The sequence below is a fragment of the Salvelinus alpinus genome, chromosome 7, assembly GCF_045679555.1.
Source record: "Salvelinus alpinus chromosome 7, SLU_Salpinus.1, whole genome shotgun sequence".
Lineage (NCBI taxonomy): Eukaryota > Metazoa > Chordata > Actinopteri > Salmoniformes > Salmonidae > Salvelinus > Salvelinus alpinus.
This window is the reverse complement of record NC_092092.1, coordinates 55,748,925-55,821,013: the sequence shown is the minus strand read 5'-3', so window position 1 is coordinate 55,821,013 and position 72,089 is coordinate 55,748,925. Positions and strand designations below refer to the sequence as shown.

The window sequence follows — 72,089 nt, the reverse complement described above, 5'->3', positions numbered from 1 at the left end:
ACATCATCTCCACCCCTCAACCAGTACTCTACAAGAACACAGACACAAGGGACAACAGACACACTGGTCTCTACATTGCAGATGAGCTGAAGGCAGTCATCAATGACATTGGACCACAGAAGGTATTTGCACTGGTGATAGACAATGCTTCGAACATGAAGGCTGCTTGGTCTAAAGTGGAGGAGTCTTACCCTCACATCACACCCATTGGCTGTGCTGCTCATGCATTGAATCTGCTCTTCAAGGACATCATGGCACTGAAAACAATGGATACACTCTACAAGAGAGCCAAGGAAATGATTAGGTATGTGAAGGTTCATCAAGTTATAGCAGCAATCTACCTCACCAAGCAAAGTGAGAAGAATAAGAGCACCACATTGAAGCTGCCCAGCAACACCCGTTAGGGTGGTGTTGTCATCATGTTTGACAGTCTCCTGGAGGGGAAGGAGTCTCTCCAAGAAATGGCCATATCACAGTCTGCCAATATGGACAGCCCCATCAAGAGGATCCTCCTGGATGATGTATATTGGGAGAGAGGGGTAAGCAGCCTGAAACTACTGAAACCTATAGCAGTAGCCATTGCACAGATTTAGGGAGACAATGCCATCCTGTCTGACGTTCAGCCTCTGCTTTCAGATGTAAGAGAAGAGATCCATACTGCCCTGCCCACTTCACTGTTGCTCCAAGCAGAGGAAACTGCAGTTCTGAAATATGTCAAAAAGCATGAAGACTTCTGCCTTAAGCCCATACATGCCGCACCGTACATGTTGGACCCCAAGTATGCTGGCAAGAGCATCCTGTCTGGTGCAGAGATCAACAAGGCCAATGGTGTCATCACTACCGTGTCTCGTCACCTTGGGCTGGATGAGGGCAAGGTTCTTGGCAGTCTGGCGAAGTACACTTCCAAGCAAGGGCTTTGGGATGGAGATGCAATATGGCAGTCGTGCCAACATATCTCATCAGCCACCTGGTGGAAGGGAGTTTGTGAATCTGAGGCTCTTTCCCCTGTTGCCTCCATCATCCTCCAAATCCCACCAACATCAGCCGCCTCAGAGCTCAACTGGTCCTTGTTTGGGAACACACACACCAAAGCACGCAACAGGTTGACAAATACAAGGGTTGAAGAATTGGTGGCCATCTGGGCAAATTTCAGGCTTTTTGAGTCTGACAAACGAGCCATCCTCAATAAGGTTGGAAAGTGACAGTGAAGATGAGGTCTCAGAGTCTGATGTTCAAGAGGTGGACATTGAGGAGGTCCAGGGTGAAGACATGGAAGCCTGAGAGGAAGACAACCAAAGCTTTAGTTTCTAGACTATCATTTCACATATGTATGTTGACAACGTTTTTGGGAGATGTGATGGATCATTGTGGATCATTCAGTATTCTCCTTCTTTTTTTGTTCAGTGAAATCATCCCATGTGAATAATCAACTCATTTAATTAAAGTTCAATTTGTAACTAAATAGTTTTTTAAATTTCTATTGGAAGGATTTAATCATTTGCACTTTTGTCTATTTATGATAAGGTTAAAGGTTTATGTTTCTGTCTCCATATTATATGGTAAATATATCCAATGCAACAAACATCTCCATTTAAATGGTATTAATATTCATTTGAATATATTTCCTTTAATTTCAATATATTCCCATTAATTCCCACGGAAAGTTTACACCTCTGAATATTCCCCAAAATGTGCAACCCTAACAGAGTATTAAATTTAACACTGTTCCAGTGTCTATCCGGGGCCACACGTTTCAGTGTTAAATTAATCCTCTGCTTAGTGCTGACGCTGCTACACTTTCTCAGTGTTTGTAAATGAACAGCTGTAGTGTTACAGAAACTCGATTTCTGGTGTTGTTTTAACACTGTATGGTGTAAAGCCTAATTTGCATATGCCACAGTGTCTTTCCATTTTGGGTGAAATGTAAAGGTACAACCCATGACTATATTTCTTAGTGACAGAAACATGGTTATGGAATCCGTTCATATTCAGTCCTGTGGCATTCATCAAGTGAGATCCTAGGCGAATATTATCACAAAAATGATGACAATACACTACATACACTGAGTGTACAAAACTTTAGGAACACCTTCCTAATATTAAGTTGCACACCTTTTTGCACTCAGAACAGCCTCAATTTGTTGGGGCATGGACTCTATACAAGGTGTCGGAAGCATCCCACAGAGATGCTGGCCCATGTTGACTCCAATGCTTCCCACAGTTGTGCCAAATTGTCTGGATGTCCTTTGGGTGTTGGCCTATTCTTGATACACACAGGAAACTGTTGAGCGTGAAAACCCCAGCAGCGTTGCAGTTCTTGACACACTCAAACCGGTGCCCATGGCACCTACTACCATACCCTGTTCAAATGCACTCTGAATGGCACAGTTCATGTCTCAATTGTCTCAAGGCTTAAAAATACTTATTTAACCTGTTTCCTCTCCTTCATCTAAACTGATTGAAGTGGATTTAACAAGTGACACAAATAAGGGATTATAGCTTTCACCTGGATTCACCTGGTCAGTCTATGTCATGGAAAAGTCAGGTGTTCCTAATGTTTTGTCTACTCAGTGTATAAACAGTTTATATAGACATTCACAGACACATATAGAGATTAGCTTAAACATATATAATATGGCCTTACTTTGAAGGCCTAGTTTTACCCTAACACAGTGGCCTGAAACTCCTGGCTTACAAGCGACATCAGGTTGTCACACCCTGATCTGTTTCACCTGTTGTTGTGCTTGTCTCCACCCCCCACCAGGCATCTCCCATCTCGCCCCATTATCCCCTGTGTATTTATATCTGCGTTTTCTGTTTGTCTATTTGTCTGTTGCCAGTTCGTCTTGTCTCATCAAGCCTTGTTTTTCCGTACTCCTGTTTTCTCTAGGCCTTGTTTTCTAGTCCTCCCGGTTCCGACCTTTTCTGCCTGCCCTGACCCTGAGCCCGCTTGTCATTCCATTCTGCCTGCCCTAACCCCGAGCCTGCCTGCCGTCCTGTACCTATCTGACTCTGACCTTGTTACGAACCTCTGCCTGTCCTCAATCTGCCCTGTGGTTTAATAAACTACTCTGTGTATTGAACCTTCCGTCTCCTGTGTCTGCATCTGGGTCATATCCTGAGTTGTGTTAGTACGAACTGGCCCTGACCGACCCAGCAGACTCGGACCAGCTCCGCAACGCTGTCTCCTCCCAAGGAGCCACCATTGGAAGATGCGAGGAGTTACTTCAAAACCTTATGGAAGGACTCCACAACTTGGCAGAACACCACGACCGCACTTTCAATGCATTGCTGGAGCAATTCCCCAGATATTTTACTAGGCAGCAAGCCTGTATGGTACCCCCCCAGACTCCCAGTAATCCCGCTACCAGCAGCACTTCTTCCCAGCCTATACCGGCTTCCTGAGAATGCTGCTTATCTCCTCCGGAGCGCTACTCTGGAGATCCAGGAACCTGTGGAGCGTTTCTCTCCCAGTGCTCCCTCATCTTCGAGCTGCAGCCCTGTTCGTTTCCCTTTGATTGCTCAAAGATAGCGTATCTTATAACGCTGATGTCAGGGAGGGCTCTTGTCTGGGCAACAGTGGTGTGGGAGCAACAATCCAACATTTGCCTCAGTCTGGAGGAGTTCATAGCGGAGGTTAGGAAGGTGTTCGATTCTCCGTTGTCCAGGAGAGAGGCTGCTCGGAAGCTACTCCAACTGCATCAAAACTCCCGTAGTCCGTCAAAACTCCAGTAGTCTGGCCACTGAGGGTGCCTGGAACCCAGAATCTCTTTTCGACATGTTCCTTCATGGGTTATCGTTGGAGGTTAAAGACGAGCTCGCAGCCCGGGAGCTTCCCATGGACCTCGACTCTCTCATAGCCTTGACCTTACAGATCGATGGGCGGCTATGGAAAGAGGAGGTCTGTTCCCAGTCACACTCGCTCGTTCACTGCTCCCACCTTGTCTCCGAGGAATCCTGGAAGTTCCCGACGCCCACCTTACCGAGAGAATCCGATGTCACCCAAGTTCCCATGGGAATCGCCAAGGGCGGTCAACTCGCCTCTTCCAGAGCTCAAGCTACTGGGAAGGGCTAGAATGTTAGTTTACTGGACTCCACCGGAAGGGGCAGGTCCCGAGTGGAAAGCCATACCCCCGGCCCCGGCCCGAGCCAATAGCGGGGAGTATGGGGTACGGTGGCGATCCTCCTGGCGCCGATACCTGGATGTGGTCTTCAGAAGAGCGGCCCGGGCTCTCTTCCAGTTACGGCCATAGCAGCAGACTAACATCTGGGCAGAGGGTATGCTGACTTCTTCCTCTTGCTCAGGGAAGAGCGGGGGCTGATATCCCAAGGAACACTCGAAGGCCGAGAGACCAGTGACCCAGCATGGGAGGGTGTTACGGGCGTATTTCACCCACATGAGTTGCTGGCTCCAGGTGGTGGGGTTAGCGGACACGAGGCAACACAGAGCTGTCTCCAGGTCCTGATTGGCTCGCTCCGACTGGCAGTTAGAATAAGGGAATGCGGAGACATCAGGAACCATGGAAGGCCACCAAAAGCGTCGTCGGTTGAAAGCCAGGGTCCGACGGGAGCCTGGATGGCAGGTCAGTAACTCGAGGAACGTGACCATTCCAGGACCGGGGAACGGGCAGTGTTCGGGAAAAACATCCGGTAAGCTGCGCCTCATGGACCAGGCTCTCTATACCCCAGACGAGTGCAGCTGCTAGACAGGAGGTAGGGAGGATGGTCTCGGGTCAGATGGAGTAGCAGCTATGCTATACAAAAGTCAGAGTGTGTCAGGCTTCACGTTCTTGGACCCCGGGCGGTAGGATAGAGTGAAATTGAAACGGGTGGATTACAGGGCCCAGCGAGCCTGCCTAGAGTTGAGGCGCTTGGCAGTGCGGAGATATTGCAGGTTTTTATGGTCAGTCCACTCTAAGAATGGGTGTTCCGCCCCCTCCAACCAGTGCCTCCACTCCTGAGTTCTCAATTTCCCACATCATAGTTCCTCTCAGCAGATTATGCTGCACAGTGTAATTCCTATTAGAATCCAGCCATAGTTAGGATATCCAACAGATGGAATTTTTATTCACCGACAACCTGCATTCACAATGGCTGTCAAGTTTAGGAACATTGATAAAGGAGACTACCTAATCAATCAATATACATGAAAATGATGGCTGTGATGTTGATGGGACTGGTTTACTCTGACAAAAGCACACTCTCACACTCAACTGTGGTTATTAAGACCAACAGTGGGGTTCCTTTACACCACTGACTTTATTTAACTCTTACAGTGTTAATTTAACTCCTGAATCAACACTGTGTGTGTTATGGCCCAGGTTAACCAGTGCTGACATTATTATCGCTGCTGCAGCTCAGCTAAACAAACTGTCTGGGCTTCTGTTTTAATAACCAGCGTTGAGCACACACACACACACACACACACACACACACACACACACACACACACACACACACACACACACACACACACACACACACACACACACACACACACACACACACACACACACACACACACACACACACACACACACACACACACACACACACACACACACACACACACACACACACACACACACACACACACAGAGGAGAGCGCACGGGAAAAGCAGAGAGGTTTTGTCCGTTTTCTCTTTCTTCTCATAGTGTTTGATCCAATAGAGAGAGTGAGGACCCTCCGCTTACCATGGGGCCATGCTCTGTCCTGTCCCCCTTCACTAACACGCACAGTCGCCCTTGTCTCTAGTGTCAGAATCCATAACCCAGCTCTGATTCAGGTCACTGACAGCATGCTGTGGTGTATCATATTCATCATCATCACTGGATTCATGGTGGATATTGACCAACAGTCAAGCTGGGAGACCACAGAGACAGTAATCAATATTGTGGGCCAGATACAGTTACATGTTGTCAGGCAGAAGGCCTCAGAGTCAACTGGCCTCGTTACAAAACCATTTTTAGTTCAGAATTGAAGTTGAGTAGTTTGAAGGATAGTATTTTTATGGGACCAGTACGCTGCTTATATGTGTGTACGTCATTGAGCGAGCGAGGGGAATGGAACATTTTAAGACGTTAGAAAGATACACTCTTTCTCCCTTTCTCTCCCTCTGGCTCTTTCTTCAGTTCCCCTCAAACAGTTGCCCTGGCAAGGATAGCTTGCCTGAGGGGGAGCGTATCAAATCTGCAAAGAGATTTTCTCCCCACACAGAGGGAACAGAAAAAAACCCTCTGTCGTTTCTGTCCGTCTGTTGTTTGTCACCAACGGGTGTAAGGGTGTTTTTGTGTGATGGCAGTTTAGAGAGGCTGTTTCAAATGTGAGACTGAAATTGTGTCATCGTCATGGTGACTGAGTCGGTGACTAGGCAACATCAAACTCCTGAGAATTCTCCAAAAAATGGTCACCGTGACAACACTATGGTTACAGGATCTTGGAACCGTTGGGCACCGTTGGAGTGTTAAACAATTGGATTATGATGAAATGCTTTTCATAGCATTTGATTTTATGAGAATCTTTTAGTTCTTTGAATGTCTATTCATATCCAAAAAGCTGCAACTTGTAGATAAGGGAAAGTTATTTTGGACAAAAGAGGAAACAAATCAATCACTGTTGTTTCGATTTGAGTACAAGTAGTACACCGGGACTAAAGTAACACTGAAACGTAAATAGTGCAGCTGCAACTGAGTAGTGTAGAGAGGTTTTCTAACCGTGTATCACCTGTGGCAAGCAGCTGTAAACCAAGAAAACCCATCTCCAGGTGTTCTTGGTTGACTCACTGGAAGGCGACTGGAACCACCAGCCTTTTCAGAGCCAATATGGCTCCTTGTCCTAGAATTCCAAGGTCTTTATCTCAAACCAAGGCTTCTGACCCAGTTTGTCTGGCAGCTTATCAGGAAGAGATACAGTTGCTGAACCGGTATGATTGGTTGCCTCAACTTTTCACCTTGAAGAAGGCACAATGATGCCAAAACATCGGTGGTTTAACCAATAAATTACTGGGACCTTGTATAGAGTATGCAACTCTCTTTATGTATTTTTTTTGGCCTACTTTTCAAAGGAAGGTGTTGGAAAAAAATAATGACACTCCCTCACAACTTTTAAACAATGCTTGAATAAAGATGTTTGCTTTTCCATTGTTTGGTTGGTAGTGTTTGCTGAGTGTGGTAATGAGTATGATCTTACTGGAAGCCTTGTGTGTATTCACAAGGCGAGTTGTGGTAGCTTGTGGTGAATGACAAGTCCAGACAGTATGCGTTGACGATAACCGCGTGTCATGTGACGTGTGACATCAGAGCACTATGGCATCGGTTGCATCAGTTCCACTAGTTTCTGGTCCCCCTTTTGTTTTGGGATAACTGTGTTGTGAACTCTCAGGTGATTATCCAGATACATCATTGACATCCTGAGGTAGAGGGTGCCCAAAGCAAACACCTCTGAAACACTACCAGACAACACTACCAGACTGGTTCTGCAGTGAGGCACAGTGACCAGTCAGATAGTAAGAGGTTTGGGAGTGTAGGAACGCTGGAGAGAGATAGACAAAAGAGGGCGAGAGAGAAAAAAAGTGTTAGAGGCAGCAAGTGGGAGAGTTAAAGAGAGAGGGAGAGAGCGACTGAATGAGTGGGGCTTTAGAGCGAGATTAGAGTGTGTGTGTGTCTGTGCGTGTGAGTGTGTCTGTGTGTCTAAGAGAGAGAGGGAGAGAGTGGGAGAGGCCATTCCCAAGAGGTTTGGTCTAATTCCCAGTGGTAGAAGTTCTTTGCATAGCAGAACCAGTAACAGACTGCTTTGTCTGAGTAACTTACTCTTCTGTATTCTCAACAGCAGGTCACTGCAGACGGACGGAAAAAAACGTAAGGTTGTTTTGGGACCCAAAGTACCAGAAAGGTGAGGGGTGTGTGTGACACATTGTGTGTTTGTGTGTGTGTTTGTGTGTGTGTGTGTGTGATAGAGTACAAGGATGACCAGGAGGTCAGTCATTGGTGAGGGGACTGGGGTGAACAACACCCCCCAAAATGGGGGACACCCGGGGGATACCCCTGCCCCAAAAGAGGAGCCTGATGCTCCCAACGGAAAGGTAGACTTGAGGAAGAAGGTGACCCTGCTTCGGGGAATCTCCATCATCATCGGGACCATCATCGGAGCAGGAATCTTCATCTCGCCCAAGGGAATCCTGAAGAACTCTGGGAGTGTTGGAATGTCTCTGGTGGTGTGGATTGCCTGCGGAGTGCTGTCCCTGTTCGGTGAGTCACACGTAGTTGTCGACAGGAGGGAGGAGACATACCTGAGTAAAGGTGTGCTGAGTGGTTTTATGATGCATGCGAACTGAAGCTATGGAGGATGGAGATTGTGTTTGTATTGCTGTTCAGGGTTACATCTCCCCTGCTTCCCCTTCCCCGAAGACACTAGAGGTGATGCATCCCAAAAGAAAGTGCTAAACTTGTAAAACAGCTTTTCTTGAGATGATGAGTGTGAATGAAAGCTTCGGGGGGTGGATGAACTTTGCTAACTGTCTGCTGCTATGGAAAAGCTTCCGCTTCTACTCTTGTATTATTTCATTATATTACTGTTATTACACAAGCCTTACGGTAGCTACTGCTTTCTAACTAACCATCGAACTGCTGAAACAGCAATTACCCTTTACGCTAACCCCTCTCTCTCTCTCTCTCTCTCACACACACACACACACACACACACACACACACACACACACACACACACACACACACACACACACACACACACACACACACACACACACACACACACACACACACACACACACACACACACACACACACACACACACACACACACACACACACACACACACACATTTTACTCTTATAGCCAGTTATCTGCTGTTGCTGATGCTGCCAATGTTTTATAGCTGGCTAGACACTCCCCTGTCCTAAACCTTTCCCCTTTTCCTTTCCCAGGGGCCCTGTCCTACGCAGAGCTGGGAACCAGCATCCAGAAGTCTGGGGGACATTATACCTATATCCTGGAGGCCTTTGGACCACAGATGGCCTTCATACGCCTCTGGGCTGACCTCATCGCCATCAGGTAGGTGTGTGTGTGTGAGACAGAGACAGCAGCAGGAAGGGGGGGGGTAGATACTTGCAACAAGGTGTGTGTATATCACTCTATACTGTCCGTGTGTGAGAGAGAGAAGGGGATGGGCCTAGCGTATATATCTAAGCATTGTAAAGATAGCAAAGGCTTTTGGATCCCATCCTGGTCCGTTGATACCCGTGGTAGCAGTGTAAACAAACCTGCTATACTAGACTGTACTGCAGTTTAACCCAGGCCAGGGGGGGATGTATGGTTTTGAGTCTATGGGAAATGAACAGCGATCTGGGGATGAGCCCACAGACTGTGCAACAGTTATTAGATTCTTAGCCATATACCAGGTTGGTGGTATATGGCCAAAATACCACGGCTAAGGGCTGTATCAAGGCATTTCACGTTGCGTCGTGCCTAAGAACAGTGCTTAGCCGTGGTATATTGGCCATATACCACACCCCCTCGGGCCTTATTGCTTAAGTATTCCCTGGATATTTTACTGTAATTGCCTCAACTGAACCAAGCAGACATATTTGAGTCAGTAACCACTGAATATCAGTAACTATAGTTACTTGACTGTTATAGACTGTTAGTGTCAGGGGAAGCTAATAAACAGTTGTGAGGTTGGGTAAAACAGGTTTGTGTCAGTAGAAGGTCACATGCTCCCCAACACTCTGAACAGTGAATAATGCCCCAGATCTCACAGCTTTGTGGGTCAGCGTTTCCGGGTCACTGTGTTTGTTTGGTAAACGTGTATGTTTGGGTCAGTGTCTTTGGGTCTGTGTGTGACAGTGTTGTCTGTTCTAGACCTGCAGGGTTGGCAGTGATATCCCTGGCCTTCGGACAATATATCCTGGAACCCATATTCATGCCGTGTGGAGTGCCCGAGATTGCTATCAAACTGGCCACCTCTATAGGAATAAGTATGTCTGAGATTGATGCTACAGCAATATATATATATATATATTTTACAGAATATTGAATTGAACAAACTTTGGACTATACAATTTTTATGCTTATCAGTGATATGGTTCAAGTGAATGTAAGGTACCAGTTAGTCTCACAAAGTGTGTGTGTGTGCGTGTTCATGTGTATTCCTGCTCCACAGCATCAGTGATGTATCTCAACAGTATGAGTACGAGCTGGACAAACAGGATTCAGATCTTCCTCACCTTTAGCAAGCTGCTGGCCATCGCCATCATTATTGTACCTGGCCTCTATATGCTCTTCAAAGGTAAGCCTTCGTCATCATCGTCATCATCATCACCATGATCATTACAATCAACACCATCATCATATGTGACCGACCGCCTCGATTCTGTCTTATGTAGCATTTGAAATTGAGTTTTTTTTACATTTGATAGGAGTAGAGACTCAGAGCTAGAAAATGGTATATCATACACTGCAGTTGAGGAACAATGTAATTCTGTTTTGAAAGTCAACTTGTAACCCCACTTTTGAGAAAATGGACCTGGACTGCTTTGGTACACCTACTGGAGAGCTCTTCTTTGTCTACACCCATTCAGCATCATTCAAACCCTCTTAAGCCTTAGCCCCATTCATCACTTTAAAGATTCACATGTGATGCCATGTGCTAAACAGAGTGAGTAATTTAGTAAACAACCAAAGATTTCAAGACTAAAAGTGGTAAAAGTGGTAGCCTACAATAAGGAAAAACTCCAGCTAAAAATACACTTTATGTACTGTAGTCCTTGGCCTATATCTTAAACTGACTTTGGTGCAGGTCATTTTTTCCTTCACATTACCGCCTCTGGTAAACACACACTATAGCAAGGATATAGAAGGTGTAAACGGTACACTGAAATGGTTACTTGAATAGTAGCAATATCAAAAACAGATACACATATTTTATAAATATTTTATACTTATATACTTGTTTAAACTATTGTTTAGACATGTACACATGTTCATGAAATACAATAGATGGCCGTAATCCCCCTGAGACACACCTGGCTAACTTGATGGGTCATGTAATCATCTAGCTAGCTAGCTAAACAATGAACCGGCATAATCCCAACCCATACTACTACCAATGCAAACATTGTTATTTTTACATTTTACATTTTGGTCATTTAGCAGACACTCTTATCAAGCAGTTAGTGCGTTCATCTTAATATAGCTAGGTGGGACAACCACATATCACAGGCATTTAACTCTGTTTTGTTTGTAGCTACACCTTGTTTGGCCAGCGTTGTGTCAAGTGACTCCAGTTCACACTGATCGTGGTGTGTGGAGAAAGTAGCCAGTCACTTTTGTCCAACTGATCTGTTGATAGTGCCTGCTAAATTCAGGGCATTAATGTTGTTGAGAAAAGTAGCAAAACTATTTTATGTATATCTTTAAAAATGGCAAGATAGAAAGGACTATCAACAATAAATGAGCATGCTACATGGCAGACCAATCCAAACTCATCTCCCGGCATGTCCAGCCTATCCATTATCTCAGCCAATCATGGCTAATGGGAAGGTTCCTCCCTTTTTCCGTGGCTAAACCAACTGGGCTCGTTACTTAACCTCTCTTGGGTAGGGGGCAGTATTTTCACGTCCGGATGAAAAGCATGCCCAAAGTAAACTGCCTGTTACTCAGGCCCAGAAGCTAGGATATGCATATAATTGGTAGATTTGGATAGAAAACACTCTAAAGTTTCTAAAATTATGTCTGTGAGTATAACAGAACTGATATGGCAGGCGAAACCCAAGGACAAACCATCCCCCACAACAAATGTTCAGCCTACCACTGTTTTCAATGGCTGTCACTTTTATTATAAGGCGAAATCCTCCCAGATTGCAGTTCCTAGGGCTTCCACTAGATGTCAACAGTCTTTAGAAAGCGTTTCATGCTGGTTTTGGAAAAATGAGCCAGAAATGTTTGTTTTTCTAGGTGGCTCCCATTTTGGTTGTAGTGTTTTCAAGCATGTGGAAGAGAACGTGTTCTTCGTTATTTTTCTCCGGTAAAGACAATAACGATTCTCCGTCTTAAATTTGATCGTTTATTTACGTATTAGGGTACCTAAGGTTTGATTATAAACGTTGTTTGACTTGTTTGGAAAAGTTTATTAGTAACGTTTGGGATTAATTTTGTATGCATTTTGATGGAGGGAAACTGGGTGGATTATTGACTGAAGCGCGCCAGCTAAACTGAGTTTTTATGGATATAAAGAAGGACATTATCGAACAAAAAGACCATTTGTGATGTATCTGGGACCTTTTGGAGTGCCAACAGAAGAAGATCATCAAAAGTAAGGCATTTATTATATCGCTATTTCTGACTTTCGTGGCGCACCTGCCTGGTTGAAATATGTTTTTCATGCTTTTGTATGCGGGGCGCTGTCCTCAGATAATCGCATGGTGTGCTTTCGCCGTAAAGTTTTTTTGAAATTTGACACAGCGGCTGGATTAACTTCTAGTTGCACACAATCCCGGATCCGGGAGCACCCCCATCAGTAAAAAAGCTGACTAGCATAGCCTAGCATAGCGTCACAAGTAAATACTAGCATCTAAATATCATTAAATCACAAGTCCAAGACACCAGATGAAAGATACACATCTTGTGAATCCAGCCATCATTTCTGATTTTTAAAATGTTTTACAGGGAAGACACAATATGTAAATCTATTAGCTAACCACGATAGCAAAAGACACAACTTTTTTTTCCCACCATTTTTTTCCTGCATAGGTAGCTATCACAATTTCGACCAAATAAAGATATAAATAGCCACTAACCAAGAAACAACTTCATCAAATGACAGTCTGATAACATATTTATTGTATAGCATATGTTTTGTTAGAAAAATGTGCATATTTCAGGTATAAATCACAGTTCTACATTGCAGCTGCAATCTGAAATAGTGCCGAAGCAGCCAGAATAATTACAGAGACGAACGTCAAATACTTAAATACTCATCATAAAACATTTCTGAAAAATACACAGCGTACAGCAAATGAAAGACCAACATCTTGTGAATCCAGCCAATATTTCAGATTTTTTAAGTGTTTTACAGCAAAACACAATATAGCATTATATTAGCTTACCACAATAGCCAGAAACACAAGCCGTTTACCAGCAGCAAAGGTTAGCGATCCTAACAAACCAGCAAAAGATATATCATTTTTGACTAACCTTCATATACTTCATCAGATGACAGTCCTGTAACATCATATTACACAATGCATATAGGATTTGTTAGAAAATGTGCATATTTAACGGCACAAATCGTGGTTATACAATGTGAAATGTAGCCAAACTTGAAGCAATCTGTCCGGCGCCATCTTGGAGAGGCACCTAATCTAATCGATAACTAATCGTAAACTTGACAAAAAAATACAGGTTGGACAGCAAATGAAAGATACATTAGTTCTTAATGCAACCGCTGTGTTAGATTTTTAAAAGTAACGTTTTAAAATTAACGTTACTCGAGCGTTACAGCGAGACCATGCCGAAATTAATGGCGCACTAATAATTTTACATTTTTCCACAGAAATACGAATTAACATCATAAATAGCTCTTACTTTTTGATGAGCTTCCATCAGAATCTTGGGCAAGTGGTCCTTGTCCAGAACAATCGTCTTTTGGTTGAAAGATGTCCTCTACTCCTGTAGAATTAGCTGCTAACGCCAGCGAAGTACCGGAGAGGTGCCCAACTCGCGATAACGCCTGACAAAGAGACTCCAGAAAATCGCAATAAACTGATATAAACTGCTATAAGTCGGTTTAAATTAACTACCTTATGAAGTTTTTAAGACAAAAAACAAATTAAATCAGAGCCGGAGATATAGAACTGCTAAACCAAAAGCTTTTCAGGACGCCATGCTTGGTGTCCCTCCTGCGTCAGGCCCCGCGTCGAAAAGGTCGGTCCTTCCGTTCCAAGAGGCTTTATACTCCCCCAGATGGTGCTATCCACTCCATTCAAAGTCTCACCTCTTACTGACATCTAGGGGAAGGCGTATGCAGTGCATGTAGCCCCATAGCTTACAAGGGAATTTATAAACCGACCCTGGAACAGAGACCTCAATTTCAGAAATCTCACTTCTTGACAGGAAGTGTGCTGCAGAATGAGTTCTGTTTCACTCAGAGAAATAATTCAAACGGTTTTAGAAACTAGAGAGTGTTTTCTATCCAATAGTAATAATAATATGCATATTGTACGAGCAAGAATTGAGTACGAGGCAGTTTAATTTGGGAACGAATTTTTTACAAAGTGCAAATAGCACCCCCTATTGACAAAAGGTTAACAAGAAGTTAAGCTTTATTTTGATGTATTACACTTGTGATTTTATGAAAGTTAAATATTTATAATTGTAGTTTGAATTTCGCGCTCTGCAATTTCACCGGATAAGAAGTTAACCTCTCTGGGATCGTTTGGGACGTGAGTGTCCCACCTCGCCAACAGCCAGTGAAATTGCAGGGTGCCAAATTCAAAACAACAGAAATCTGATAATTAAAATTCCTCAAACATACAAGTATTATACACCATTTTAAAGATACACTTCTTGTTAATCCAGCCACAGTGTCTGATTTCAAAAAGGCTTTACGGCGAAAGCACACCATGTGATTATGTTAGGTCAGCGCCTAGCCACAGAAAACCATACAGCCATTTTCCAACCAAGGAGAGGTGTCACAAAAGTCAGAAATAGCGTTAAAATGAATCACTTACCTTGCTGAACTTCATCTGATGGCACTTCCAGGTCTCCATGTTAGACAATAAATGTTTGTTTTGTTCGATAAAGTTCATCTTTATGTCCAAATATCTCCTTTTTGTTTGCGCGTTTAGTCCAGTAATCCAAATGCACAAAGCGCGGGCACAAAGTCCAGACGAAAAGTAAAAAAAGTTTCATTAAAGTTCGTAGAAACATGTCAAACGATGTATATAATCAATCTTTAAGATGTTTTTATCATAAATCTTCAATAATATTCCAACCAGACAATTCCGTTGTCATTAGAAAGGAATGAGAACGACCGTCGCGCTCACGGCCACGTGCAAGACTAAACTAAAGGCTTTCAGCCTGACCACTTTTTGAAACAGTTCTTATTCGATCCTCATTCACAATACAAGCCTGAAACAACTTCTAAGACTGTTGACATCTCCTGGAAGCTTTAGGAAGTGCAATCTGACCCCATAGACACAGGATATTGGACAGGCAATCACTTAAAAAAACTACAAACCTAATTTCCCACTTCCTGGTTGGATTTTTCTCAGGTTTTTGCCTGCCATATGAGTTCTGTTATGGTCACAGACATTATTTTAACAGTTTTGGAAACTTTAGAGTGTTTTCTATCAAAATCTACTGGCTCATTTTTCCAAAACCAGCATGAAACGCTTTCTAAAGACTGTTGACATCTAGTGGAAGCCCTAGGAACTGCAATCTGGGAGGATTTCGCCTTATAATAAAAGTGACAGCCATTGAAAACAGTGGTAGGCTGAACATTTGTTGTGGGGGATGGTTTGTCCTTGGGTTTCGCCTGCCATATCAGTTCTGTTATACTCACAGACATAATTTTAGAAACTTTAGAGTGTTTTCTATCCAAATCTACCAATTATATGCATATCCTAGCTTCTGGGCCTGAGTAACAGGCAATTTACTCTGGGCACGCTTTTCATCCAAACTTCCCAATACTGCCCCCTATCCCAATGAAGTTAACAATTGTATTCATATTTACAGATGGAATCCAAGTTTGTTATTAAAGCACATGAAAGTTCACATGTTCCAGAAGGCATTTCTGTCCCAATACGCATTTTTCAATAAAAAATACATGTTTACTATAAAATGCCTCCCCTGTGAACTAGTGACGTGCGACATACGCCAAGTTTCCTGAAACGAGTCACATATGTTACACTGGATTAAAACCACAGAAATAGCATGTTAATGCTTACATCACATTTACTCCCACACTCTTTTATGACTCCTCAAAAATGTTGAAATCCCTGAAAGCCTGAAAATATTTGTGGTATATAGCGTTATGTTTCTTACAGGGACATTCCACAGATCCCCACCACTTGACCAAAATAGCTATACTTTATTAACATGGTTGGTGTCTATTGGCTACAGAGTAGCTCTACTATCAACATGACACATTACAGGCTTGGTACATAATAGCTACAAAGTGTCTGTAGGCTTGGTGTTCTGCCATACCAATGTTAATTGAACATCAGTCATTTCAGCTTTAAGAGGGTTATTATCTGCCTCTTTGCAAGTGTGTTCCATTAAAGAGGAATACACTACATACAGTATGTGTGTATTGTACTGGAATGTAATTACATCTGCAACTACCGAGAAAGATGAATATACCTTGTCAAACACTCAACAAGTTTTGATATTCTTTGGTTGAACGTGTAATTCCTTCTTTGTGTTTATGTGCAGGGGAGACTAAGAACTTTGAGAATGCATTTGAGGTCAGTAATATCAAGCTCACAGGCCTTCCTCTGGCTTTTTACTCTGGGATGTACGCCTATGCTGGGTGGTAGGTATGGACTTCTTATAACGTAACTAGCTTTAATATCTTATTCTACCCTTTTCATGAAGCCAACTAGTGTAATGCATTATTACTTGTCATGAGCATGTATGAGCTCTTGCAAGGTACAGTACTGCCAAATGTAATATTGTTGTAAAGCTCCAACTTTCTGCCGACAGGTTTTATCTGAACTTTGTGACTGAGGAAGTAGAGAATCCAGAAAAGTGAGTTCATCCTCCTCATTACATATCTTGTTCACGTACAGTAGGTTTGCCTGATCGTAAAATTGTTGGTCTCAAATGTTTACATATCCTCAGGACTGTCCCATTGGCCATCTGTATCTCCATGGCGATAGTCACCTTTTGCTACGTGTTGACTAACGTGGCATACTACACTGTGATGTCAGCAGAGGAGCTGTTGGCATCGCAAGCCGTCGCCGTGGTAAGCCATATAACAAGCTCACTGCCTATTGACCGATTTGATCGACACTGATCCTACACCCATCCACCGCTATTGGCTGGCGTTAACACGAGAGTCCCATGTATTTCTGTGTGTGATGTATTGATACACTTGAAGCGCATTGACCGCAGTCACACACCTCGTTCATCAGCGCTTCATCAGGGCCTGATTCCTGCACTCTAAACTGTAATTGGTTAGACCTCCAAGCTCAACACCTCTGCTTCCCAGTATGGCCTTACGTGATTCCACACAGTCTATCCCTCTCAATGATAATTAAATCATCTTGCAGTCTTAATGACATAGCCATAGACAGAGACTGTATAGTGATCTCAGACCTGATTCACTAAAAGGGCTCTGATCTGATCAGATCTTTCTAATGGTGTTACGGTCCCTACGGTTTTACAGGTCTGTGATGTTGCTCTTAAGGAATGTGTGAGAGCATTGGAGCTACGTGTGTGTTCGTTAATTAGATCATCATTGAATTGAGGATCTTTTGCTGCATCTCTTTGGCCTTGTTTGGTTCATACTATCGCTCTCTCTCTCTCTCTCGTTTTTCCTGCAGACGTTTGCAGGGAAGATGATGGGGAACTTTTCGGTGGCGGTGCCGGTATTTGTAGCCTTGTCGTGCTTTGGTTCGATGAATGGCTGCTTGTTCGCTTTCTCAAGGTGGGCTGCGTCAACTCAGGTGTCAAACCGCAGCCTTCGCTAGATTCTCCTGCCAAGGAGAATGAAAAATTGCCTTCCCTTCCCAACACAATGTTTGAGGACTGTGTGAGAGGAATCTAATCTTATCTTTTTTTTTTTCAACTGCCAAACCCTGTTAAGCAGAAGTTTAGATGTGTGGTATAGTGGTATAGTGAAAACACAATAACTGACATTGCATTTCTGTGTGAAGGTCAGCTATGACTGTCAGTAGTCGACTTTCATGTGTAGTTTTCATATATTGGATTTTGTTGGACACCGCTTACAAAGACGATGATGAAGTGTTGTTGTTGAAGGTATTTCTCATTTCATCCTGAAGATTGTGTGATTGTGTTGGTCATTCTAGAATGTTCTACGTGGCATCACGCGAGGGCCATCTCCCTGAGGTTCTGTCCATGATCCACGTCCGCAGACACACTCCTTTGGCAGCCGTCCTCGTTCTGGTCAGATAAATGTTTTTTTTGTTTTTTCATACACACATATCGCTCTTTACTGTCTTTATGAGGACCTGCTCTACAGGGTTCACAATTAAAACTTTGCATTCCTGTATTTATGTTTTAACTGTTATCGTGCTTTGTGGGTAGGTGTCTGCCACTTCCTCATTGTATCCGTGTGTTTGTTTGTTTGCTTCTCTCTCTCTATCTCTCTCTCTGTGTGTGTGTGTGTGTTTGTGTGTCGGAGTGTCCATTCTTTCTCTGTGTGTGTTTACAGTACCCTATGACAGTGTTCCAGCTGTTTGTGGGAGATATCTACAGTCTGTTGAACTTCATGAGCTTCCTCCGCTGGCTCTTCATTGGCGTGGCTGTGCTGGGCCTCATCTACATGAGATACACACGCCCTGACATGCCACGCCCTTTCAAGGTCAGTCCAACACACGTGAATCATCGCTACCTTCCGCTTCGCTCCTCAGGTAGTATCACATTTTCACATTCTCATTTCATTTCATTACAGTACAACGGTTTGATTTGTTTAATCTTAGCTAGCTACTTAGCCGTCTTTGTATCAAAGATAATTGCGTAGCTAGCCAGCTATTCTTCGTTCTTTTAACGTAACTTTTAACGTAACGTAGTCAACACTGCTACCTAGCCAGCTAGCCACCGAACAGCAACACTGTAGTAACTATTACATTCAACGGAACGACTCGATTAGTGTAGTGTTAGCTAGCTACATAGTTGTGATTGCTGTCTTTGTTTCTAAGATAACTGCGTAGTTTAGACTAATTCGGTTAGCTAGCCAGCTATTTTTCGTCCTTTTAACGTAACGTAACGTAGTCAACACTGCTCGCTAGCCAGCTAGCCACCGAATAGCAACACTGTAGAAACTATTACATTCAACGGATCAACGGAACGATTGATTAGTGTAGTGTTAGCTAGCTACATAGTTGTCTTTGCTGTCCTTGTATCTAAGACAATTGTGTAGTTTATACTAATTAACGAGCCAGTTACCGAGGTTACATAGCTAGCTACCGAGGTTACCTAGCCAGCGACACTCTCAAACAAAGTCAACAACGCAGCCACTGCTAGCTAGCCCACTTCCGCAGTACTGTATCATTTTAATAATTTTGGTCAATAAGATTTCTGCAACGCAAGCTTAACTTTCTGAACATTCGAGACGTGTAGTTCACGTGTCATTCCAATCTCCTTTGCATTAGCGTAGCCTCTTCTGTAGCCTGTCAACTATGTGTCTGTCTATCCCTGTTCTCTCCTCTCTGCACAGACCATACAAACGCTTCACACCGCGTGGCCGCGGCCACCCTAACCTGGTGGTCCCAGCGCGCACCACCCACGTGGAGTCCCAGGTCTCCGGCAGCCTCTGGAACTGCCGATCTGCGGCCAACAAGGCAGAGTTCATCTCAGCCTATGCTTCCCTCCAGTCCCTCGACTTCTTGGCACTGACGGAAACATGGATCACCACAGATAACACTGCTACTCCTACTGCTCTCTCCTCGTCTGCCCACGTGTTCTCGCACACCCCGAGAGCTTCTGGTCAGCGGGGTGGCGGCACCGGGATCCTCATCTCTCCCAAGTGGTCTTTCTCCCTTTCTCCCCTTACCCATCTGTCTATCGCCTCCTTTGAATTCCATGCTGTCACAGTTACCAGCCCTTTCAAGCTTAACATCCTTATCATTTATCGCCCTCCAGGTTCCCTTGGAGAGTTCATCAATGAGCTTGATGCCCTGATAAGCTCCTTTCCTGAGGACGGCTCACCTCTCACAGTTCTGGGTGACTTTAACCTCCCCACGTCTACCTTTGACTCATTCCTCTCTGCCTCCTTCTTTCCACTCCTCTCCTCTTTTGACCTCACCCTCTCACCTTCCCCCCCTACTCACAAGGCAGGCAATACGCTCGACCTCATCTTTACTAGATGCTGTTCTTCCACTAACCTCATTGCAACTCCCCTCCAAGTCTCCGACCACTACCTTGTATCCTTTTCCCTCTCGCTCTCATCCATCACTTCCCACACTGCCCCTACTCGGATGGTATCGCGCCGTCCCAACCTTCGCTCTCTCTCCCCCGCTACTCTCTCCTCTTCCATCCTATCATCTCTTCCCTCTGCTCAAACCTTCTCCAACCTATCTCCTGATTCTGCCTCCTCAACCCTCCTCTCCTCCCTTTCTGCATCCTTTGACTCTCTATGTCCCCTATCCTCCAGGCCGGCTCGGTCCTCCCCTCCTGCTCCGTGGCTCGACGACTCATTGCGAGCTCACAGAACAGGGCTCCGGGCAGCCGAGCGGAAATGGAGGAAAACTCGCCTCCCTGCGGACCTGGCATCCTTTCACTCCCTCCTCTCTACATTTTCCTCTTCTGTCTCTGCTGCTAAAGCCACTTTCTACCACTCTAAATTCCAAGCATCTGCCTCTAACCCTAGGAAGCTCTTTGCCACCTTCTCCTCCCTCCTGAATCCTCCTCCCCCTCCTCCCCCTCCTCCCTCTCTGCAGATGACTTCGTCAACCATTTTGAAAAGAAGGTCGACGACATCCGATCCTCGTTTGCTAAGTCAAACGACACCGCTGGTTCTGCTCACACTGCCCTACCCTGTGCTCTGACCTCTTTCTCCCCTCTCTCTCCAGATGAAATCTCGCGTCTTGTGACGGCCGGCCGCCCAACAACCTGCCCGCTTGACCCTATCCCCTCCTCTCTTCTCCAGACCATTTCCGGAGACCTTCTCCCTTACCTCACCTCGCTCATCAACTCATCCTTGACCGCTGGCTACGTCCCTTCCGTCTTCAAGAGAGCGAGAGTTGCACCCCTGCTGAAAAAACCTACACTCGATCCCTCCGATGTCAACAACTACAGACCAGTATCCCTTCTTTCTTTTCTCTCCAAAACTCTCGAACGTGCCGTCCTTGGCCAGCTCTCCCGCTATCTCTCTCAGAATGACCTTCTTGATCCAAATCAGTCAGGTTTCAAGACTAGTCATTCAACTGAGACTGCTCTTCTCTGTATCACGGAGGCGCTCCGCACTGCTAAAGCTAACTCTCTCTCCTCTGCTCTCATCCTCCTAGACCTATCGGCTGCCTTCGATACTGTGAACCATCAGATCCTCCTCTCCACCCTCTCCGAGTTGGGCATCTCCGGCGCGGCCCACGCTTGGATTGCGTCCTACCTGACAGGTCGCTCCTACCAGGTGGCGTGGCGAGAATCTGTCTCCTCACCACGTGCTCTCACCACTGGTGTCCCCCAGGGCTCTGTTCTAGGCCCTCTCCTATTCTCGCTATACACCAAGTCACTTGGCTCTGTCATAACCTCACATGGTCTCTCCTATCATTGCTATGCAGACGACACACAATTAATCTTCTCCTTTCCCCCTTCTGATGACCAGGTGGCGAATCGCATCTCTGCATGTCTGGCAGACATATCAGTGTGGATGACGGACCACCACCTCAAGCTGAACCTCGGCAAGACGGAGCTGCAACCATCAAAAGTGTCTATAAAGCCCTTTTTACATCAGCAGTTGTCACAAAGTGCTTATGCACACACACACACACACACACACACACACACACACACACACACACACACACACACACACACACACACACACACACACACACACACACACACACACACACACACACACACACACACACACACACACACGTAGACATAAACACATCAAAGGGCGATTAGGACATCGCTCCTTCTGTGCCACTGCATGTGGCCGTGGAGGCCGATGCACGAACCGCCGATATGCAAGCATCTTGCGCACATTTTTTAAATTCTATTTGATTTATTTCACCTTTATTTAACCAGGTAGGCTAGTTGAGAACAAGTTCTAATTTACAACTGCGACCTGGCCGAGATAGAGCAAAGCAGTGCGACACAAAAAACACAGAGTTACACATGGGATAAACAAACGTACAGTCAATAACACGATAGAAAAGTCTATATACAGTGTGTGCAAATGTAGTAAGATTAGGGAGGCAAGGCAATAAATAGGCCAATAGTGGCGAAATAATTACAATTTAGCAATTAAACACTGGAGTGAGAGACGTGCAGACAATCACATGGACAGAGTCTAATGGCTGTCTTATTCAAAACAACTACTGAACACTTTACTGTTTACATCCTTGACTCTGTACTTCTTTGTCTGTCTCTTCAGGTTCCTCTTTTCATTCCAGCCGTTTTCTCCTTCACCTGTTTCTTCATGGTGTTCCTCTCTCTCTACTCCGACCCGGTCAACACAGGGATAGGATTCGCCATCTCCCTGACAGGAATCCCAGCCTACTATATTTTCATTGTGTTTGACCGCAGACCCAAGTGGCTACAGGATGGTTTAGGTAACACGCTACCTACACTTAGAAGGCATTTAAATGCATTTACTAGACATCACTGTGGAACTCATACATACTACTGGCATATGGACAGCATTGATTAATCTTTATAAAGCAATTGTTCAACTCAAGGGATTAATCGGTACGTCAGTGGACCATTAAACTATCCACGCATAGTTTACCACATGTAATCAATTTCCAATCAATTTTCAGCATGGCATCCTATCAAAATTGCAGCATGAATCCCAACAATGTGTCTATGTTGACACTTTGGAAATAATATTGTCCTAACGCTGCATAATTATTGGGTCAGTGAAGCATTTTGTTTCTTTTGGCTCCAAACTCCAAAAGTTTGGTTTTGAAATCAAACAGTAACAACGAAGTTAGAGTGCAGCCTGTCAGCTTTAATTTGAGGGTATTTTCATCCATATCAGGTGAACTGTTTAGAAATTACAGTACCTTTTTGTACATAGTCTCCCATTTGAGGGGAGCAACAGTAAAGAGGACAGATTCACTTGATATTTGTGCGTCTATAACTTTCTCACTCATAATTATTCACGATTCATTCAGGACAATACGTAATCATGGTAACATCCAGATTCATGTAGAAGTGTTTCGAAACATATTCGACTCATATTTACAATGAAAGTGACACTACATGATACTTTCTCTTCTTCTACTGGGCACAAGTCTGAACACATCCAAAACAAACAGCACATGTGTAGAGTCACACGCTTGATGTAGTTATTACGTGCTATGAATATGGGACCAAATATAACGTTTTACTACTTTAATACACATATAAGAGAATTTGTCCCAACACTGTTGCTCCCCTAAAATGGGGGGTGGATCATTTACAAAAAGTGCTTTACTTTCTAAACGGTTCACTCAATGTGGATGAAAAAAAACGTCAAATTAAAGCTGACAGTCTGCCCTTTAACCTCGTAGTCATTGTTTGATTTCAAATCCAACGTTTTGAAGAATAGAGCTAAAAGAAGGAAACATGCTTCACTGTCCCAATAATTATGGAGGGTACGGTAAAATGGTATCATAATAGTTTTTCTGTGTTTTATTCTGTCTCCAGATTCCTTGAACAGATCTGTCCAGATCATCCTGGAGGTGATCCCAGCGGAACACTGACACTCCTTCACACCATATTCCCATGGCCTCTATTGCACCGTTTCATAGAATAAATGATTATGACTCTCCCATCCTGCTGTCCTTATCTAGGCAGGCTTAGCCCTGCTCTGCTCTCACATTTCACATTACCAATTCAAACCGCCTGAATACTTGCTCCTCTCTCCTCACTCAAGCATTTGAAATGGAATGGCCAGGTAGACAGGCAGGGACGTGAGGTTGTGGCTGTGTGTGTGGTTGTGTGTGTGTGTGTGTCTCCCTGTTTGAGATTTGCAGGTAATCCATCTCTGTAACCCCTACCATCTGGCTCCAGTCTGCAGTGGGAGCCCAGCCTCTTAGAAATGCAACAGCTTTTATTGTTGATGAGATGCGGCAGAGCCAGGGAATCCCTGTAAGCTTGGAGTATAACTATCTTTGGCAGCAATCACAGCTAGCGTTAGCCACAATCACAGCTAGCGTTAGGATCAGACTACACAACACACATAAATGAAGCCTAAGGCTACCTATAGTTATTTCTATATTTTAGGAAATGAAGACAGATCAGTGAGTGTTAATTGATGTGTGTTGTATAGTCTGAGTAAGACAAGCACTCCCTTTGCACTATCAGAACAGTAAACTCATACTCAATCTACAGATGCCTGTGAAACATGACGTCCTTAAACACATGACAAACAACATTAATGTGATAATGTTTTATATTTGATAAAACATGTATGTTCAGGACAAGTGAATGTTTTCAAATTATGCCCTGGAGAACCTGACATCCGATTTCATAGAACAATAAAAAATAGATTTTTTTCAATCAGAGATCCTACTTTTGTATCATGTATACCACTATTTGTACAATACAAGGGATACAGGATCTTATAGGCATTAGTTGTTTCTAAAACTGTTCCCTCCCCATGTGCAGAATCTCTCTCTCTCTCTCTCTCTCTCTCTCTCTCTCTCTCTCTCTCTCTCTCTCTCTCTCTCTCTCTCTCTCTCTCTCTCTCTCTCTCCCTCTCTCTCTCTCTCTCTCTCTCTCTCTCTCTCTCTCTCTCTCTCTCTCTCTCTCTCTCTCTCTCTCTCTCTCTCTCTCTCTCTCTCTCTCTCTCTCTCTCTCTCTCTCTCTCTCTCTCTCTCTCTCTCTCTGTGTGTGTGTGTGTTTGCATGTGCACTGGCATAATTTAAGCCTCAAATACGCTGGGCAGAATAGCTCTATTACTACAGATGATACACACCAGGGTTACTTAAGCTGTGGAGCCAACAGATACCCTTTCCATTGAGACAAACACACACACACTGTTGCCAGGATATTGGCTGTGTACCAGAGGCTAATGTTCTCACACATACATGTGAGTGAGCGCTGCCAGGGTCCTGGCTAGCAGCCTAGAGTGTAGACAGGAAGAGAGCATCCCAACGCTACTGCACACGACCAGGAACATTGCTCGAGAGAGAGAGAGAGAGAGAGAGAGAGAGAGAGAGAGAGAGAGAGAGAGAGAGAGAGAGAGAGAGAGAGAGAGAGAGAGAGAGAGAGGGGGAGAGAGAGAGAGAGAGAGAGAGAGAGAGAGAGAGAGAGAGAGAGAGAGAGAGAGAGAGAGAGAGGAATTAGGCCATTACCCTCTAATGATCAAAATCCAAATTCTACAACCACTTAAAAGGGAACAAAGCCATCACCTACATAGAGATGAACCTGGAGAAGAGTCTCCTGAGCAAGCTGGTCCTGGGGCTCTGTTCACAGACACAAACAGACCCCACAGAGCCCTAGGACAGCAACACAATTAGACCCAACCAAATCATGAGAAAACAAAAAGATAATTACTTGACACATTGGAAAGACTTAACAAAAAACAGAGCAAACTAGAATGCTTTTTTGGCCCTAAACAGAGATTACACAGTGTCAGAATACCTGACCACTGTGACTGATCCAAACTTTGACTGTGTACAGACACAGTGAGCATAGCCTCGCCATTGAGAAAGGCTGCCGCAGGCAGACCTGGCTCTCAAGAGAAGACAGGCTATGTGCACACTGCCCACAAAATAAGGTGGAAACTGAGCTATAAGGTGGAAACTGAGCTATCTATTGGGTGAAATACCACAGTGTGCCATCACAGCAGCAATATTTGTGACCTGTTGCCACAAGAAAAGGGCAACCAGTGAAGAACAAACACTCTTGTAAATACAACCCATATTTATGTTTATTTATTTTCCCTTTGGTAGTATCATTATTTGCACATCCTTACAACACTGTATATAGACATAATGACATTTCAAATGTCTTTATTCTTTTGGAACTTCTGTGAGTGTAATGTTTACTGTTCATTTTTATTGTTTATTGTTTATCACTTTTGTTTATTATCTACTTCACTTGTTTTGACAATGTTAACATATGTTTCCCATGCCAATAAAGCCCTTGAATTGAATTGAAAGAGAGAGAGAGACCGAGAGAGAGAGAGCGAGAGAGACAGAGAAAGAGAGAGACAGAGAGAGAGAGAGACAGAGAGAGAGTGTGTTCATTCCCATCTCGCTAAGCACTTACTTGCATATTGTGCATTACATTGAGTTGCACCAGCCTAGAAACATATGGCTAGATCATGTTGACACATGAACTGACTTAATTCACTTCAAATCTCCCTCCCGTTGGCTAGTCTGTGTCTCCTATTCTTCCTCTCCACCCCCCCCCCCCATCTTCTACTTTAGGATTCTTGGCTGAGTTTCCAGCTGTATGGTTCTTCTTCCTCCTTCTCCTCTTCCTCTCTTCTGTATGCTGCTCAGCACGGTCTCTGAGTCTGTCTGACCTTTCCTTCTGCTGAGCAACACACACACACACACACACACACACACACACGCACGCACGCACGCACGCACGCACGCACGCACACACGCACACACTCTCTCCTTCTTTTTCATTGTCTACTGACTGCATCGCACCTCTTCCTCTGCAGTTTACTAAACTGGCAGAAGGGGGCGATATAGTGCAATGTAACAGTCTTGTCCTCAGACTGAGCGGGAGTTAGTAATATGAGGGACTAAACCTTCAAATCTGAGTCACTCTATCCATACAGCCGATCTCCACCTCTCTCTGTTGCAGGGAGGAATAAGGAATGTAAACATTGTTCCTTCTGGTTGAAACCAAGACCTTGTCCTATTGGAGTACCTACTTCTTTGGAATGTTGATGTTACTATGCAATAACTACAATTGTAGGTTTCTCTATGCAAACAAAATGGATTCCTCTCTCCTTTTTCATTAAAGGGCTAGCTCCCCCAAATGACAAAATTACATTTTGGTTTCCTTACCCTGTAAGCAGTCTATGGACTCGTGAAGTATCACATTTTTTTTTATTGTGTAACTCAATTAAGTTACTTATAGTGGATTTGGACATAAAGTGAACCAACCAAACCATTGACTTGGATTGGATTTGTGCCCATAATGCCAAAAAGTTTGTATTTGAAACAGTAAATCAGGTAAACAAAACCAAAGCATGGATTGCTGTCATAACTTGTCCATAGTAGAAACAGGACACCAATATGTCATTTTGAAATTTGGCCAAACTATCCCTTTAAGTGGATGATATAAACTGATATGTATGAAACCAACCAGAGTGTGGACAACAGGCCACACATACTGTAGGAACCACTGAGACCACAGTGAAACCCAAAGCATTAAAGAGATGCTCTGTGGTGGGCAGGCAGATGCCTTCCGGTCACTGTCCTAACAGACAGAGAGAAGGGGGCAGTAGGCTGCTGACAGGATATGGAAGGAGAGAGCGAGAGAAAGAACTAGAGAGAAAGAGAGGGAGAGAGAAAAATAATAATATACAGTACAGCATGTGATCTCTAACAGGAAGTGACGTGTTGACTGTGGGGTCAGAGGTCATAATGTGGGGGGGGGGGGGGGAGGGGTAAGAATGTGGGATTATAGGTTTTTTAGAAGCTCTATCAGAGGGAGGGAGTGTGACTCAGCCCCCTTACACAGAGAGTGAGGGGGTCTACTGGCCAAGTATGACTAATCGTGCTAACCGAATGTGGGGAATGAAAGGGGTGTGTGTGGGAAGGGGTTGGAGAAAGCAGTCCTGAAGGGTTGTGGGTCACTTTCATTAAAAGAGCATGATGCCTTCAGGTGGTGGGGTTCCACCTACTCTCAAGATTCTGTGTGCAGGATTCCTCTCTCTGTGTGATGGGAGGTTAACGTCATAGACATGTGCTTGCGTGTGTTGTGATGGAAGGTTACAGTTGTTTTTACAGTAATGCTGTTTATGTAACGTTCCGTGCATGCTTGCATGAGTGTGTGTGTGTCTGTGTGACTGCATGTGTGTGTGTGACTGCATGTGTGTGTGTGTGTGTGTGTGTGTGTGTGTGTGTGTGTGTGTGTGTGTGTGTGTGTGTGTGTGTGTGTGTGTGTGTGTGTGTGTGTGTGTGTGTGTGTGTGTGTGTGTGTGTGTGTGTGTGTGAGCAGGGGTGGGGGTTAAAGGAAAAGGCCTGTGGTGTTTTACTGTCACTGTGGCAGAGTGACAGTCGTTGTGACTCACCTGACTAGTAGTGAACTCACAGTGTACAAGGAGAGAACAGCCCACGTTACCTCTGACAGATCCTCTAATTATAACAGAGGACTGCGCGGCTGGCCTCAGGTCACTTTATGGGTTAATCATTGATGTATGAAGACACACAGACACTAACACACCCACACACTACCAGGCACTATAAACTAAACGCATTGTCATAAAGCTTTAATCAGAACACCGTGACTTTAGTTCATGTTCTGATATAACGCCGAATCAATTTCACTTTCAGAGTACAATAAAATAATGTAATTTTCTACAACTTACTGTACGTCTGCTCTAGTGTACGGAACTAAAGGAATCATTATGTTGCGTGCATTGTGCCAGTCAGACAGCCTGCTGTTAAAAGGTCTGTGGAGTGCCTTAAAGGGCATTGGCAGCAACAACACACACATTCACATCATCTCAAATGCCCTCGTTCTGTGGCATTACCATGTGGCTACCCTGTCATGGCAGTACCATGTGGCTACCCTGTCATGGCAGTACCATGTGGCTACCCTGTCATGGCAGTACCATGTGGCTACCCTGTCATGGCAGTACCATGTGGCTACCCTGTCATGGCAGTACCATGTGGCTACCCTGTCATGGCATTACCATGTGGCTACCCTGGCATGGCAGTACCATGTGGCTACCCTGTCATGGCAGTACCATGTGGCTACCCTGTCATGGCAGTACCATGTGGCTACCCTGTCATGGCATTACCATGTGGCTACCCTGGCATGGCAGTACCATGTGGCTACCCTGTCATGGCAGTACCATGTGGCTACCCTGTCATGGCAGTACCATGTGGCTACCCTGTCATGGCAGTACCATGTGGCTACCCTGTCATGGCAGTACCATGTGGCTACCCTGTCATGGCATTACCATGTGGCTACCCTGGCATGGCAGTACCATGTGGCTACCCTGGCATGGCAGTACCATGTGGCTACCCTGTCATGGCAGTACCATGTGGCTACCCTGTCATGGCAGTACCATGTGGCTACCCTGTCATGGCAGTACCATGAGGCTACCCTGTCATGGCAGTACCATGTGGCTACCCTGGCATGGCAGTACCATGTGGCTACCCTGGCATGGCAGTACCATGTGGCTACCCTGTCATGGCAGTACCATGTGGCTACCCTGTCATGGCAGTACCATGTGGCTACCCTGTCAAGGCAGTACCATGTGGCTACCCTGTCATGGCAATACCATGCGGCTACCCTGTGTGGAGCGACAGGTACTTCCTGATGTGAATTAAGTTTTGGAACACCACTGGTTGTTGCCTTGCAAAAGAGGTGATTCATTTTTTATTAGACTCAAACTACGCGTTTCATTGGCTGGCTGTTCTAGAGGATGATTCACTGTTGCCATAGTGTCGCTCCTTTGACGGGAGGAGAGGAGCGAACAAGAGAGAAGAGAGAAGAGAGGAGAGGGGAGAAGGGGACAGGAGAGAGAGGAAAGGAGATGAGGAGAGGAGAGATTGTTATAATTAGAGGATCTGTCAAGCATGGTGGATGTGGGCTGTTCTATCCTTGTACACTGTGTCATCGACAGGGCTCACATTGACGGGGCTGTAGTGGAGCGGGTCGAGAGCTTCAAGTTCCTAGGTGTCCGCATCACTAAGGAGCTATAACACACCAACACAGTCATGAAATGGGCACGACAACGGCTCTTCCCCTTCAGGAGGCTGAAAAGATTTGGCATGGGTCCTCAGATCCTCTAAAAGTTCTACAGCTGCACCATTGAGAGCATCTTGACTGGCTGCATCACCGCTTGGTATGGCAACTGCTTGGCATCCGACCGCAGGGCGCTACAGAGGGAAGTGCGTACAGCCTAGCTCCCTGCCATCCAGGACCTCTATACCAGGCGGTGCCAGAGGAAGGCCCTAAAAATGGTCAAAGACTCCAGCCACCCCAGTCATAGACTGTTCTCTCTGCTACCACACAGCAAGTCTGGAACCAACAGGACCCTGAACAGTTTCTACCCCAAGCCGTAAGACTGCTAAATAGTTAGTTAATTAGTTAACCAAATAGCTACCCGGAATATTTGCATTGACCCTTTTTGCACAAACTTTTTTGACTTATCACATACGGTGCTGCTACTGTTTATTATCTATCACTATATTCCCAGTTATATGTACATATATAACTCAATTACCTAGTACCCCTGCACATCGATTTGGTACGGGTACCCTGTGTATATAAGTTATTATCGTTACTCATTGTGTATTTATTATTACTTTTATTATTACGTGTTTAACTTTTCTATTATTTCTCTATTTTCTTTCTCTCTACATTGTTGGGAAGGGCCTGTGAGTAAACATTTCACTATTAGTATACACCTGTTGTTTACGAAGCATGTGACAAATACAATTTGATTTGATTTGAGAGAGGAGATAGGAAAAGAGGAGAGGACAAGAGAGGAGAAGAGGAGAGAAGAGAGGAGAGGAGAGGAGAAGAGAGAAGAGGAGGGGAGAGGAGAAGAGAGTGGAGGAGAGGACAAGAGAGGAGAGAAGAGGAGAGAAGAAGAGAGTGGAGGAGAGGACAAGAGAGGAGAGGAGAGAAGAGGAGAGGAGAGGAGAAGAGAGAAGAGAAGAGGAGAGGAGAAGAGAGTGGAGGAGAGGACAAGAGAGGAGAGAAGAGGAGAGGAGAAGAGAGTGGAGGAGAGGACAAGAGAGGAGAGAAGAGGAGACGATGACAAGAGAGCAGAGCAGAGGAGAGGAAAGGAGAGTGGAGGAGAGGACAAGAGAGGAGAGAAGAGGAGAGGAGAAGAGAGTGGAGGAGAGGACAAGAGAGGAGAGAAGAGGAGACGAGGACAAGAGAGGAGAGGAGAGAAGAGGAGAGGAGAGGAGAGGAGAGAAGAGGAGAGGAGAAGAGAGTGGAGGAGAGGACAAGAGAGCAGAGCAGAGAAGAGGAGAGGAGAGGAGAAGAGAAGAGAGGATTCAGATGCACGACACACAAGGCAGCCATGTTCCACAATCCAGCTCATCTGGCAAAATCATTCTTTTTTCTTCAGGCTAGGGTCTATTTTTCTCCACTTCCTGTCTTACTGATGTGCCCAAAGTAAACTGCCTGTTACTCAGGCCCAGAAGCCAGGATATGCATATAATTGGTACCATTGGATAGAAAACACTTTGAAGTTTGTAGAAACTTTAAGATAATGTATGAGACTATAACACAATTGTTATGGTAGGAGAAAATCCAAAGAAAAACCAACCAAAGTTTTTTTTGTTGAGAGAACCCATGCTCTTACAATGGAACGCATAGGGGCATATGCAATTCCAGCTCCCATATTGCAATTCCTATGGCTTCCACTAGATGTCAACAGTCTTTGTTCAAGGTTTCAGGCTTGTTTCTTCCCAAACGAGGAAGAATTTTGAGTTTTAGTACTGGGAGTCAGAGTTGGAAAACAGTCTGTGCACGCGCGACGAAGAGGACGCACACCTGCTAATTTTGCTTTCCTATTAAACATACTTCTCTCTGTATGAAATATTATAGTTTATTTACATTTTAGGGTACCTGTGGAGTAAATAGAAACATATTTTGACTGTGCCGGTGGAAAAATATGTTGATGTGGGGCGCCATCCTCAAACAATCGCATGGCATGCTTTCGCTGTAAAGCCTATTGTAAATCGGACAATGCAGTTAGATGAACAAGAATTTAAGCTTTTAACCGATATAAGACACTTGTATGTACCTAAATGTTTAATATCCATAATTGTTATGATTATTTATTTGAATTGTGCGCCCTCCAATTTCACAGGAAGTCGTCGACAGGTGTCCCGCTGGCGGGGCGTCTGGCCCTTAATGACTAAACACTGAAAGGAAAAAAAGGCACATGCAATTACTTAACTAGGACCTGAAACGCCTCCAAGAAAATATGACAGAACGTGCACACATGAACACAAGCAGGAACACACACACATACACACACACACTGACCTACAGACTTGGCCTGTTTTGACATGTCAGTGTGGTTTAGGCTCAGGCTACCTGTTATTACAGGCCAGAGTGTGTTCCCCATTGTGTGTGTGTGTGCGAGTGTGTGCTTGAATGCGAGTGTGCTTGAATGTGTGCGTATGTGTGTTTGTGCGCCTGTTCGCTTCTAGGCTTCCTACTCTCTTTAAAGGGTGCTTGCTGTTTTTATGAAGGCCATTTTAGACCTGGGTTATTCCAGTCCATAGACAGCCATAGAACACTGTGCACTTCTGTACGCTGTTCCAATAAGATCATCTAGGATCGGGATCATTCAGAATTACAGTTTGTCTTCATTGTGTCTCACCATGACATCACAGACTGCAACTGTTGCCATAGAACCCATCAAGTCCTTGCAACCATCAAGGCAACAAGTTTATCAACTTTCAAAGCAGAATTACTTTCCCATTGTTCCTCAAATGCAGTGTATGATATACCATTTTGTAGCTCTGAGTCTCTGCTTTTACACACACACACACAGTCTTGCGCAGCTAACCTTGTGGGGACATACAATTCAGTCCTATTCAAAATCCTATTTTCCCTAGCCCCTAACCCTAACCTGTACCCTTACCCTTACCCTAACCTTAATTAACCCAAAAACCTAACCGTAAACCTAATTCTAACAGTATTTCTAACCTCAACCCGAAACCCCCTAGAAATAGCATTTGACCTTGTGGGGACCAACAAAATGTCCCCAGTTGGTCAACTTTTTTTGTTTACTATTCTTGTGGGGACTTCTGGTCCAAGTATAATTAAACACGTCCACACACACACACACACACACACACACACACACACACACACACACACACACACACACACACACACACACACACACACACACACACACACACACACACACACACACACACACACACACACACACACACACACACACACACACACACACACACACACACACACACACACACACACACACACAGAGATGTAAACACAGAAAATGTCTCTACCCCACAACCCCACCTCCATCTCACTCTCTGGTGGTCAAGCTGTGTGTTCTGTCCCCTGTTCTGTCCTGTAGCGTTACTGCGGCTTCACTGCCCCCCTAGACGTCTTTGTGTTGGTCCCTTGTGAGAGTGGCCTGTTGTGTGTCTCTGACATCTTAATGGCCATTGTTGGACTGAGTTTGAGTCTTATCAAAGCGAACAGGAGTCACCAGTCCAGTCCATCTCTGTAGTCCTGGTTAGAGGTTCAGACCATGGATGGGTGATCTGATGACAAGGTATGACTAAGGTAGGCCGTCACTGACTAAAAAAAGGTTGGAGTGAAGAGACAAAACTGTAAACATGTTCATGGAACTTCTAAAATCTCTCTTTATCTTTGTCTATCTTTCTTTCCTTCTCTCCCATCTCTTTCTCTTCCGCCATCTCCCTCACAAACATAAACACATACACACACGAACACTGAGTCAGTGTAAAAGCCCTATCTCATTGCAGTCCTTGTCGCAGGAGTCTGGTGCTCTGCATACACGTATCACCCAGAATAACAGCTTTCTCTTGTGGAGCACACAGAGATAAAGGCTTTCATAGAGAAATATGTTTTACCCCCACTACAGTCACTAAGGTCTGCACCTTTACAGCCTTCAAAGTGACCTTCTGCGTCCTTCTGTGAACTGGCTGATGTAGCAATGCGTGTGATTAGGTTTGTGGTGTGCTGTGTAGGCCAGGGCCCTGCAAAGGCCTTTGATGGGGCAGGTGCTCATGGTTGTCTGCTCCTCCTGTAACAAAATTCTCCATTATAATTTTTTTGGGGGGTATAGGCCTTAATTTATTTTCTGCAAAATCACACTCACTGATAACACATTTTAGGCTAAGCAAGCTAATGTTACCACTAAAGGGGTAGCTATATGCTGATCAGCGTGAATGTACCTAGCTAGCTAGATGAAACAGCTAGCTCACTAGTCTTTACTTGATTTGAATTTGTTCTGCTGCAGACAAACAACCAGACTACACGTGCCCCTATCCTGTCCCTGACCGTGACACGACACATACTAGCAACTCCAAAGTCATTTATCGTATTCATTTCAAACGCAATTCGTTACATTTAAAGCTACAATAGAGAAACGAGCTTCAAAATAAAAAGTAATTAAAGAAAATACCGCCAATCAGAAAGGTTCTTTTTTAACAAGAGGTGTTCCAGCACCAGTAGACACCTATCTGTGCACATGCCTGGTGTAGGGTACTGTAGGTGTGTGTGTGAGTGTATCAGTGTTTGTTTGTGTGAGTATTTCTGAGCTGAGGCCGGGAGTTTGTAAGGGCTCATCTCGGATAGTCACCTTCCACATCCAGAATGATCCTCTGAATCCTGCTCCTCCGGTCGGGATCATTTCAAAGCTGCCTCTGAGTGGCCCAAATACCTCCCACACCACTGGTTACGCTGCTGCAAAGCACCTTACAGAGAGGGAGAGAAGATGGCAACGCAAGAAAGAAACCATTAAAAAGTTTTAAAGCCATCTAATTTTCCTTTCTGTTTCTATGTATGAACTCTGCCTAAATATACATTTCATGGATAAACTTAGCATGTATAAAGTTGTTTTGTTGCCCTGGGGTGCCAGAGACACAGTGAAGCATCACCTTCCCTTTCCTCTCACAGCCTCATCAACCTCCCCTAAAGACTCATGGGAAGGATTTAACAAACACCACTAATCATGTCATGTCTGTACTCTGATGTATGTGTGTGATCGTAGCAACTCTTCCTATAATGGGACAAGTGGACAACTTACTGTACTGTAATGTAAATGCCATGAGTGGAGAGATAGATTATGCTATTTTTCATTATTTCTGAGAGGTAGATCAGACTACAGTACTGCGAGTGGACTGACATTCCACTGATAATTACTGAAAAACAGAGAGAGGGGAAGGAGAGGGTGAAAGAGAGACAGTGAAGAGATGTGTGTATATCCTCACCTCAAATGAAGCACAACAACAGCTCCAGTAGTCAGACTAATATGCAGAATCAAATTAAACGTGTGTGTGGGAGAGAGACAGAGAGAGAGAGAGAGAGAGAGAGAGAGAGAGAGAGTGTGTATGATCATAGTCTGAGTTGTTACAAGGTTCTCAACTACTGTGTGAATCTCTTTTTTCCGTTTTCACACATATCTTCTTTGATTTCTGAACCAATTACATTTTGTGGAGAATGTGGAACTGTGCTGTAGAGCCGGAGAAGAAAGGAGAACAGCTATTGGGCAAATATTGAAATGCTCACAACATCAGATGAAAAAGTTGATCAAACTGTCTTGATGAGAGAGGGAGGCAGGTTTCGGCTGTGCTGTCTTTGGAGGAATTGAATTCAAGTTCAATCAGCCACACAAATGAATTCCTATTTTCATGCTGTTGCTTTAGAGTTTGATTATCACAGAGAGAAAGCTCCCGACTTGTTTAAAATCTGGAACCAACACTAAATGAAAATTGAAACAAGAAACATCTGTAGAGAGCTCAAGTTAAAGAATGAAACAAACAGTCTCCCACGCAATGTATGTTGATTGTCAACATGGTCTTTGAAACCATGAAACACATCAAGCCTAGGAATGTCTTACTACCAGGTATATGGGTTTAACTTTTACTTGTGAACATGTACAGGGAGGGGTTTTGAAAACCTGTTTCTCTGTAAATCATGTTTATGTTTGACCATGTTACCAGGGTTTCTTGGTTTTCAGTGATGACAACAGAAATCTCAGGAAAACTCTTATTGACCAACTTCTTACGGGCTGGGCGTCCCGCTATCGGGACAACTTCCGGTGAAACTGCAGGGCGAGTAATTCAAATAAATAATCATAAAAATTATGGATATTAAACATTTTGGTACATACAAGTGTCTTATATCGGTTGAAAGCTTAAATTCTTGTTAATCTAACTGCACAGTCCTATTTACAGTAGGCTTTACAGCGAAAGCATGCCATGCAATTGTTTGAGGACGGAGCCCCACATAAATACATTTTTCCACAGGTTTCATAAATTCACAAATAGCAATTAAATATTCACTTACTTTTTGAAAATCTTCCTCTGATTTATCATCCAAAGGGTCCCAGCTATAACATGTAGTGTCGTTTTGTTAGATAAAATCCTTCTTTATATGCCACAAGGTCCATTTAGTTGGCGCCATTGACTTGAGTAATCCACTCGTTCAACCTGCAGAGAAAGGAATCCATAAATCTACACCTAAACTTTGTTTCGTCAAGTCAAAATACGTTTCTACTTAATCCTCAGGTACCCTAAAATGTAATTAAACTATAATATTTCATACGGAAAGAAGTATGTTCAATAGGAAAGCAATATTAGCATTAGTCCTCATCATCACACGCACAAACACGGATTTCCTAGCTGGTGTTGTTGAACTAAAACACATATTTCTTACTCGTTATTCAAGTTACAAGCCTGAAACCTTGAACAAAGACTGCTGACATCTAGTGGGAGCCATAGGAATTGAAATCTGGGAGCTGGATTTGGATATGCCCCTATACTTGCCATTGTAAGAGCATGTTGTAAGAGCATGGGCTCTCTTAAAAAAAAAAAAATTCTTTGGATTTTCTCCTACCATATCTATTGTGTTATAGTCTCATACAGGCTTCTGGGCCTGAGTAACAGGCAGTTTACTTTGGGAACATCAGTCAGGCGGAAATTCAGCAAAAAGGACCCTAGCCCTAACAAAAAACAGAAGATCACAACATCAGTAGAATATCAATGTAAAACTGTATGCATCTCATACACAACAAACCCCTCCAAAAACAAAGCAAAACCCCCCAAAAATTTGATTTGGATGCGTGATCTGATGACAGAGTATGACCAAACAGATGTGGATGCATGCTCTGATGACAGGGTATGACTAAGGAGATGTGGAGCTGTGAGCGCCACAGACAGTGAGGAGGGAACCCATATTTCAGACTGCTTTTGACTCCTGCTTCACCCAGGGTTGAATTCCAGTTGGCCACCTCTTTACACTGAGGAGGCCAAATGCCTGCGAACGTCTTCTCTAATGTCAACAGAGGTGGGAGGAGGACAAGAAAGCTAAAACCTAGATACTGGTAATAAACACAGAAATACACACACACACTCAAAGGTTTCCATCCAATTCGTGATAGAATTGTATGCAAATATTCAAAAATTCAAAAGGCACTCGCACATCTGCGCTATCTTTTTTGCAGGTGCATGGTAACAGTTGAAAGAAATGAGAAAAAAGAAGAAACCCGCACACTGCTCTTGAATAAGCTTTCTTAGAAACCTATTGCGCATCTCCGCTCCTTTTTCTAGATAGTCCTCTGTGGAATGGCATATATACGTCGCAGTCTGAAAAAATGGCTTTTTTATTTTACTAGGCAAGTCAGTTAAGAACAAATTATTATTTTCAATGACAGCCTAGGAACAGTGGGATAACTGGCTTGTTCAGGGGCAGAATGACAGGTTTTTACCTTGTCAGCTCGGGGATTCGATCTTGCAACCTTTCGGCTACTAGTTTAACACTCTAACCACTAGGCTACCTGCCTCCCTGCTGTGTCTTGGAAGTCCTCTTTTTGTGCGTCGCGTTGCAAAAATAAATTTGCACATACATGTTATTCAATCATTGCACCCACACTGCTCGTACGGTCTGCGTGGCCAGGCGCTAAAATAGAAGTTGGCTCTATTTGTGACACTTAACGCGCTGCAAGTCCTGCCTCTCAAATCTCCTAATCGGTTTTTAGAAGCATATATGATTGAAAGATGAACTGACATCTACACTCCAGTCGGTTGTAGTAATGCACCATGAAGTTGGTTGCCAACCGCCATATGAAGTCCAAAGAAGAAAAATAAGCTTGTAGGAAGGAGGAGAGATGACGAGAAACAAATTCGATTTACCGTTTTATCTGTGGACTAATTGTCAGAGTAGAGGACCTTGTGCATTTCAGGTAAAATAACAACCCAATGTTTAAATCCCAGGACAAATTAGCTAGCAGCAGCAAGCTAGCTAGCTAAATTGCCATAAATGTTTATGTTTTTCGATCTATCCCCAAATTAATATAATTGGTTCAGAGTTTGTTTTGATATTTCAACGTGCGTGTCCTGACCGCTTCTGATGTGGGTGAAAAAAATCAAGTGAGTGTGTCAGATTTGGTCAGCATGTCAGGGTGGAAGCTACAATAGAGTATTTCTGTCCGTTTCTTTTCTATACAGAGTTGTAAACAGGGTTCCATTTGATTTCTCAATCCACATATCGAGGTAATGAACACATTTAGTGTCACATTCAATAGTGAATTTGAGATTGGGGTCAATACCGATCCTCGACTTCGGCGATGTAATTTACAAAATAGCCTCCAATACCCTACTCAATAAATTGGATGCAGTCTATCACAGTGCCATCCGTTTTGTCACCAAAGCCCCATATACTACCAACCACTGCGACCTGTACACTCTCGTTGGCTGGCCCTCGCTTCATACTCCTCGCCAAACCCACTGGCTCCAGGTCATCTACAAGACCCTGCTAGGTAAAGTCCCCCCTTATCTCAGCTCACTGGTCACCATAGCAGCACCCACCTGTAGCACGTGCTCCAGCAGGTATATCTCTCTGGTCACCCAATTCTTCCTTTGGCCGCCTCTCCTTCCAGTTATCTGCTGCCAATGACTGGAATGAACTACAAAAATCTCTGAAACTGGAAACACTTATCTCCCTCACTAGCTTTAAGCACCAGCCGTCAGAGCAGCTCACTGATCACTGCACCTGTACATAGCCCATCTATAATTTCGCCCAAACAACTACCTCTCCCCCTACTGTATTTATTTATTTATTTATTTTGCTCCTTTGCACCCCATTATTTCTATCTTTATTTTGCACATTCTTCCACTGCAAATCTACCATTCCAGTGTTTTACTTGCTATATTGTATTTACTTCGCCACCATGGCCTTTACCTCCCTTATCTCACCTCATTTGCTCACATTGTATATACAGTACCTATTTTTTTCTACTGTATTATTGACTGTATGTTTGTTTTACTCCATGTGTAACTCTGTGTTGTTGTATGTGTCGAACTGCTTTGCTTTGTCTTGGCCAGGTCGCAATTGTAAATGAGAACTTATTCTCAACTTGCCTACCTGGTTAAATAAAGGTGAAATAAAAAAAATAAAGAAATGTCATTGAGTAATGCCATAAAGTCTGACAGCTATTCTCCCGTTCCTCCCCATATGCAAAAATGTAGTCAATATATCGAAACCACTTCAGGACTTTATTTAAACATGGATTTTAGTTTTCATTATTAACAAAACGTTCTTCAAAAAGACCCACATGAAGGTTAGCATAGCTCGGAGCGAATGTGGAGCCCATCGATGTTCCGTTCGTTTGGAGGTAGTATTCATCATCAAACCTGAAATAGTTACACCTCAAAACATATTCAGCCAGCTCTAGAATAAAGTTTGTTGGTGGGAATTCGTTAGTATCTCTGTCTCCCAAATAGTGAGCTAGGGCTACCAGCCGCCTGTATGGGGAATGCTGGTAAATAGACTCTCGACATCTAATGTGACCAAAATACAGTCTTCTGTTAATCCCGTTATTGGTGAGATCTGGTTTATGAAGTCCATAGAGTCTTTTACATGTGATGGCAATGCTTGCACATGAGATGTAATAAAAGAGTCTACAAAGTTCGATAATGGCTCTAGCATTGAGCCTATTCCTGCCACCACTGGTCTGCCTGGATAATTGCCTTGTTGTGTTTTAGGTTTGTGTAATTTCGCCAAAATATACAGGCATGGACGTATGGCACATGTGCAGCAAAGGTCTTCATATTCAAGTTTTGAGATAAGGTTGTTTAATAGGGCTCCAGATTCGAGCATATATCCCTTTGGAACAGTGAATAAACACCCAGTGGGATCAACACTCAGTTTTCTATAGAAACATTCATTACTGAGTTGTCTCTGAATCTCTTCTTTATATTTTTCATAGTCTAAAACAGCCACAGCACCCCCCTTGTCTGAAGGTTTGATAACCAAAGATGAATCTTTCATCAGTTCATTCATGCATGTTAACATTAGAAGCCTCCTCCCTAAGTTTGTTTTATTCACTGCTTTAGCACACTCTGCCAACCCGGATGTCCTAGCCGTGTCTGAATCCTGGCTTAGGAAGGCCAGGATAGGAATTTCCATCCCTAACTATAACATTTCCCAACTAGATAGAAATGCAAAAGGGGGCGGAGTTGCAATCTACTGCAGAGATAGCCTGCAGAGTTCTGTCTTACTATCCAGGTCTGTGCCCCAAAAATTTGAGCTTCTACTTTTAAAAATCCTTTCCAGAAACAAGTCTCTCACCTTTGCCGCTTGCTATAGACCACGTTCTGCCCCCAGGTGTGCCCTGGACACCATGTGTGAATTGATTGCCCCCATCTATCTTCAGAGCTTGTGCTGTTAGGTGACCTAAACTGGGACATGCTTAACACCCCGGCCATCCTACAATCTAAGCTTAATAACCTCAATCTCACACAAATGATCAATGAACCTACCAGGTACAACACCAAATCCGTAAACACGGGCACCCTCATAGATATCATCCTAACCAAACTGCCCTCCAAATACACCTCTGCTGTCTTCAACCAGGATCTCAGCGATCACTGCCTCATTGCCTGTGTCCGTAATGGGTCTGTGGTCAAACGACCACCCCTCATCACTGTCAAACGCTCCCTAAAACACTTCAGCGAGCAGGCCTTTCTAATCGACCTGGCCCGGGTATCCTGGAAGGATATTTACCTCATACCTCATACCTCATACCTCATTTCCTCACCATAAATAAGCATGCCCCATTCAAAAAATGTAGAACCAGGAACAGTTAAAGCCCTTAGTTCACTTCAGACCTGACTGCCCTTGACCAGCAAAAAAACATCCTGTGGCGTACTGCATTAGCATCGAATAGCCCCCGCCGTGATATGCAACTTTTCAGGGAAGTTAGGAACCAATATACACAGGCAGTTAGGAAAGCAAAGGCTAGCTTTTTCAAACAGAAATTTAAATCCTGTAGCACAAACTCCAAAAAGTTCTGGGACACTGTAAAGTCCATGGAGAATAAGAGCCCCTCCTCCCAGCTGCCCACTGCACTGAGGCTAGGAAACACTGTCACCACCGATAAATCCACGATAATTGCGAATTTCAATAATCATTTTTCTACGGCAGGCCATGCTTTCCACCTGGCTACCCCTACCCCGGTCAACAGCCCTGTACCCCCCACAGCAACTTGCCCAAGCCTCCCCCATTTCTCCTTCACCCAAATCCAGATAGCCGATGTTCTGAAAGAGCTGCAAAATTTGGACCCGTACAAATCAGCTGGGCTAGACAATCTGGACCCTCTCTTTCTAAAATTATTAACCTAAATTGTTGCAACCCCTATTACTAGCCTGTTCAACCTCTCTTTCGTAACATCTGAGATCCCCAAAGACTGCCGTGGTCATCCCCCTCTTCAAAGGGGGAGACACTCTAGACCCAAACTGCCACAGACCCATATCCTACCCTGCCTTTCTAAGGTCTTCGAAAGCCAAGTTAACAAACAGATCACCGACCATTTCGAATCCCACCGTACCTTCTCCGCTATACAATCTGGTTTCCGAGCTGGTCATGGGTGCACCTCAGCCACGCTCAAGGTCCTAAATGATATCATAACCGCCATCGATAAGAGACAATACTGTGCAGCCGTCTTCATCGACCTGGCCAAGGCTTTTGACTCTGTCAATCACCACATTCTTATCGGCAGACTCAACAGCCTTGGTTTCTCAAATGACTGCCTCGCCTGGTTCACCAACTACTTCTCAGATAGAGTTCAGTGTGTCAAATCGGAGGGCCTGTTGTCCGGACCTCTGGCAGTCTCTATGGGGGTGCCACAGGGTTCAATTCTCGGGCTGACTCTTTTCTCTGTATACATCAATGATGTCACTCTTGCTGCTGGTGATTCTCTGATCCACCTCTACGCAGATGACACCATTCTGTATACTTCTGGCCCTTCTTTGGACACTGTGTTAACTAACCTCCAAACGAGCTTTAATGCGATACAACTCTCCTTCCGTGGCCTCCAACTGCTCTTAAATGCAAGTAAAACTAAATGCATGCTCTTCAAGCGATCGCTGCCTGCACGTGCCCGCCCATCCAGCATCACTACTCTGGACGGTTCTGACTTAGAATATGTGGACAACTACAAATACCTAGGTGTCTGGTTACCTTCTTATGGCTGGGTGGCAGTATTGAGTAGCTTGGATGAAAAGGTGCACAGAGTAAACTGCCTGCTACTCAGGCTCAGAGGCTAAGATATGCATATTATTAGTAGATTTGGATAGAAAACCCTCTGAAGTTTCTAAAACTGTTTGAATGATGTCTGTGAGTATAACAGAACTCATATGGCAGGCAAAAACCTGCGAAAATATCCAACCAGGAAGTGAGAAATCTGAGGTTTGTAGGTTTACCTATCCAATATACAGTGGGATATTGGTCATATTGCATTTCCTAAGGCTTCCACTAGATGTCAACAGTCATTAGAACCTTGTTTGATGCTTCTACTGTGAAGAATGAGGGAAGGAGAGGTCTTTGAGTCAGGTGTCTGGCACGAGCTGAACATGCCCGCTCACGTGCTTTCCATTGCATTTCTGAAGACAAAGGAATTCTCCGGTTGAAACATTATTGAAGATTTATGTTAAAAACATCCTAAAGATTGATTCTATACATCGTTTGACATGTTTCTATGAACTGTAAGGGAATTGTTTGACTTTTCGTCTGACCTGTGCATCATGAATTTGGATTACTGGACTGAACGCGCGAACAAAATGAAGGTATTTGGACATAAATTATGGACTATATCGAACAAAACAAACATTTATTGTGGAACTGGGATTCCTGGGAGTGCATTCTGATGAAGATCATCAAAGGTAAGTGAATATTTATAATGCTATTTCTGACTTCTGTTGACTCCAAAACATGGCGGATATCTTTATGGCTTATTTGGGCTCTGAGCGCTGTACTCAGATTATAGCATGGTGTGCTCTTTCCGTAAAGTTTTTTTTAAAATCTGACACAGCGGTTGCATTAAGGAGAAGTTTATCTAAAGTTCCATGTTTAAGATGGTGAGGAACACACTTTTAAAGACCAACCAGGCATCCTCTACTGACGGGATGAGGTCAGTCAATATCCTTCCAGGATACCCGGGCCAGGTCGATTAGAAATGCCTGCTTGCTGAAGTGTTTTAGGGAGTGTTTTACAGTGATGAGGGGTGGTCGTTTGACAGCAGACCCATTAGGGACGCAGGCAATGAGACAGTGATCGCTGAGATCCTGGTTGAAGACAGCAGAGGTGTATTTAGAGGGCAAGTTGGTCAGAATGATATCTAAGAGGGTGCCCATGGTTATGGATGTAGGGTTGTAGGAACCTGGTAGGTTCCTTGATCATTTGTGTGAGATTGAGGGCTCTGGTAAATCGCCAGGCTCTGGATTTACGATATATTTTGTTCTTCCACCAGAATGTTTTGGTCCTCCAAAAATGTAATTAGCCTTTTGTTGAGGATGGATGAATATAATTTTTAAACCGTACTTAATAAACTTATGCCTCTATAGTTCAGTGGCACTCTCGGGCCATTTTTTGAAGATTTGGGAATGGGATTCACTATAGACTTATACCAATTGGATGGCAGTATGCTGTACTCAAAACACATTTGGAGCAAATAATTTAGGACGTCAATTAATTTAGGGGATTTTAAAACCTCATTAGGCAGCTCATCAATGCCAAACACTTTCCCATTTTTTGCAGCGTCAATCACCTTCTTAACTTCTGCCACAGACAGCTCCTCATTTAAATACGGGTTACATATATAAGAGGGTTCTAACATTGTATTTTCCAGTTCAGTTCTTAGGGAACATATGTCTTTCTAAAATTATTCCTCAAAATATGCCACATTTTTGTTACCTGAGAACAAACTAGCAAACCCCTTCTCCCACTCCTTAAGTACCTGTGTAATATCAGAGTTCAGCCCCCCTGCTCTTCCCTGACTTCCATTGGAATTTTCTTATGTCGTTTTGGTCCTAACTTGTTTATTTGGCTCCAAAACTGTTGAGGATTTCTTGTCTGCAACTCCTCAAGGTGTAATATCTGCCCTCTCTGATATCTCCATTTAAATAAGCAAAGTATTTTCTCAAACACATGCTGTTTTTCTTAAATTCCTTCCTAAAATGTTCTCTTGTATTCCCATCTTTACAATGTATAAATAAGTACTCAGCCTTGCGCATCACTGACCATAGATCCCTTAAAATAGGGGGAGCTGTTAGCACTTTTTTTTTTTTGACATTGCCAAATTAAACTGCCTAGTACTCAACTCTTGCTCGTACAATATGCATATTATTGTTATTATTGGATAGAAAACACTCTCTAGTTTCTATAACCGTTGGAATTATGTCTCTGAGTGGAACAGAACTCATTCTACAGAACTTTTCCTGACAGGGAGTGAGATTTCAGAAATCTTGGCCTCTGGTCCCAGGTCAGTTTTAATGTCCCTGTGAATGCTATGAGGATACAAACACTGCCTACGCCTTCCTCTAGATGTCAGTAAGTGGTGACAATTTGAATGGAGTCGATTGCGCAATCAGGGCCTGTATAAAACACCAAAGACCGGAAGGAGCTTTCTTTCGAACCCTGCGCTCGACGCACAATGGACGTCGGACTGGGCTCTTTCCAAGCCTTGGTTTAGCCAGTAATATATCGCCGGTCATGTTTTTACCCGTTATAGGTGTTAAAAACATCATAAGGTAGTTAATTTAAACCGTTTTATAGCAATTTATATCCGTTTAGTGCGATTTTGAGGCATTTATTTGTGACGTCCTTCCATGAGCTGGGCACTTTTCCTGTACATACCGAACGTTAGTGGCCATTTCGACGGGACAAGAGGACATCTTTCGACCAAAAGACGATTAGACCTGAGAAAGGATACATTGCCCAAGATTCTGATGGAAGAACAGCTCATAGTAAGAACTATTTATGATGATAAATCGCTGTTCTGTTGAAAAAAGTTAAACGCATATATCGCCATTTTGTTTTGTGTAGCTTCGCTTTGGCGGACCCGGTATTGCACAGTAAGGATAATTTTAGAAATGTAATTCAGCGATTGCATTAAGAACTAATTTGTCTTTCGATTCCTGTCAACCCTGTATTTTTTAGTCAAGTTTATGATTAGTTATCGATTAGACTAGATCACTCTCAAAGATGGCGCCCGACATTTTCAGGCCAGTTTTGCTACTATTCTCATTGTATAACCATGTTTTTTTGTGGCTAAATATGCACATTTTCGAACAAACTCTATATGTATGTTGTAATATGATGTTACAGGAGTGTCATCGGAAGAATTCTGAGAAGGTTAGTGAAAAAATTAATATATTTTGGTGATGATAACGTTATCGCTCCCGTTGCCTTGAATTCATGCTGGGGTAACGTTTGCACATGTGGTATGCTAATATAACGATTTATTGTGTTTTCGCTGTAAAACGCTTAGAAAATCTGAAATATTGTCTGAATTCACAAGATCTGTGTCTTTCCATTGCTATGCTTTGTCTATTTTTATGAAATGTTTTATGATGAGTAAATTGGTAATACACGTTGCTCTCTGTAGTAATTCTAGTCGCTTTGGGGAGATTTGTGATGGTGGCTGCAATGGCAAACTATGATTTATACCTGAAATATGCACATTTTTCTAACAAAACCTATGCTATACAATAAATATGTTATCAGACTGTCATCTGATGAGGTTTTTTCTTGGTTAATGGCTATTTATTTCTTTATTTGGTCGAATTGGTGATAGCTAGTGATGGAGTGGAAAAATAGTGGAGTAAAAAAAATGGTGTCTTTTGCTAACGTGGTTAGCTAATAGATTTACATATTGTGTCTTCCCTGTAAAACATTTTAAAAATCAGAAATGGTGGCTAGATTCACAAGAAGTGTATCTTTCATCTGGTGTCTTGGACTTGTGATTTAATGATATTTAGATGCTACAATTTACTTGTGACGCTATGCTAGCTATGCTAGTCAGTGGGGGGGGGGTGGGGGGTGGGGGGTGCTCCCGGATCCGGGTTTCTGAGGCAGTAAAATTAACTCATCATTCCAATAAGGTTCGTTCAGCTTGTAAACTTTCCTGGACTTGGGGGTGTATTCTTTATTCCCATTTCTTCCCATTTCAGAATATATAATATCACAAAATGTTTCATACCACACGTCTAATATCAAATGTTGTTTCTTGGCATCTTTCCAGAGTTTTGATGACTTCCATCAGAGCTCTACATGCCATTTCAGAACACAGAAAGACATTTGGCACATTTATTTTCTTACATTTAGGCCTATGCGGCCTTTTGCCCCGTGTGATGCACGCAATACCTGGTTGAGAAAGTTTGTGGCCAACAGAAAACATTGTAAATAACAGAGAATGATCAGGAAGTCTACTTTTTTCTCCAATTAAGTCAAAACATCTGCATTCTTCAAACATCTGTGTAGGAGATAACACCTTCAATTCCAAACAATTTTTGAGACAGTCGTGAAGGGTAACTATGTAGTCCACCACAGCTCTTCCTTTGCCAGATATTGATGTAAAGTTATCGCTGAAGGGGCATATCCTTCCATTAATGATACACATTTCAGAGTCCCGAAGGAATTCTAATAGGGTTTCCCCATGATGAACAAAGTTATCCAAAGCAACACGCGATGGAATATCATTAATATCATTTATATAGTCATCTAACCTCCCAATTCCACTGTTAAGATCCCCACGTATGTAAATAGCATCTGCTTCTGTATATAGGTATACTTGGCTTAACAAATGACTATAGATGGAGGATGCATCTCTACCCCATGTGGATTGTTCAGGTGGCAAATAGCATGAAAACACAACAAAACAATAATCTGACTCCCTATGTTCAAAGCACAAACCAATAATTCCCTCTATGGCTTTTTCGATCCTTTCAATTTGATATGCTTTCATCATATCAGACTTTACACATATTCCCACTCCTTCAGAGCCCCTGGGGGCTTTCACATTGGTTTTCTGTTGTGTCCATACCATACATACCCTTCAATATCAATAGTTTTTTGCCGACGCAAATTAGTTTCATTTATTGAGATAATGTCTGGGTTTAAGGATTTTAGTATTATTCGTAATTTATTGTTAAATGTATTCCATCTGTTAACATTCCAATGCGCTATTGAAATCGAATCTTGAAGGGGATGGGAAGCCCCTCAGTATGTAGTAGGTCTGTCCACCCCATGTCCTTGTCCGCGTTGTCCTTCTGGTTGATCTCGTTTCATTACCCGTCTGCTGTTGTCCTTCTGGTTGATCTCGTTTCATGACCCGTCTGCTTCCCGTGACAAAATCGTCCTTTCCTCCTGGTATTTCTCTCAGCAGCATCTTGATGTTCAGTTCTATAAGGCGATCGGTGTGGGACTTGGCTGATCGAAGGAATACTTTGTTATAGTCAGGATGGTCTCGCAGCTTTTGTTTTTTCCTTAACAGAGCCACTTTCTCCTCCACGGACCAACACTCCACCTTCACAACCCCGGGACCTTTACCTCTTTCCCTCATCCTCTCAACTGCAATCACCTCTGTTTCGCAGCCTAGGCCTACCGATATCAACTGGTTCACTTTGGAGATTAGGTCCTCGTTCTCATCAGCTGGCAGTCCTGCCACTATGATAGACACATCTGGGTCGAACTTTGTTGTTCTGGCAGCGCCTATTCTCCAAGATTCTAGGAATTCTACACAGGACTCCAGACGTCACACTTCAAGAGCTATGTGGTCTTGTAGCTGCTTGTTATTATTCTCCAATTGAGTCAGCAAAGCTGTATGAATATCCTGAGTGGCTTTCTCCAAAGATGCACGTAAGCTGTCAACTTTACTATTCATTCCTTTTTCAATACTCAGCTTCATTTCATCCATCTTTTTTTCCATTTTTGTACCTAGACTCCGTATCTCCATCATGAGATTAGCCATGCTATTGGCACTTCTTTCTTTGATAAACTCGACTCCATGCTTTTCTCACCACTGCATAGATTTCTGCGTAGAGTCCATATATTTTAGTGGTTAAGTGTTTCTGTTATTGCTGTTCAAGGTAACGTTAAATAGCCAGCTAAATGTAACATTATAGCTAGGCTAGCCAGATTACTCGCCAAACGAACCCTAACAAATCTGTCTATTGACTGTGTTTCACCCTCACGGGATTCAGACTTCAGCTGCTTCCATTTACGATCTGATCGCCATGTTTAAAACTTTGAAAACGTTTAAATTAAAAAAGTTTTATATAGTTAGGTCCCATAAAAAAGCAGCAGCATTTTTTACCGTGTGCACTGGTTTGTTCATGTACAGACAAACCATTTGATACGAAGTAGATCCTAACAAGAAGTCATGTCAGTATACACGAGAAAAACAAATCATATTCAGAAGAAGCTTACTAGGACAGAAGAACAGGCAATTCATTTTTTTTCCCACCATTATTTAACCAGATAGGCCAGATGAGAAAAAGTTCTCAATTACAATTGCGACCTGGCCAAGATAAAGCAAAGCAGTGCGACACAAACAACAACACAGAGTTACAAATGAAATAAACAAACATACACTCAATAACACAATAGGAAAAGTCTATATGCAGTGTGTGCAAATGAGGTAAGATAAGGGAGGTAAGGCAATAAATAGGCCATAGTGGCGAAATAATTACAATTTAGCAATTAAACACTGGAGTGTAAGATGTGCAGAAGATGAATGTGCAAGTAAAGATACTGGGGTGCAAAGGAGAGAAAAATAATAAAATAAATAAATAACAGTATGGGGATGAGGTAGTTGGATGGACTATTTACAGATGGGATGTGTACAGGTGCAGTGATCTGTGAGCTGCTCTGACAGCTGGTGCTTAAAGTTAGAGAGGGAGATATGAGTCTCCAGCTTCAGGGATTTCTGCAATTCTTTCCAGTCATTGGCAGCAGAGAACTGGAAGGAAAGGCGGCCAAATAAGGAATTGACTTTGGGGGTGACCAGTGAAATATACCTGCTGGAGCACGTGCTACGGGTGGGTGCTGCTATGGTGACCAGTGAGCTGAGATAAGGCGGGGCTTTACCTAGCAAAGACTTATAGATGACCTGGAGCCAGTGGGTTTGGCGATGAATATGTAGCGAGGGTCAGCCAACGAGAGCATACAGATCGCAGTGGTGGGTAGTATATGGGGCTTTAGTGACAAACCGGATGGCACTGTGATAGACTACATCCAATTTGATGAGTAGAGTGTTGGAGGCTATTTTGTAAATGACATCGCCGAGGTCAAGGCTTAGCAGTATAGTCAGTGTTACAAGGGTATGTTTGGCAGCATGAGAGAAGGATGTTTTGTTGCGAAATAGGAAGCCGATTTTAGATTTATTTTTGGATTGGAGATGGTAAATGTGAGTCTGGAAGGTGAGTTTACAGGTTAACTTTTTACGGCTGAGATCCCGGGATCGATATGACAACAGCCAGTGAAAGTGTAGGGCGCCAAATTCAAAACAACAGAAATCTCAAAATTAAAATTCCTCAGACATACAAGTATGTTACACCATTTTAAAGATACATTTGTTGTTAATCCCACCACAGTGTCCGATTTCAAAAAGACTTTACGACGAAAGCACACCAAACAATTATGTTAGGTCTGCACATAGTCACAGAAAAACCCAGCCATTTTTCCAGCCAAAGAGAGGAGTCACAAAAATCAGAAAGAGAAATAAAATGAATCACTAACCTTTGATGATCTTCATCAGATGACACTCATAGGACTTCATGTTACACAATACATGTATGTTTTGATCGATAAAGTTCATATTTATATCCAAAAATCTTAGTTTACATTGGCGCGTTATGTTCAGTAATGTTTTGCCTCCAAAACATCCGGTGATTTTCCAGAGAGCCACATCAATTTACAGAAATACTCATAATAAACATTGATAAAAGATACACGTGTTAAATAAGCATGCCCCATTCAAAAAATGTAGAACCAGGAACAGAAATAGCCCTTGGTTTACCCCAGACTTGACTGCCCTTGACGAGCACAAAAACATCCTGTGGCGTCCTGAATTAGCATCGGATAGCCCCCGCGATATGCAACTTTTCAGGGAAGTCAGGAACCAATATACACAGGCAGTTAGGAAAGCTAAGGCTAGCTTTTTCAAACAGAAATTTGCATCCTATAGCACTAATTCCCAAAAGTTTTAGGACACTGTAAAGTCCATGGAGACACTGTAAAGTCCATGGAGAATAAGAGCCCCTCCTCCCAGCTGCCCACTGCACTGAGGCTAGGAAACATTGTCACCACAGATAAATCTACGATAATCGATCATTTCAATAAACATTTTTCTACAGCTGGCTATGCTTTCCACCTGGCTTACCCCTACCCTGGCCAACAGCTCTGCACCCCCTGCAGCAACTTGCCCAAGCCCCCCCCCCCCCGCTTCCCCTTCACCCAAATCCAGACAGCTGATGTTCTGAAAGAGCTGCAAAATCTGGATCCCTACAAATCTTGAGATCCCCAAATATTGGAAAGCTGCCGTGGTCATCACACTCTTCAAAGGGGGAGACACTCTAGACCCAAACTGTTATAGACCTATATCCATCCTGCCCTGCCTTTCTAAAATCTTCGAAAGTCAAGTTAACAAACAGATCACCGACCATTTTGAATCCCACCGTACCTTCTCCACTATGCAATCTGGTTTCCGAGCTGGTCATGGGTGCACCTCAGCCACGCTCAAGGTCCTAAACGATGTCATCACCACCATCGATAAGAGACAGTACTGTGCGGCCGTCTTCATCGACCTGGCCAAGGCTTTCGACTCTGTCAATCACCGTATTCTTATCGGCAGACTCAACAGCCTTGGTTTCTCAAGTGACTGCCTCGCCTGTTGGTGATTCTCTGATCCACCTCTACGCAGACAACACCATTCTGTATACATCTGGCCCTTCTTTGGACACTGTGCTAACAAACCTCCAAACGAGCTTCAATGCCACACAACTCTCCTTCCGTGGCCTCCAATTGATTTTAACCCTTTCATGCGTGAGTTCCAAATATCTCTAACGGTCGCCCCAGCGTGAGTTTTTTTATGCACGTGATGTTAGAATGTTCTCTCCATTCCAGAATGTGATTGATACGTAACAGTACATTTTATCCGCGCTGCCCTCAAACCAAAGCACGCAGCCTGTTTATATTTATAGGCTGTTTCAACTTCCATTTCAAATTATTTTCTAACAAGTTTTTATTTTCTAAAAACAGTTTGAATTTAGGTGTGTTCTGCCTCCTCATTCATTCACATAAAAATAGTAATTTTTACTTTTGCGGATAATTACATTTTTGGGACATTTCTGACACGGACAAAATTCCCCCAAGCACTTCCCAATTGTTTGTGCAGTTCACGTCTGCAGACATTTGCTCATCTCCCGTCAGAACATGATCTGCACACGTGTTCACATTTTCTATCTGTTGCCCTCATTGCAGTCATTGTTTTCGTTAATAATAATAACTTTGGAAATGTGTGCGTTTCTATCAAAGTAAGTGCATTATTACGTTGTAATAGTTTCTGTATGTCGTTTCTATTGTAGCGTACTGTATGTATGGAGCATAATATATTTGTGTATATTCTTTATAACCGCGGACACGTGAGGTAACGTTACTCATTTTATAACCTTTATGGTGTTATAGTCAATCGTGCTTATGTAGCTACATTATTCTATTAGCTCTGTAAAACAATGCTAATTGCGTCAGAGAAGTACTATCTTGTGTTGTATTTTGAAGCTACATGGCCTTATGACTCCCAAGTGACGCAGCGGTCAAAGGCACAGCACATCAGTGCTACAGGCGTCACTACAGACTCCCTGGTTCAAATCCAGGCTGCGTTTCTATCAAAGTAAGTGCCTCATTACGTTATAATAGTTTCTGCTGTAGCTCACTGTATGTATGGATCATAATATATTCCTTATAACCGCGGACACGTGAGGTAACGTTACTCATTTTATAACCTTTATGGTGTTATAGTCAATCGTGCTTATGTAGCTACATTATTCTATTAGCTCTGTAAAACAGTGCTAGTTGCGTCAGAGAACTATTAGCTTGTGTTGTATTTTGAAGCTACCCTGACCTTATGACTCCCGAGTGGCGCAGCGGTCTATGGCACTGCATCTCAGTGCTAGTGGCGTCACTACAGACACCCTGGTTCAAATCCAGGCTGTATCACAACTGGCTGTGATTGGGAGTCCCATAGGACAGCGCACGATTGGCCCAGCGTTGTCCGAGTTTGGCCGGTGTAGGCCATCATTGTAAATAATAATTTGTTTTTAAATTACTTGCCTAGTTAAATAAATAAAAAAATATGACCATGGTTTGTTTATTTGGTCTATTCAGCATAGCTCTGTTCTGCCCTGCCTTGCCCCCCTGTGGAGCTCAAAAGTTAGTTTCTTAATGCAATAAACTATTTTTTATAGCAGTGTTTATTATGTTACTTCTTTGTAGTATTGTTTTATTGCTATATCCTTATATTGTATTCTAATTAATAATTCCTCTTTCTTCTGTACTTTCAGAAACCACAAACATTATTTGACAATATCATAACTGGAGCTGGACATCTTTGGAGCAGAAGAATGAGGACAGCTTTTGTATGCTAACGTACACTCCTTAACAGTCTTACTGGATGAAAAGACAGCAAGAAAACACATATGCCAATATGTAATAGTCGTCTATTTTATTGCAGTATTGGTAGTTGGTTCAACAACTTGTTATACTAGAGGACAAAAAACTGAAAATGCATAACCCATATTTAATATTCATGCAGTGACTGAACAACAACTGCACCCCCCCCCCCCCCCCCCCACCTCTGAAGGCATAGTATCATGGCAGTCAGTCACTTATTGCTGCAGATGTGCTCAATAATGCTTGAGCATGTGATACTCCTCAAAGCATGGTGAAATACATAGAGGTGTATCACAAGCTAAACACATGTATTTTGTCATCTTCCTCTGCTTACTTCTCCTGGTGCCAGACAGGCAGACTTTGCAGTGCCTCCTTGTGCGACTACCTTGAGCAGCAGTTTGAGGGACTTTGCAGGGAAAATGCCGTGCAGTAAGGCGTAGGGGATTGTTTACAGCAGGACGACCCCCAGTGGATGGGCGCCGAGGGGTGTGGTGCTCCTCCAGAAGCTCTCTCATTAGGTTCTCTCTGTATTTTTGGTAGGTAATTACTTTACCTAAGAGGGAGTGGGGAGGATGAAGAAAGTTAGAGGATGATGAGGCAGTGGGTAGGTGGGTGAGATATTGTCACTATAATTGCATAATGGATTTGTATGTGAACTGTACATCCAATTACAAAAATAGCTTGTTCAGTAATCATCTCACCTGTTAGTTGGCGGTGAAGTATGCTGCCATTGAGGGCAGCAGTGTCGATCAGATGGAAAAATATCTTCTTATACCACTTGGTTGTTTTCCGAGTGCATTCCACAAAGCTGTTTATCATGTCCGCCTTATCCACTGCCCCCATTTTGAGGTTATAGTCGAGCACACAATCTGGTTTGATCTTTCTCTCTCCAGTCAGGTGATCCACCTTCCCTGTGGCCGACATGGTTGCTGTATGGACAGTGGAGAGGACATGGACATCTCTTTTGTCATGCCACTTTACTGCCAGCTGTTGACCATTTTCCTGGAACTCCACCTCCCCTCTCTGCATCTTCCTGCATCCGAATCCTGGCATCCCCTTCCTGTTCGACCTGACTGTGCCACAGGCCCCTGTGCTGTTGGAGAGCAGATGCTGGAAGAGTGTGGAACTGCTGTACCAATTGTCCACGTACAAAGTGTGTCCCTTGCCGAGATGAGGAGCCAGCGTGGTCATCACTACGGACCCGGACACCCCAAGCCCCTCATAATGTTTGATGTCAGTGGTGGACCCTGTGTAAACTATAATATCCTGGACAAATCCTGTCTTCACGTCGCACATGACAAAGAACTTGACTCCAAACCTGTGCCTTTTGGAGGGAATATATTGACGGAACGCCAGCCTACCTTTCCATAACATCAGGGACTCATCAATGCATAGGTCCTTGTATGGCACAAAGACCCGACCAAATGCTGATGTCAGGCTGGTTAGAACATTTCTTATTTTGTATAACGGGTCACTTAAGATGGCAGTAGCATTGTTGACGAAATGCAGGCATCGCAGCAGAACTAGGAAGCGGTCTTGGGAAAAGAGGGTGGCAAAGAAGGGAGTTGCAAACATAGGATCTGTGCTCCAGTATTCTCTTAGGGAGTTCTTCTTTACTATCCCCATGAGGAGGACTGTCACCAGGAAGGTATACATTTCACTAATTGTGGTTGTCACACATTTAGCGAGTTTCCCCCTCACTGCTGGCTCTCTCTTCTCCTGTAGCTCCAAGGCATAGCGATTGGTCTCCTCTACTATGTCTCCCACCAGCTCCTCTGTCAGAAACAACTTGAAGCACTCTGCCTCAGTTGGAAATGGCAAGGGGCGTTGCACTCCAGACTGGGACTCGTCAAAGCAAACAGCAGGGCCAGGAGGGGTGAAATTACTGGTGGCCTTCCAGCTACCACAGAACTCCTGTACTTCATCCACTGTCGGTCTGCCTCCATCACCACCAGCATCTTCAAAGGGAACTGGTACTTTGTCAGTGGACAAGGGAAATTCAGATTCAGGGTTCTCAATGGCTACAAGGTTGGGGGGCAGCTCTTCACTGTCACTGTCAGAATCTGATTCCTGACTTTCATACTCAGACTCATTGTCAGAATTTTAAAAAATCTCCAGAATTTCCACATTTGTGAGTTGTCTCCTTTTGAAAGACATTGCTAATGCTACAGCTTAGCTCACTAGCTACATACATAAACAACAACACTGAATGGCTCAGAGGAATGGCTCAGAGTGAGAGGGTACGTGTTTGACTACCGGCACGCGCCACTTGTATCAATAAATCACTATCAGAAAATGTTTCGTGTGGCAATTATTTGTGTATTTACGGTTTTATTCACATGTTTTCAATTCTAGGTGACAAATCATGCATTCCGATTCTTGCACAGATTGTAATGGGCACATATTATGTGTGTAAAATATTTTTTTTTGAAGGTTGTACTGATTATATGATGAGCTAAGCTAATTCCAGCTGTATAGCCATGTTTGTTGACATACAATGCATTCTGGGTTTCACGTAATCGTCTGTTTGACCAAAGATGTTATAACAAAATGAGGTGAGTAAGAGTTCACAAATTCTTTGAGGACTTCCGGAAATGAATGGTGGGATGTGAACGACGGTAGATGACACACCCCTTCAACATGCATACTATAAACAGACCAAACTCATCTCGTCTTCTCTTATTATCTTCGGTTTCTGTGAGGAAAAATGCATGGCTGCGCGCTGAAACTAATCATCGGATTACTTTCGATTTCTACAAAGTGTTTTACCTAATTATTTCGATCAATGGTGAGCTCACCCGTGATGTGATTAATTATACATAGTAATTGCTATTAGCTAATTCATATTGTAGTTTATGTCAGCCTAGAGTTAGAAAATATGACTGCTTGTGTTGGGTCAATCTTTCCTCAGTTAGCGCTAGGACTATTGTAGCCTACATTTTCCCGGTTAGGATGATTGTGTTATGCTATATATACTTCTGTGAATATCTGAACATTGAATCCAAAAAATAAACTGCTCACATTCTGGACATAACTTTCTAAGGACTGTGTTTGTGTAAATAGTTTCTGAAAAAAGTGTGGCCAGCTCAAACGCTGATTGTTGCGTCATTCGAAACTGGCCGTTCTAAACGAGCGTTCTAAATGAGTGTTCTAATCACACGGGTGTGATCGTACGCTTCAGGGACCACTGTAGAACGATCACACCCGTGTGATGGTACGTGTGAAAGGGTTAAATGCTAGTAAAACAAAATGCATGCTCTTCAACCGATTGCTAGCCGCACCCACCCGCTCGACTAGCATCACTACTCTGGACGGTTCTGACTTAATGACATAATTAGCCTCAGAGACTATAATGAACACATGCCTAAAGTGAACCGTTCTGCAATTCACAATAGATTTGATAGAAAGAGCTGATTCTAGCAATCAGAGTTCTAGAATTAAACTAATTGAGTCACTTCAAATTAGAGGTCTCAAGTTAGGAACCCAAGCAAATCAAATCAAATCAAATCAAATCAAATTTTATTAGTCACATACACATGGTTAGCAGATGTTAATGCGAGTGTAGCGAAATGCTTGTGCTTCTAGTTCCGACAATGCAGTAATAACCAACAGTAATCTAACCTAACAATTCCACACTACTACCTTACACACACACACAAGTGTAAGGGATAAAGAATATGTACATAAAGATATATGGATGAGTGGTGGTACAGAACGGCATGGCAGATGCAGTAGATGGTATAGAGTACGGTATATACATATGAGATGAGTACTGTAGGGTATGTAAACATAAAGTGGCATAGTTTAAAGTGGCTAGTGGTACATGTATTGCATAAAGATGGCAAGATGCAGTAGATGATATAGAGTACAGTATATATACATATGAGATGGGTAATGTAGGGTATGTAAACATTGTATTAAGTGGCATTGCTTAAAGTGGCTAGTGGTACATTTTTACATAATTTCCATCAATTCCCATTTTTAAAGTGGCTGGAGTTGAGTCAGTATGTTGGCAGCGGCCGCTAAATGTTAGTGGTGGCTGTTTAACAGTCTGATGGCCTTGAGATAGAAGCTGTTTTTCAGTCTCTCGGTCCCTGCTTTGATGCACCTGTACTGACCTCGCCTTCTGGATGATAGCGGGGTGAACAGGCAGTGGCTTGGGTGGTTGTTGTCCTTGATGATCTTTATGGCCTTCCTGTGACATCGGGTGGTGTAGGTGTCCTGGAGGGCAGGTAGTTTGCCCCTGGTGATGCGTTCTGCAGACCTCACTACCCTCTGGAGAGCCTTACGGTTGTGGGCGGAGCAGTTGCCGTACCAGGCGGTGATACAGCCCGACAGGATGCTCTCGATTGTGCATCTGTAGAAGTTTGTGAGTGCTTTTGGTGACAAGCCGAATTTCTTCAGCCTCCTGAGGTTGAAGAGGCGCTGCTGCGCCTTCTTCACAACGCTGTCTGTGTGGGTGGACCAGTTCAGTTTGTCCGTGATGTGTACACCGAGGAACTTAAAACTTTCCACCTTCTCCACTACTGACCCGTCGATGTGGATAGGGGGGTGCTCCCTCTGCTGTTTCCTGAAGTCCACAATCATCTCCTTTGTTTTGTTGACGTTGAGTATGAGGTTATTTTCCTGACACCACACTCCGAGGGCCCTCACCTCCTCCCTGTAGGCCGTCTCGTCGTTGTTGGTGATCAAGCCTACCACTGTAGTGTCATCCGCAAACTTGATGATTGAGTTGGAGGCGTGCATGGCCACGCAGTCGTGGGTGAACAGGGAGTACAGGAGAGGGCTCAGAACGCACCCTTGTGGGGCCCCAGTGTTGAGGATCAGCGGGGTGGAGATGTTGTTACCTACCCTCACCACCTGGGGGCGGCCCGTCAGGAAGTCCAGGACCCAGTTGCACAGGGCGGGGTCGAGACCCAGGGTCTCGAGCTTGATGACGAGTTTGGAGGGTACTATGGTGTTAAATGCTGAGCTGTAATCGATGAACAGCATTCTCACATGGGTATTCCTCTTGTCCAGATGGGTTAGGGCAGTGTGCAGTGTGGTTGCGATTGCGTCGTCTGTGGACCTATTGGGTCGGTAAGCAAATTGGAGTGGGTCTAGGGTGTCCGGTAGGGTGGAGGTGATATGGTCCTTGACTAGTCTCTCAAAGCACTTCATGATGACGGAAGTGAGTGCTACGGGGCGGTAGTCGTTTAGCTCAGTTACCTTAGCTTTCTTGGGAACAGGAACAATGGTGGCCCTCTTGAAGCATGTGGGAACAGCAGACTGGGATAAGGATTGATTGAATATGTCCGTAAACACACCAGCCAGCTGGTCTGCGCATGCTCTGAGGACGCGGCTGGGAATGCCGTCTGGGCCTGCAGCCTTGCGAGGGTTAACACGTTTAAATGTTTTACTCACCTCGGCTGCAGTGAAGGAGAGCCCGCAGGTTTTGGTAGGGGGCCGTGTCAGTGGCACTGTATTGTCCTCAAAGCGGGCAAAAAAGTTGTTTAGCCTGTCTGGGAGCAAGACATCCTGGTCCTCGACGGGGCTGGTTTTCTTTTTGTAATCCGTGATTGACTGTAGACCCTGCCACATACCTCTTGTGTCTGAGCTGTTGAATTTCGACTCGATTTTGTCTCTGTACTGAGACTTGGCCTGTTTGATTGCCTTGCGGAGAGAATAGCTACACTGTTTGTATTCGGTCATGCTTCCGGTCACCTTGCCCTGGTTAAAAGCAGTGGTTCGCGCTTTCAGTTTCACGCGAATGCTGCCGTCAATCCACGGTTTCTGGTTTGGGAATGTTTTTATCGTTGCTGTGGGTACGACATCGTCAATGCACTTCCTAATGAACTCGCTCACCGAATCAGCATATTCGTCAATATTGTTGTTGGACGCGATGCGGAACATATTCCAATCTGCGTGATCGAAGCAGTCTTGAAGCGTGGATTCAGATTGGTCGGACCAGCGTTGAACAGACCTGAGCGCGGGAGCTTGTTGTTTGAGTTTTTGTTTGTAGGCTGGAATCAACAAAATGGAGTCGTGGTCAGCTTTTCCGAAAGGGGGGCGGGGGAGGGCCTTATAAGCGTCGCGGAAATTAGTGTAACAATGGTCTAGTGTTTTTCCAGCCCTGGTAGCACAATCGATATGCTGATAGAATTTAGGGAGTTTTGTTTTTAGATTAGCCTTGTTAAAATCCCCAGCTACGATGAATGCAGCCTCAGGGTGTGTGGTTTCCAGTTTACAAAGAGTCAGATAAAGTTCGTTCAGGGCCATCGATGTGTCTGCTTGGGGGGGAATGTATACGGCTGTGATTATGATTGACGAGAATTCCCTTGGTAGATAATGCGGTCGACATTTGATTGTGAGGAGTTCTAGATCAGGTGAACAGAACGACTTGAGTTCTGCATACGATGTGCATACGATGTGACAATGTGTAGTGTAAATAACTTTACCAGAAAAACCATACATCAGGGGCGTCCCGAGTGACGCAGCGGTCTAAGGCACTGTATCGCAGTGCTAGAGGCGTCACTACAGAGCCGGGTTCGTTCCGGGGCTGTCACAACCAGCCGTGATCGGGAGTCCCATAGGGTGGTGCACAATTGGCCCAGCGTCATGAGGGTTTGGCCGGGGGGGCTTTACTTGGCTCATTGCGCTCTAGCGACTCCTTGTGGCAGTCCGGACGCCTGCAGGCTGACCTCGTCGTCAGATGAACGGTGTTTCCTCCAACACATTGGTGCGGCTGGCTTCCAGGTTAAGTGGGCGAGTGTTAAGAAGCGCGGTTTGGCGGGTCATGTTTCAGAGGCTCGTCTCCCGAGCCCGTTGGGGAGTTGCAGCAAGGATTGAATCCTCACGCTGTGCTTTGGTGCTAGCAAGTCGCCGACGGCCTCATTCTCCTCTCACTACACAGGTGAGTTGATCACAAAAAACTGTCACAGTGTTTTTGGATTCTCTGAGATTCTCACACCTTCCCATTCCACAGTGATACCATCAGTCAGAAGCCTTGACCCTGATGTGATCTCTGCCAGCCACTAAGCACTCCCTCACCTTCAGGCACTACTCCTCCACACATTCACTACTCTGACACACTGATCTAAAGGGGGTCACGCCTGGAGTCCCTGTCCGCCCTTTAATTCTGTCCCCCCCGGGCCCCACTTCTAAGGTTATTTGGAGCCACATTGCTATATTATTATCTAAAAAATAAAATGAAAGGTTTATTTGAGAGGCCTGGAAGGTAGAGCTGACCTTTCATCTGTCTGGGCTGCATCACAGTCACAGTGGCAGAAACAGTCAAGCCCACACACTGTGCTCATTAGAGACAGACTGACACACTCTGCCCCCAGAGAACCAAATGCTGCTCTGGGAGAGAGTCCCTTCTATTTCAGTTTATCTCACTTCCAGTCATTTTCAGATGCCTGCTTTGTACTCAAGATCATTGTATTGTCTGTTATTTTCAGGCTACCATCAAATGCTTTCAACTAAGAAGAATAGCAGGAATTAGCAGGATTCACTTAGAGTCTGTGTTTTCCTGTGACCTCTGACCTCAGGGAAGGGTTGATCCCATGGGCTTGAGGAGGGCCGGAAGGGGCGGATCTTCAGAGTAGCTTGAACTGTCATGGGTGATGTTAGGTGTGTGTATGGTGGGGGAACAGAGGATTGTTGTGCCCCCCCCCCCCCCCATGATTGTTCTGGCTCTGGTGAACACCTTTGATAACTTTCTGCTCCTCTGGGGCAACGGCACTTATTTTAAGTGTGCCAACGTTCATTGCAGCCCTGTGTGTGTGCGTGTGCGTGTGTGTGTGTGTGTGTGTACAATACTATTTGTGCGTGTAAGTGTATATCAAGATTTTTGTGCATATGCATGTTTGATTGTGTGTATGAGGATTTTGTGTGTGTCCGCCCACACTGGATGCTACCTCAGAAGTAGAAGGCCAAGCCAGTCAAGCTGGTTCAGAGGGGCTTTGAGGGAGTCCGTGAGATGCATCACCCGATCCGCAGGGTGATGCAAAGACGGAAATAACCTAGAAATACCAGGAGGAACGAGACGGGGAGAGCAGAGCGTCATGAAACAGACACACAGAAACACAACATACCAAAGCGCATCTGAGCTAACAAGAGAACAGTGAATGTGAGGGAGGGAGGGAAGAGAGAGTGTCCAGTGGGGAGGAGAGTGAGGAAGAGAGGGAAGAGAGAGTGAGCAGTGGGGAGGAAGAGAGGGAAGAGAGAGTGCCCAGTGGGGAGGAGAGCGAGGGAGAGAGGGAAGAGAGAGTGTCCAGTGGGGAGGAGAGAGAGGAAGAGAGGGAAGAGAGAGTGTCCAGTGGGGAGGAGAGAGAGGAAGAGAGAGTGTCCAGTGGGGAGGAAGAGAGAGGAAGAGAGAGTGTCCAGTGGGGAGGAAGAGAGAGGAAGAGAGAGTGTCCAGTGGGGAGGAGAGGGAGGAAGAGAGAGTGTCCAGTGGGGAGGAAGAGAGGGAAGAGAGAGTGTCCAGTGGGGAGGAAGAGAGGGAAGAGAAAGTGTCCAGTGGGGAGGTAGAGAGGGAAGAGTGAGTGTCCAGCGGGGAGGAGAGAGAGGAAGAGAGAGTGTCCAGTGGGGAGGAGAGAGAGGAAGAGAGAGTGTCCAGTGGAGAGGAAGAGAGAGGAAGAGAGAGTGTCCAGTGGGGAGGAGAGAGAGGAAGAGAGAGGAAGAGAGAGTGTCCAGTGGGGAGGAGAGAGAGGAAGAGAGAGTGTACAGTGGGGAGGAGGAGAGAGGAAGAGAGAGTGTCCAGTGGGGAGGAGAGAGAGGAAGAGAGGGAAGAGAGAGTGTCCAGTGGGGAGGAGAGAGAGGAAGAGAGAGTGTCCAGTGGGGAGGAAGAGAGAGGAAGAGAGAGTGTCCAGTGGGGAGGAGAGAGAGGAAGAGAGAGTGTCCAGTGGGGAGGAAGAGAGGGAAGAGAGAGTGTCCAGTGGGGAGGAAGAGAGGGAAGAGAAAGTGTCCAGTGGGGAGGAAGAGAGGGAAGAGTGAGTGTCCAGCGGGGAGGAGAGAGAGGAAGAGAGAGTGTCCAGTGGGGAGGAGAGAGAGGAAGAGAGAGTGTCCAGTGGAGAGGAAGAGAGAGGAAGAGAGAGTGTCCAGTGGGGAGGAGAGAGAGGAAGAGAGAGGAAGAGAGAGTGTCCAGTGGGGAGTAGAGAGAGGAAGAGAGAGTGTCCAGTGGGGAGGAGGAGAGAGGAAGACAGAGTGTCCAGTGGGGAGGAAGAGAGGGAAGAGAGAGTGTCCAGTGGGGAGGAAGAGAGGGAAGAGAGAGTGTCCAGTGGGGAGGAAGAGAGGGAAGAGAGGGTGTCCAGCGGGGAGGAGAGAGAGAAAGAGAGAGTGTCCAGTGGGGAGGAGAGAGAGGACGAGAGAGTGTCCAGCGGGGAGGAGAGAAAGGAAGAGAGAGTGTCCAGCGGGGAGGAGAGAGAGGAAGAGAGAGTGTCCAGCGGGGAGGAGAGAGAGGAAGAGAGAGTGTCCAGCGGGGAGGAGAGAGAGGAAGAGAGTGTCCAATAGGGAGGAAGAGAGAGGAAGAGAGAGTGTCCAGCGGGGAGGAGAGAGAGGAAGAGAGAGTTTCCAGTGGGGAGGAAGAGAGGGAAGAGAGTGTCCAGTGGGGAGGAAGAGAGAGTGTCCAGTGGGGAGGAAGAGAGGGAAGAGAGAGTTTCCAGTGGGGAGGAAGAGAGAGGAAGAGAGAGTGTCCAGCGGGGAGGAGAGAGAGGAAGAGAGAGGAAGAGAGAGTGTCCAGTGGAGAGGAAGAGAGAGGAAGAGAGAGTGTCCAGCGGGGAGGAGAGAGAGGAAGAGAGAGTGTCCAGTGGGGAAGAGAGAGAAGAAGAGAGAGGAAGAGAGAGTGTCCAGTGGGGAGGAGAGAGAGGAAGAGAGAGGAAGAGAGAGTGTCCAGTGGGGAGGAAGAGAGAGGAAGAGAGAGTGTCCAGTGGGGAGGAAGAGAGGGAAGAGAGAGTGTCCAGCGGGGAGGAGAGAGAGGAAGAGAGAGTATCCAGTGGGGAGGAGAGAGACGAAGAGAGAGTGTCCAGTGGGGAGGAGAGAGGAAGAGAGAGTGTCCAGTGGGGAGGAAGAGAGAGGAAGAGAGAGTGTCCAGTGGGGAGGAAGAGAGAGGAAGAGAGAGTGTCCAGTGGGGAGGAAGAGAGAGGAAGAGAGAGTGTCCAGCGGGGAGGAGAGAGAGGAAAAGAGAGTGTCCAGCGGGGAGGAGAGAAAGGAAGAGAGAGTGTCCAGCGGGGAGGAGAGAGAGGAAGAGAGAGTGTCCAGCGGGGAGGAAGAGAGAGGAAGAGAGAGTGTCCAGCGGGGAGGAGAGAGAGGAAGAGAGAGTTTCCAGTGGGGAGGAAGAGAGGGAAGAGAGAGTTTCCAGCGGGGAGGAAGAGAGAGGAAGAGAGAGTGTCTAGCGGGGAGGAGAGAGAGGAAGAGAGAGTGTCCAGTGGGGAGGAGAGAGAGGAAGAGAGAGGAAGAGAAAGTGTCCAGTGGTGAGGAGAGAGAGGAAGAAAGAGGAAGAGAGAGTGTCCAGTGGAGAGGAAGAGAGAGGAAGAGAGAGTGTCCAGCGGGGAAGAGAGAGAGGAAGAGAGAGTGTCCAGTGGGGAGGAGAGAGAAGAAGAGAGAGGAAGAGAGAGTGTCCAGTGGGGAGGAGAGAGAGGAAGAGAGAGGAAGAGAGAGTGTCCAGTGGAGAGGAAGAGAGAGGAAGAGAGAGTGTCCAGTGGGGAGGAAGAGAGGAAGAGAGAGTGTCCAGTGGGGAGGAGAGAGAGGAAGAGAGAGTGTCCAGCGGGGAGGAAGAGAGAGGAACAGAGAGTGTCCAGTGGGGAGGAAGAGAGAGGAATAGAGAGTGTCCAGTGGGGAGGAAGAGAGAGGAAGAGAGAGTGTCCAGTGGGGAGGAAGAGAGAGGAAGAGAGAGTGTCCAGTGGGGAGGAAGAGAGAGGAAGAGAGAGTGTCCAGTGGGGAGGAAGAGAGAGGAAGAGAGAGTGTCCAGTGGGGAGGAAGAGAGGAAGAGAGAGTGTCCAGTGGGGAGGAAGAGAGAGGAAGAGAGAGTGTCCAGTGGGGAGGAAGAGAGAGGAAGAGAGAGTGTCCAGTGGGGAGGAGAGAGAGGAAGAGAGAGTGTCCAGTGGGGAGGAAGAGAGAGGAAGAGAGAGTGTCCAGCGGGGAGGAGAGAGAGGAAGAGAGGGAAGAGAGAGTGTCCAGCGGGGAGGATAGAGAGGAAGAGAGAGTGTCCAGCGGGGAGGAGAGAGAGGAAGAGAGAGAGTCCAGCGGGGAGGAGAGAGAGGAAGAGAGGGAAGAGAGAGTGTCCAGCGGGGACGAGAGAGAGGAAGAGAGAGTGTCCAGCGGGGAGGAGAGAGGAAGAGAGAGTGTCCAGCGGGGAGGAGAGAGAGGAAGAGAGAGTGTCCAGCGGGGAGGAGAGAGAGGAAGAGAGAGTGTCCAGTGGGGAGGAGAGAGAGGAAGAGAGTGCCATTGATGAAGGGAGAGGGGGATTTTTTGTTCTAACAAGGCTTTTTTCAAGCGTCAATTCATCAACAACAATTAAGCATCAATCAAACACCATCAATAAAAAGATAAATCAATGCAGCAAATGTAACATTCTATTAGTTGAACACTCCCACACATCCCCTCAGTCACTAACAGTACACTGACCCTAAAAGCACCAAATAGCCTCAGACCCCGAGACAGAGAGATGATGTGTTATCTCAATCATTCATATGGAATTATTCTGATGTCAGATGTGCCTAAGAGTGATGAGCCTGCAACATTGCACTGTTATCAGACACAGCTTCATTTCCTTACAGATGCCCTGTTAAACATACTCGATACAATGACTAGCCAGTAAAGTGAGAAAGATGCACTACTACTCCACAGACAATGAGCCTGAGCAAAATGATAGCATATTCCTTAACATTCCATTTCTGTCAAAAGAAAAAAAAAATATCCCGTGCTCGTAGATTAAAGGTAGGCATAGCCCCTGGATAAAACCACAACCCTGCCTCGCTTCAAAGGGTTCTTCGTTCACGTTCAGAGGAAAAACATACAGTGTGACAGGCTGCTTAGGGAACAATTTAAACAGAGATTAAAGAAGACATACAGATGGATGGAGAGAGTACTCTATAGGTAGACTGGCTCTTAGTTGTTCTCTGATCCCACGGCAGACATAAAAACTAAGGCCTTTGATGACGGGGGAATTTCACATCCTTCCAACGCGACACAGAACATCAGGAGGAGAACAGAGAGATATTCCAACGTTCTTTCAACCTACTTTTAACCTGTTTCAACCCTGTTCAAATATCATGTAATATTGGTGATGCTGCTGACTACATTCACAAGCACAGTCAGATCAGGCTAGTGTTTTACAATCCCATGTATGAATGATATATATTTGCTGTACAGGGCATAGGACCTCCTTCCTATGAAATATTTAATGGGGGTAATTTGGGTGTGCTTTTGGCATTACTCACAATCAGACTTTTGGCAGTTACCTCTGTCACTGCTCTCCTGTGTCTATTTTCTAGTTGTGAGTGTGTGGGTGTGTGTGTGTTTGTCATTGTGGACCCCAGAGACAGCTGAAACCTTTCAGTGGCCCAAAGAGCCTCATCTCAAAGGTCTCCATTATCCCTCTGTGATGGATGTTTTTCTCTCTCTCAATGTTTTTCTTCTCTCAACCTTTCCTTTCTCTCCTGGGGTTCTTCTTGCTCGCTACCCACACTCCCTCCATCTCTATCTCTCCCTCCAACCAAAACAGAGACCCAGTCAAACACCAAGACACACGTTCCCTGCTGTGTGTGCTTGTGCTGTCTCTCTGGCTTCTGACACTTTGTGTACTTCAAACCATCTCCAGTAAACGGTTTACGTTCCACCACCACAGTGGATATAGAGCCACCATGTCCCTGGTGAAGAGAAAGCCATTGGTTTGATGCTCTTCCTTACCCTAACAGTTTGACCTTGCTCTGAGTCAGCCTGGGTGTTTACCCACATTAAAGAGACTTTGATTGACACGTTCCTCTAGCCGAGGGAAGGCCCACGTTTTGATTGTCATATTGTTACTTTTACCGACTTTGTGATGAAATGTTTTTCTTATTTCTGCCACGGAGGAGCGCAGAGACAAATGTGAAATGTTTCATCTCTGAGTAATTCTGCACCCTGTAGATGAATAGAACAGCAGAGGTGGCAAATGTTTGGGGAGGTAAATGTTTGCTTTGCTTCAATAGGAAATATATATTTCAGACCATGTCCAAGACCCAGACTCTGAGTTAATCTATCAGCATAATTGTTTTAATAAATTACTTAATGTTCCCTACGAAGAGAGCAAAAGTTCAAATTAATGTGATCTCAGTGTTGCAGAGATCCAATTTAGCCATTTAGCAGAGACTCTTACCCAGAGCAATTGCTCATAAGCACATCGTTCACCTAGCGGTCTCAGGGATTCGAACCAGCAACCTTCCGGTTACTGGCCCAACGCTATTAACCACTAGGCTACCTATGTGACAGCAGACAGTTCTCCTCTCTCTCTCCTCAACAAGCTTCAGAGCGACACCAGAACAGCCTTGTCTTCTTCTGCTCGACACCAGGACGTTGCTGTCTGTTTCATCCCTCCGTTTTCACAACCTCCGTCCTACACTACACTCTCTCCCTCTCTCCCTCCATCTCTCCCTCCCCCTCCCCATCTCCATTCTTTCTCTCTCTCCATTCACTCCTTCCCCTCTATCTCTCCCTCCCCTTCCCTCTCTTCCTCTCTCTCCCCCTCCCCTCCTGCCCCCCCACTCCCTCTCTCCCTCCCTCCCTTCATTCCCTCCTGCAGACAAAAATGTGTTTATCTCCCTGAGACTTCAAAAAGTCAAAGCTCAAAACCAGCAGCGCGGACTTGGATCCGTCAACCCCGGGTATAGTAAGCCATTTTACTCGACATGAAAGAAGCGCAGTTTAGGGAGAGAGGAAAAAAGAAGGAGGGGAGGAAAGAAATAAGAGAGTGAGTGAGAGGAGAGAAATAATGTTTTTCTGAGAGATTTGAGAAGTAGGACAGTGGAGGCATGGCGGAGCTCTGGTCCCCCGGCGATGCCAGGCACAACCAGGGGACACAACAAACCAAAGAGCCCCAACGACCCCGGAGACAGAGAGAGGCGGATCGCTGCTTTATTCTCTGCTTCTTCAAAAGCTCAAAGGATCCTGTTGAAAGGAAAATCTCCACACTTCAAATTCTGGAATTAACACACAAGCTCAAAATAAATGCCTGGTATTTACATTGGTAAGTCTAGTCTAAACCGTTAACTAGAAACAAAACACACACAACCTTTTTTCAGAATGGGGGGATTTTGGGGAAAAAGCAGAAGCTGGGATTGGGTACACACACACGCACACATACTCACATACTCACACACAGACACACAGACATACACACATTTCATGAGGAGCATCGTGTTAGATATTAGAGAGCAAGGAAAGAAGTTGAAACACAGACAGATACCTTCTGTTGAACATCAGTGAATCAACTGTAGCCATGTTTCTCGTAATGCCAGGGTATGTAAGAGACATCCAACAGGGTGTTTCAATAAGGACACAATACAATAAAGACTTGAAAAGCATGTGTGGATGTCAATGGCAGCTTTGTGTTAACGTTTGAGTTACATATGTACACAACGTGACCCAGAGTCTGACCTGGTCTGTCTCCTGACCCTGATCCCCCACTAGAGCCCAGATGATCCAGTGGAATCTGCTACCCTGCGGCGGCAGGATCTCTCTGGTGGATCTCTAGTGGATCCCCAGTGGTGCCGGAGACCACATCAGCAGAGCTAATGCTGCTGAGACTGAGCAATCTGGTGTTCCTGCATCATTACTGTCCTCTGTGGAACTGTGCAACCTCTGTCCCTATCTCATTCATCCCCCTCCTCTCCCCTGTAACTATTCCCCAGGTCGTTGCTGCAAATGAGAACGTGTTCTCAGTCAACTTACCTGGTAAAATAACGGTAAAATAAAAATAAAATTCCTTCAGGGCTTATTCAGTGTGTGTGTGTTTGTGTGTGTGTGTGAGTGTGTATGTGTGAGTGTGTGAGTATACAATTCAGTTTGTGAGCATTTGTTCCTTGTACTACTCTGCTGTTTAACCTAACCTTGGATTTAACCCTAATTTTAACCCTAAAAAAATCATAACTTTCTCCCACTATAAGAGCATCAGTGTGATGACTTGAACTTCTCCACAGCCCAGTGTCGTGACCTTACTTTCCTTAATCTGATGATTGTTATTTATTTAATCAACTAACTATGTTTAATTGTTACCCGATTAAATGAATCATGTAACAATGAACTCATTAGGATTCAGGGCACCACGGAAGTTGTTCAAAGAAATACCATCTCCCGAATAAACTCTAAATGGTATCTATTACATTGATAAACAGTCATCTTATTAAGCATTACCTCTTATCATATCATCGTTCTGAACAATCGTAATCTCATGCATCTGCAAAAACCCCAGCCTTACTCATGATTCAGTATTACACAAATTGGTTTCATTGTTTATTTACTAGCTAACTAAATGAGTAAACAGGAAAAAATACACACTTAATACATGAGAAAAAAGTCACAGAAAATGAAGAAGGGTGGGAGAGAGAGAGAAAAAAAGGGACACATCGTTGATACATTTCAGAACTATTCTCACAGTACTCATACAGTTTGCATACGAACCTCTGCCCGTTTGGAATAAGAAATCAGGAATGTATTTACGTGTGAATGCCTTTGTTCACCGTTTATCTCTGTCGGAACCAGACCTCCTTTAGTTTAGTTTAGTTTATTAATTCGACCATTTAAAAAAACAAGCACACATAAAACTTAACCTCTCTGGTACAAGTAGGACGGTAATGTCCCACCTCGACAACAGCCAGTGAAATTGCAGGGCGCCAAATTCAAAACAACAGAAATCCCATAATTAAAATTCCTCAAACATACAAGTATTATCCACCATTTTAAAGAGAAACATATTGTAAATCACAGTGTCTGATTTCAAAAAGGCTTTACTGCGAAAGCACACCATGCGATTATGTTAGGTCAGCACCTAGTCACAGAACAATACTGCCATTTTTCCAGCCAAAGAGAGGAGTCACAAAAAGCAGAAATAGAGATAAAATTTATCACTAACCTTTGATGATCTTCATCAGATGGCACTCATAGGACTTCATGTTACACAATACATGTATGTTTTGTTCGATAAAGTTCATATTTATATCCAAAAATCTCAGTTCACATTGGCGCGTTATGGTCAGAAATGCATTGTCTCAAACAAACATCCGGTGAAAGTGCAGAGAGCCACATCAAATTACAGAAATACTCATCATAAACATTGATAAACGATACAAGTGTTATTCATGGAAATAAAGATAAACTTTCCCCTAATGCAACCGCTGTGTCAGAGTTCAAAAACGATTTACGGCGAAAGCACACTTAGCGATTATGTTAGGTCTGCACCTAGCCACAGAAACCCATACAGCCATTTTCCAGCCAAGGAGAGTGTCACAAAAGTCAGAAATAGCATTAAAATGAATCACTTACCTTTGATGATCTTCATCTGGTGGCACTCCCAGGTCTCCATGTTAGACAATAAATGTTTGTTTTGTTTGATAATGTCCCTCTTTATGACCAAATACCTCCTTTTTGTTTGCGCGTTTTGTCCAGTAATCCAGTAATAAAATGCGCGTGCACTTATTCCAGACGAGAAGTAAAAAAAAAAGGTCAATAAAAGTTAGTAGAAACATGCCAAACGATGTTTAAAATCAATCCTCCGGTTGTTTTTGTCATAAATAATCAATAATATTTCAACCGGACAAAAGCTTCGTCAATATGAAAGGAGAAACAAGAAAGGCGCGTTCCCGATCAGGGCGCATGGCTGATGAATTGAAATTTCAACTGGCCACTGATTGAAAGTGCTGTATCTCCCTCATTTTTCAGAGTAAAAGCCTGAAACAGTGCCTAAAGACTGGCCACATGTTGAGGAAGACACGGAGCTCGTGAACTGGGTCCTAAGTCTTTGTATGGTGGATAGGCTTACAATGGAAAAACAGCCTTTCAAAATAATAGTACTTCCTGGTTGAATTTTCCTCAGGTTTTCGCCTACCATATCAGTTCTGTTATACTCACAGACATGATTTTAACAGTTTTGGAACCTTTAGCGTGTTTTCTATCCAAATCTACTAATTATATGCATATCCTATCTTCTGGGCCTGAGTAGCTGGCAGCTTAATTTGGGCACGCTTTTCATCCAAAATTCAGAATTCTGCCCCATACCCTGGTGAAGTTAAAAGCCATACATGCACATGAATAAAATCCTTGAGGATAACACACAATAGAGTCTGGGACTTATTTCCATTGTGGTCCTCTAAACCTTAGGAAGGTTGTTGGCTGTTCAGCGGCAAGCTTGTATGGCTTTGATTGTCCGAAAGAGGTCGTCCCTTTCCTGTCTTCTACTGTTGTTCACTCCTGGAAGATAGCTGGCCAGCCGTGTCAACGGTTCCCGTTCGTGATGAGTGTAGCAGGATAGTCTCACTTAGATTCACTTTTCTAGATATATGACTCAAGACAGCTAATCAGCTGTACCAATGATTGTCTTAGAGGGGAGTTTGTTTCCCCCTTGTGTCGGATTTCAGGATTCGGACCACTTTGGACATGAGCTACAGCTCGCCGTCTTTATGGTCTAATGGAAGGTGAGTTTATTTCTTCACCTCGTGTTGAGGTTCAATGTTCCAACCATTTCAAACATGTAACTCCCACCTCACGTTTCCTGGTCTAAAGGTTGATTTTTCTCCCAAATCTTTATGCACTCTGGTCAAAAGGGTCCTGTTACGTCAGGCTGACACGCTTCCTGACCTCACTCGGGCGTGGCTACTTACCATGCACAGTTTATAGGAGATAGATCCTCTTATACCTCCTGAAATCACATTCCTATCTTAACAAGAATACGTTCATCATTTTTCATATTTCATATACAACGTTAAGGATGGAGGCTTCATACCTGTAGTGTAAATACTTTTCAAGTTACAGTATTTCCTTCAAAACCTTTTTAATTACATCACAAAATAATAACCAATATAACATTAGTTTTCTGTAGATCATCTCTGACCATTCTCCACGTTCTTATGTTAGAAATGTAGTTCCAGTATTCGCTGTATTTTGAACTGTTAGAGTTTCGGCGGGAAGACTGTCTGTTAACAAAGTCATTCCTTGGATTAATACTGGATGGGAAAAAAGAGAGTCATCTTCTCCTGTAATTTATGACAGGGTGTGAGCTGTCAAACTGGCCCAGTTCCCTCCTCCCCTCTTCTGTGGGTGAGAGAAGGTCTGGTTATTGTCAACCATTGCCAAGCTGATCTGACCCATTGGGATCCACACAGGACCGTCATGATACCAGAGACCTGCTGTATAGGACCGCATATTTTGTGGGAGAAAGAGACATTTGTAAAGAAGAAGAATCCATCACTGAGGACAGTGGAAAGATAGTGGAGACACTCACATTCCTCTGTAGGTGAGTCATCCAGACAGTAGTTGTTCATCTATTTCAGTGTGTGTGTCTGTGTATGTGTGCGTGTGGGTGTGTGTGTCTGTACCTGAGCATTAGCTCCACCTGAACTGTTTGTCAGAGCAGATAAGGATCCCTTTATCTATTATTTCTCAATCCAACGGAGCAAGAATCAAACAGACCTGAGAAATGAGCATCGCCTTTATTTCTCCTTTTCATCTCACCTGTCTGCCACACACCAGTCTCTCTTGGCTCCCTGAATCTCTCTCTCTCTCTTTCTCGCTCTCTCACTCTCTTTCCACATCTTTGTCCAGTCACCGCTCCCGTCTGTTTCCTCACCCCTCTCACCATACCCTCCCCTATCCACCCCACGGGCGATCTCTGTCCAGCCAGATCGCTCAAGATTGGCTTCGAAATGTCGGGAAATGGCTTCAAAACCGGTCGCTAGAGGCAACAGTGAGCATCTATTACCATCAAGTAGGGTTTTCCTAGGGCGTTGTGGACGGGGGTGGTGGGATGGACTTAATCCCATGTCTCCGGATCCGAAGGTCGCGTGTTCATGACTCCATGTTCAATCCCAGTGGTTGACACAAATTTTGTGTGTATTTTTTTTCCCCTATCACAAACCTTAACCCTTAACCTAACCATTCATAACCCTATCCCAAACCTTAACCCTTAACTTAACCATTCATAACCCTATCCAAAACCGTAACCCTTAACTTAACCATTCATAACCCTATCCCAAATCTTAATCCTTAACTTAACCATTCATAACCCTATCCCAAACCGTAACCCTTAACCTAACCATTCGGAATGAATACCAAAACTTAAAGCTGAAATATGTAACTTTTTGGGCGACCTGAG

At 44.4% G+C, this 72,089-nt stretch overlaps 1 protein-coding gene and 1 long non-coding RNA gene across 3 annotated transcripts; both read left to right on the top strand.

The window, feature by feature from the left end:
• Positions 1-7,584: 7,584 nt before the first annotated feature.
• On the top strand, positions 7,585-24,415 carry LOC139581238 (cystine/glutamate transporter-like). Its single transcript, XM_071410792.1, has 12 exons — positions 7,585-8,247; positions 8,944-9,070; positions 9,878-9,993; positions 10,179-10,304; positions 16,451-16,550; positions 16,721-16,765; positions 16,859-16,982; positions 17,563-17,666; positions 18,049-18,145; positions 18,414-18,563; positions 22,305-22,482; positions 23,561-24,415. Exons 1-12 carry the CDS (start codon positions 7,965-7,967, stop codon positions 23,614-23,616), a joined length of 1,506 nt encoding a protein of 501 aa, XP_071266893.1. The 5' UTR covers positions 7,585-7,964; the 3' UTR covers positions 23,617-24,415.
• A 27,060-nt stretch (positions 24,416-51,475) lies between these two features.
• Positions 51,476-55,064, top strand: LOC139581237 (uncharacterized). 2 transcript variants are annotated; one of them, XR_011676171.1, is made up of 4 exons: positions 51,476-51,633; positions 51,878-51,989; positions 52,660-52,804; positions 53,122-55,064. It is a non-coding gene; the product is annotated as an uncharacterized lncRNA (long non-coding RNA). The 2 variants fall into 2 exon arrangements; XR_011676170.1 differs by lacking the exon at positions 53,122-55,064 and having other exon boundaries at positions 51,477-51,633; positions 52,660-52,935.
• Positions 55,065-72,089: the final 17,025 nt, after the last annotated feature.

Bases quoted from the DNA above. Each gene is read 5' to 3' on its own strand.
- LOC139581238 (XM_071410792.1), top strand. From the start codon at position 7,965: ATGACCAGGAGGTCAGTCATTGGTGAGGGGACTGGGGTGAACAACACC. The intron at 9,071-9,877 runs GTAGGTGTGTGT...TGTCTGTTCTAG, and splicing joins GCTGACCTCATCGCCATCAG to ACCTGCAGGGTTGGCAGTGA. The intron at 18,564-22,304 runs GTCAGTCCAACA...CTGTCTCTTCAG, and splicing joins ACATGCCACGCCCTTTCAAG to GTTCCTCTTTTCATTCCAGC.